Here is a 72,089-nt window from a genome sequence, read left to right on the forward strand (position 1 = left end):
GCATGTAAAAGATTCAGATTATTTCCAGACATTCTATGATAGATATGCATGTATGAATGCCCTTGTTCCAAATATTTTTGACAATATGGAAATCTGCTTGTACGGATATTCACATCTTTGCATCTAGTAAATACCAATCTTTACGTTGTTCCCATACACCACAAAACACCTATGTTCTACGTCATAACTACATGTACACTGCTCAGTCTGTTTTGTAAATCTTTAAGAGGATAAATAAAACCAATACCAGCGTAAAATACTTTTCGAAACCAGAAGAACACTAACATCTTGTGTCACAAACACAATCTTTTAATGCATAAATTTAATCAATTCAGTTTTGTGCCAGTCTCTCATACCACGTCATTTGTGTAAATTTCAACATTGAACCGCAATGCATGACCATCAGACTGAACAGTTTAAGATAGCACAGATGTAAAATAATTATTGTATTTCAGTACCATATGCAACGACAGTTCTTTTAAATTTGGTATTGGGATTTATTGATATTATTTTATAGGTCTGAAAGCCTGAATAGCAGCACGAAATATGGTATGTGAATTTGACTGAATAGAATGGAACATTTGTTCCACAAAGGAACCTACTCATATTTAAAGATTTATCGTGATATTTCTTTATTCGTTTCTGTTGTATTTTGGTTTAGGGATTATATTCTCCATCTATGGTCAAACAACGTATATTACTTGATATCGTTACGGTTCTGATCCTTGTTCGTGTGAAACACCCCCCCCTATATTCGACGTATGCGTAAACATGAATCCTAGATAAAACTACCCATTAAAAGACTTCATGATCTCAGTAGATATATAGTTGATAGCTATGTGGTTCAGTTCTCAAGAGGTGAATTTCATTTCTGCCGTCCCTTTCTCATATTGCTAAAATGGGATTAGTATTACTTTCTTTGAATTTGGAAACGTCATACACATGGTGTTATCCAATATCCTGTTGCCCTTCTCCGCCAAGGTGACCCTGTGCGAGAAGGAATGCTTTACAGGTTGTTCTTTGACAGTCACGAATGATATGCCTGGTTTGGGAGCCTTCGACAACCGTGTGTCTATTCCATTCCCCACATGTAATAAGATATCTGAATTAATTATTAACGTAAACAAAAATGTCTCTAAGTAGATTTTTCAAAAAGGACAGCTCGAGTTAATGCATGTATTTTCGCCATACTTTTGCGTTCTTTAACATGTTTTGGGAGGGAAGGCCACAGTGCATCATTTATTCTTTCATTCATTCACATATGTACTTCTTTCATTTACTGCGTTTCTTTCTTTCATTCATTCACATAATTCTTGCACTTAATTCTTACTATAATTAATTAATTAATTAATCCATCGTAAAATTCTGACTGATACAATAAACTGGCTGAAGTTCTGTTAAACCAGCAATAATCTACAACGTATATACTCTATATAGCCTCCTTGGTTACACACAGCTGAAGTAGCGCTGGGAACGAGCCAAGTCCCCGTGTGCGTCGAGACACACGTTCATATTTACAAATGGTCAAGAAAGCAAGCGAGTGACCTATCCCTGTTGTAGATTATCCCTGCTAATACATAAATGAAATTTCATGTGCGCCGTAGTCCATCCAGAGCATGCTGAAAGTGCCACATATGAAAGAGTCACTAGAGTTTCTGAGGATAACATGACAGTTCATCAGAATGACCATGAGAGTATTTGTCAGTCATACGTTGTAGATTTCTTGAATACGACTAAAGATGAAACATTTTTGATGGCAGTAGAAAGACTGCTCCATAGGGTTGGTGCTGCAAATATGAATCATCGACTGCCAAAGTGTTTGAGATGAACTTGGGGAACTGAGAGGAGATCTTGATTCGTGGAGCCGGAGAGAACGGCCAGGCATTATGTTGACAAAATCTCAGAGAGGTATAGTGGGGTTAGGCCGTGTTTGGGATCTTGAAGTGAATTCTGGCTTCAACAGGCAGCCAATATGAGACCATTTAGATATTTTAGGGACAACTCTGGCAGCGGCATTTTGAATTCTTTTTTAATTCTGAAGAGAAGATCATTAGAGATTGCAGACATTAGGCTACTGCAATAGTCATTCCTGTAGAGAAGAAGTGACTCTTTAGCTGAATCTGTAGTTACAAAATGGCTGACGTTACCAACTGAGAGGAGATGGAAGAGAGATGGTTCACATGTCGCTCCATGGTTGGACAGGGAGTAAAGATAAACACACAGGTCCTTGACACGGGGTGAGTGTGGAATATCATCTCAAGTTACAAGAAGACCAGCAATTCTTACACTGCAAAGGCTCCTTTTGTTGCATTGATGTGAATATTACCACCTCTTGTATTTTGCTCTAACTACTGAATTCGTATTACACTGTCTTTGAATGTATACTGCACCTTTTTACTGATTTCACTGATTCCCGGTTAATGTTTAGTTTCAACTCCTAAATCAGTAGGCAATACCTTAGTAGGTACAAATACTTGGAAACAATATATCTGATGACACATTGAATGCAGTGAAGGGATTATCGTAAGTAGATTATCTGTACTTCAATGAAGAGTAACAAATCAGTATACTGTATTCAGTTATTGGTTAGTGTAGACTAAGTTTATTCTATGCAGGCAAAGTGGAAAATTCAAGAGTTATGAGCGGTTGTATGTCAAATGTTCAATACAGGAAGTAGTGTGTGTAAATACCAGGTAATATATTTCTCTTGCTAAGGGTCTTCAAGTGTTCCTCAAAATATTTTTGACATTCGGACATTCAAATCCACTGTTCACAACCTTCTTGATGGACCTATTATGGTTTTATTTCACGTCGCATTACAAAATTCATGCCTAAGCTCTTTTCTGTTTTCTGCTGTTTTCACTCATCACAGAGGAAACCCTTGTTATAAATACACAGTGCGAGTTAATTCATGTTGAATAAGGTTTTGTAAACCAGTTTGTTTAAAATTATATAAAAACATAATGAATTAGAATCGTGTTTCAGAGGAAAAATAGTTTACTGTGTAAAACTTACGATTTCCATCATTCATTGTCAGTAAAGGTTGGAACCAATGTTAAACCTTTACATATGGTGGATCTGGGTGTGTCTGTATAAAACTGGATATAGACTGTACAATTTATAAATAGTAAAGTATAGGGAATATTTAAGTTTTGCATATATTCAGATACGAAATATATACGACATATGAGTTATTCATGTCTACTTCACGCGGGAGTGATTTGTGCGGGTTTAACAGACTGCGATCAAACCATTCTGAAAAAGTGGGGAAACGCGACCACGCAGCCCGTGACGTGGAACATTCGTCACCACTCGGCCCTTTCCGTAATCTCCAAGAAGACTTCCACCACTCGATGTTTGTTATGTGCAAAACTTCAACAAACCAATTAGAGGGTGTGTAATGGAAACAGTGCTGTGATAAAATTATCCCGACTACTTAAATCCTTTATGACATTACGTTATTGTTTAAAAGGTCATGAAACATATATATCGTCATATTTAAAGTGCAAAGAACATAGCTAACAGGATTGGACTGTCTAATGTAAAGGTTTTGATAAAAATCAAGCGATTTAGTCTAACTGAATGTTTTTGTGACGATCTTGCGGGCTTGTGGTGATAGTACGTGCGCTTTAAACAGTTTTAGAAAATGTGATTATAAATCGCTCCGATTTTCAAAACAATAATACTATATCTGTATGTAACTGATTAATTTTAATCTTTACGACTGGTCACATATTTCACATATATAGGGAATATTGTAGCCTGAGTATTTAATTTTCGTCACCAACATATTTTGCAGCGAATACAGTCAAAATTCCATTTGGGGTATGACAGCAAGGCTACACGAATGAGAAATATTTTAAAAGTCATTTTGGAGTTTCAGATTTGGAATTTAATATAGCTTGTTTTGTTTTTTGAAACATAATTTTTATTTGCTTATTCAGTAAAACAAATCCCATTTGTGACTATTAAACCCTTTCCAGAAATATAATGTGGTAATCATGTCAGAATGTCTTTAACAAATATGTTTTTCCTTCTTATAGGTGTATGAAGGAGGTTTAATTCTTTCAAATAAATAAGCAAAAACCGAAACCGTAATACAATGTATGAGTCCTTCGGTGATAGTAACTATAACCATAGGTATTCACCAGGAATAGAGTTATCGTTCTTGTTTGAAGCAGTTCTGATGTTCCGCTTGTCCCGGAATAACACGAATTGGTCACGGGGGAGTATGGCGGAGAGTCGAGGTGGTGAATTACACAGCATATGGCCACAACAGCAAAGTGGACGCGTTTTGTTTTGTGAAGAGTCATGGGGAACGCTATGCTCCAAACAACACATTGGAAATGGACAGGTTTAACACAAGTGGACACTTGTCAATGATAGGTCAAGATAATCAGAGATATTACCAACTGCAGCTAAGCAGATTACGCCCATAAGAATTGTCAGAGGTGTCAAACTGGCTGAAAATGTGATGGACTGTTCAGATTGTTGTTACCCGTGAGGGTCCCGGGGTAGAACAGGCCTTCAGCAACCCATGCTTGCCATAAAAGGCGTCTAAGCTTGTCGTAAGAGGCTACTAACGGGATCGGGTGGTCAGGCTCACTGACTTGGTTGACACATGTCATCGGTTCCCATTTGCGCAGATCGATGCTGATGTTGTTGATCACTGGATTGTCTGGTCCAGACTTGATTATTTACAGACCGCCGCCATATAGCTGGAATATTGCTGAGTGTGGCGTAACACTAAACTCACTCACTCACTCAGATTGTTGTAACCTCGTGTAGTTTGAAGAGTGGCAGAGATGTGGAGGTAGTTTGATGAAGAACGTTTAACGATGTTTGCCACCATCTCCCATGCCTAGTAGATCTTCAAGTCCAGGCCATTAATAAATCACCATGTTACACAGATCATTTTACAGCCTCACGTCATTCCCATTTTGCAACCAGTACAGGTCATATTCCACACGACACACTTCAGGACCCACCATATCATAGTACTGCCACGGCTCCAGTCACCAGCTCTAACCCAATAAGACATTCATTGGATACTCTTGATCAACATCTTGATCTGGACGTCCAATCGCTGGCACACCCGGGAGAGTCTGTGAATATTCATACTGAAACATGAGTCTTATTAATCTATTCGGACAACGACCGACTTCTCAGCGTTCCGAATTTTCTCGTGTGAAAGTAAAACAGTATTTCTATGTTCTATGGCGAAGTTTTGTCATCATGACATTAACTGAGATGTCACAGACTGTCCCTATTTGATGAGGTCGTAAAATGATTCACAATGCATCTGGGTAACTGGTGGCAACTGTGTTTTACGCTTATTGAGAGTGGTTCTGTAAGGCACAGTGAGATAGATATAGACAGACGCTCCTTTTGAGACTTCCACGATTTGCATGTTTCCGTTTCTCAGAGCTCGCTGTACGGCAGAGCACGCTGTACTGCAGAGAACGCTGTACGACAGAGCACGCTGTTCGACAGAGCACGCTGTTCGACAGAGCCAACTGTACGACTGAGCACGCTGTACTGCAGAGCACGCTGCACGACAGAGCACGCTGTTCGACAGAGCACGCTGTACGACAGAGCTCGCTGCACGGCAGAGCTCGCTGTACGACTGAGCACGCTGTACGGCAGAGCACGCTGTACAACAGAGCTCGCTGTACGGCTGAGCACGCTGTACGACTGAGCACGCTGTACAACAGAGCTCGCTGTACGACAGAGGATGCTGTACAACAGAGCACACTGCACGACTGAGCACACTGTACGGCAGAGCATGCTGTACGACAGAGCACGCTGTATGACAGAGCACGCTGTACTGCAGAGAACGCTGTACAACTGAGCACGCTGTATGACAGAGCACGCTGTACGACTGAGCACGCTGTATGACAGAGCACGCTGTACAACAGAGCTCGCTGTACGACTGAGCACGCTGTACGACTGAGCACGCTGTACAACAGAGCTCGCTGTACGACAGAGCATGCTGTACAACAGAGCACACTGCACGACTGAGCATGCTGTACGACAGAGCACGCTGTACAACAAAGCTCGCTGTACGACAGAGCATGCTGTACGACAGAGCACGCTGTACGACAGAACACGCTGTACAACAGAGCTCGCTGTACGACAGAGCACGCTGTATGACAGAGCTCGCTGTACGGCTGAGCACGCTGTACGACAGAGCACGCTGTACAACAGAGCTCGCTGTATGACAGAGGATGCTGTACAACAGAGCACACTGCACGACTGAGCACACTGTACAGCAGAGCACGCTGTATGACAGAGCACGCTGTACTGCAGAGAACGCTGTATGACTGAGCACGCTGTATGGCAGAGCATGCTGTACGACAGAGCTCGCTGTATGACAGAGGATGCTGTACAACAGAGCACACTGCACGACTGAGCACACTGTACAGCAGAGCACGCTGTATGACAGAGCACGCTGTACTGCAGAGAACGCTGTCTGACTGAGCACGCTGTATGGCAGAGCATGCTGTACGACAGAGCACGCTGTACGACAGAACACGCTGTACAACAGAGCTCGCTGTACGGCTGAGCACGCTGTACGACTGAGCACGCTGTACAACAGAGCTCGCTGTACGACAGAGCATGCTGTACAACAGAGCTCACTGCACGACTGAGCATGCTGAGCACGCTGTACGACAGAGCACGCTGTACGACAGAACACGCTGTACAACAGAGCTCGCTGTACGGCTGAGCACGCTGTACGACTGAGCACGCTGTACAACAGAGCTCGCTGTACGACAGAGCATGCTGTACAACAGAGCTCACTGCACGACTGAGCATGCTGTACGACAGAGCACGCTGTATGACAGAGCACGCTGTATGACAGAGCACGCTGTACTTCAGAGAACGCTGTACGACTGAGCACGCTGTATGACAGAGCACGCTGTACGACAGAGCACGCTGTATGACAGAGCACACCTGTACGACAGAGCTCGCTGTACGACAGAGCAAGCTGTACGACTGAGCACGCTGTACAACAGAGCTCGCTGTACGACAGAGCATGCTGTACAGCAGAGCACACTGCACGACTGAGCACGCTGTACGACAGAGCACGCTATACGACAGAGCACGCTGTACGACAAAGCTCGCTGTACGACAGAGGATGCTGTACTGCAGAGCTCGCTGTACGACAGAACACGCTGTACAACAGAGCTCGCTGTACGACAGAGCACGCTGTACGACAGAGCACGCTGTTCGACAGAGCACGCTATACGACAGAGCACGCTGTACGACAAAGCTCGCTGTACGACAGAGGATGCTGTACTGCAGAGCTCGCTGTACGACAGAACACGCTGTACAACAGAGCTCGCTGTACGACAGAGCACGCTGTACGACAGAGCACGCTGTACGACAGAGCACGTTGTACGAGAGAGCTCGCTGTGCGACGTGTTTGCAAGGGTTAGAAGGAGTGTAGTGTTGCAGTATGCAAGTGCTTAGATGTACCAAAAAATCATACTGATTAATATTTATTTATCCAATTAACGTTTTACTGTTTTCCCCAAATTACAGTTTACAATTGTTTACCCACGCTTAAAGGAGATAACAACCCATATACCACCATTTTAGGCCACGTTAAATGTTTCTTTATATAATAGGAATGGTATTACATGGCCTTAGCGTATTGTACACGTTCACCATGTAAACGTGTGTGGTGTCAGATGCCACGGTCAGACGCATTTGATGCACCCATAACCTGAACAGAAACTGACGAAGTACTGAACTATGTGGGAGAGTTGTCTGTATGTTATAGAGGATACCCGACAAGCTACATTCTATTACTGAATATAATTCAGATCTTCTGGTGCATTTGATGAATTTGCTGTGTATCTCTCCCTAACCCCGGACAGATACTGAAATGTCGGCACAGTCCTCGTCTCACTCATGTCCGGATTTGACGAATTCTTATAATTTCAAGCCAGTTATTTGTGATTGGATAACCGCATTGCGTGGTTCACGGACATGTTGCTATACAAGACACCAAGCACCCAAGATCGCTACTCCATCCCCGAAACACACACGGGAATGTCATCACCAAGACCAGGTAAACCTTTTCTATATATCCCCTGATATGTGAACTTGGTCCGATAGCCTTGGTGACACGGCTGGACCATAGGTGTAGTATCACATAGGACATTATCAAGGGTTCGAATCCCAGCTTCGAGCTGATTATGTATTTGTCAGTATACAGCCTGTGGTCATAAGTTCCAACGAAATCATAAACGTTTTGATTATGTACACTGGGCATATTCATGGTAGAATTATGTGTATTGTGGGCTAACTCACGTATATCTGTCTTGCATTATGGCGTGTCGGGCTTATTTACGGAAGATTATTAATAAATTGAGATAATGGAGGAGTCGAAAAATACCAGCAGCCGCGTTAGAAGTTCGCAACATTTAATCATTTAATCACCAGGGCGTTATGAACAGCCAGTGAGTGACCCGAGGGTAAAGATCTCTCTCATCTGCTTTATTTGAAATGTTGTAAACGGCATTCTTGAGATCTCGGCCTTTGTCAACAAGATAGGGATTATGAAACAAGTGATTTTGGCCAATGTCCCTCACAACGGTGAATGGCACTGAACATTGCATGCAGGTTAAAGACAAAATTATTTCCACATGTTTCCAAATCATATTACAATATGGAACTCCACTTGTCCGGAATTCTACGCGGCTTCACATCGAAAACATTCCAGTCTTTACGTTGCCTTCATAAATCACAATACAGGGACGTTGAGTTTTAACAGCACATTCACTGCTCGGTCTGTGTTGAAGATCTTTATCAGGGAAAATAAAGCTAAGAAACCCCTGAAACCAGAAGACACAAACATCTTGAGACACAAACACAGTCTTTTCGTGCATAAAATTTAATCAAGTCTGTTTTGTGCCTATTCTCTCATACCGCGTCATACGTGTAAAGTTCAACTGTAATGTATGATGACCTTCGGGATGAATATTTTCCAATAGAACAAATGTAAAGTAATTATTGTAGTAGCATCTGCAATGGCAGTTCTTAATATAAATTTGTTTTTGTGGTTTATACGCATCAGTAAATTCTTTTTACAGGTTTATAAGCCCAAAGAGCAGCAGAAATTATGGTATGTGTATATGTGATTTAATTGATAGAACATTTATTCTACAACAGGAACGTTCCCGGGTTCCATTCTCAAGATGTGAATCTCATTTCTGGCACTCCATGTTCATGTTTCTAAATAAGGAATAAACAGCTTTTCATTAACTTGATTTCATCGTCGATACATAGTTCCTATCGTTGATACATAGATACCAGTATCCTATACCTGGTTATACATTTATATTTGTCCAAAATCATGTTGCAGGGAAACTATTCCGCCAAGGTGACTCTATACGAAAAGGAACATTTTGGAGGTGGATGTTTGACAGTCATGCAAGATATGCCTGATTTTGGAGCCTTCGACAACCGCGTGTCATCCGTCGTTGTCCACGAGGGAGAGTAAGCACATTTGCGTTCAGCTGAAATATAACTGTGATGTTTTGTTTTTGGAAACACACAAACATCATTTTTCGCAAACTGTACAGTTGTTTAATGAGGTGGGATAATCACCAGGTACGCCTCTAGGAATTTGACTTTGTAAATTTATCATTTTACAATTTCAACTTCCTAATTTCAGTTGCCTCAACAATTGAGGCATTTACAAGAGGGAAATGATCCAGACAAGCATTGCCTTATTTCGTACTCTTTTAAAGTCACGATTATCGGAGATTTTCGAGTATATATGTTTTTGCCTTTACAGTTGGGCACTGTACAGTGAGGTCAAATATTCCGGGAAGCGGATGATCCTTAATGAAGGACAGAGCTACAGCAGCCTCCCTGCCCTGAATAACACCGCTTCATCCATCAATAGAATTTGAGGTATGTACTTATATTGTATTTGATCTAATACGGCTGAAGGTATTATTTCTGAACTGAACATATTTATGGTATAGACGGTCATACACAGAATCGAAACCGAATGTTTGTTAATAACTGACATAGAAATGTCTGACGCTTGCTGAGGATATATTTCACTTTCATCGACCAGGGATGATATATATCGGGGACATAAAGAAACTATACACTTCAGTATGTCAGTTGATTGTAGCATGCTTGATTTTCAATGGGAAATATTTGCACAAAGGATTAGTGTGCACCCATAGAATATCACCCATGAATATTTGGGGTCGAAAAGGCAACCCATGCTTGCCACAAAAAGCCGACTATGATTGTCGGAAGAGTCGACTAGAGGGATCGGCTGGCTGACTTGGTGGACACAGGTCATCGGTTCCTATTGCGCAGATCGATGCTGAAGTGGGATCAAGTTTGGTTACGCGCAGAGGTTTAACACACATACTTCAACTGGACGCGTGTATAAAGGCCTTGCTTTGCAGATCACTTTGTTAAACAAAATGCTGTTTATCTTTTCTTTCTTTATAGTTATTGTAATAACTCTAGTTTCAGCTGACAACAACATGGTGTAGCAGCTTTGTTGGATGACTGACTTGCCTCGCATGGGGGCCCCGCAACACATACATCAACGTACACGCCGTCTTTAATATCTTCAAAAAGGAAAACAAACAGTTCCCTTTATTGAGAATATAGTATAAAAATATAATCTTCAAGAAGAGAGAAATTAAGATATAATAACTGACCACTAAAATTAATAAATAACGGACCATGCCAACTGGATGGTTGGTTGTAAATTGCGTTTCTTTTCAATAAAAACATCGAACTTACTTTCCTGTTCATCATTTGGAGATCCGTGGAACCGAGCATTTATGAATGAGTGCCGTGATGGCGCCGTTTTGGACCGTGTGTGTTGTTGGACTGGGAGGAGTGATTGAGTGATTGATTGAATGAATGAGTGAGTCAGTGAAAGTATAACATCCCACTGGCAGTATTTCAGTGATACTGAACAATCCGTTAAACCTTCCCATAAAAAACATGTCGTCCTGTTCGTATGGAGTGACAACTTCCATTTTGAAACTCATAATTCTTCACTTTTTCCTAGCTTGTCTAACTATAATATACACTAGTTTTGTCAACATTAACTATTAACTGACATATATTACAGTATGCTGACTGTAAAGTCTTTAATGAATCCAATCACACTACTATCCATTATCAATGTATCGCCTGCCAGCAACAACAGAAAGAACTTGTAAATGCTTCAATACGCCTTTGAGGGGCGGGGAGGTACTATAGTGGTTAAAGAGTTTTCTCGCGGGGTGGGGGCAGGGACTCGACAATTTGTGCAGTAATCTTCTAACTGTATTACAGCAAATAATAGTTGATGGCTGAATACCTTTGACGTTCTGAAGAGTGATGTCATTACACAAACTGCTAAAAGTCTAGTGATTTGGTAGACCATGTCGTCTTCACAATATGAAAATTCCGCGCAATGCATAGCAATGAGAGATCATTATTTATTTTTGCAAGGGAGAAGTTATTGCTACGATCAGTCCCTAAAGTTCAACTTTTGGCTGAAATAAGATTATCATAAACTACAAAATAAGTAATTGAATTAAATTATCAACAGCCCTTTGTACCTATATATCCAGTATATCCGGAAAAGACGAAAAATATAATAAATGAATTTTACGCCGCTTTCAATTTTATCCCACCACTACCACGGCAGACTAAGAAAATAAAGAAGAGTTCAGAATAACATGAATATCCGGAATGCTCAATACCACTGAATTTAATTCTCAGCATAGGGTATTGCAAATATTGCAGACTAATATGATTGTGACACCAGGCGTGTTATTCCATAACTCCTTTGGCTGCTTAAAAAATGAAATGTTTCTCTGGCACTTTTGTATCAAAAGTGACAAGGGCTGTAGGACTGTATTTTTAATTATTGAGAGAAAAAAGGTGATGAAGGAGGGACATTTTTCATTTTTTACTCAGAAATTCAGCTTGGGATGTTTGGGACGTGTTGATGAGTTGTAGATTCAGTCACACTCTTTCTTACAGACACTCATTCTTATAGAGGACAAATGGATGATCGGGACGCGGTCAAGTCAAAATTATTTTATTGGCAAAAAAAAACAAAACAAAAAAACTGCTTCGCGCCGATGCCCATGAAACATTGCACGTTTTCATGCAGCCTAAGGAGTTACGTGCAGCCGGACGGTGTTGTCAATGTAGGGGTGAAACTTAGAGGCTCATCTCGCCATACTTTGACCTTGGACATCACATAACTGTGTTAAGAACTATTAATGGCTTACTGTTGTGCGTGTGTGTTGAGATTGCACACATGCCTTTGATAAGTCTAAGTGTACAATAGTCCAAGAGGCACACCAGTACACCAGTGTCATCGCATCTCACAAATGTGCATGTTTCCGAAGAATTCTCGTAGATTGTTTGCAAGATTAATTCAATATCTGCTTCCACTTGTACTGGAAAAAATATAATAATAATATAATAAAATGCTATTTATATAGCGCCTTTCCACGTCACGAGGATATGCTTCCTGAGCTCCAGTTGAAATATATACAGCTGGCAGGTACAAATGGTGATGTCACTTGTAACGGAGAGGTTTTATGAGGTCTTTGAAGGGCATTTAGAAGTGATGCCTGATGAAGGAGTAAGCATTAACTCCGAAACGTTGTGTTCTCACATAAAGACGTTGTGTTCTCACATAAAGAAGTTGATATCCATAAAAAAAATCTTCATTCTTATTCTTAGGTTTTATGAGGTTTTCATCCTCTCATGACCAAGTTAATTTGACACTTAATCCATCCACCTATTGTCCAGCTATCATAAGCTTCTTTTATCTTTGATTCTGACTTCAGAAACAATGTATGAACTTAGGTGATCCGCTATTGCCGTTTTATATATTGTGAGATCAAGATACAATCGTACGATGTACAATTAAGTACCGTTGAACAAAAATATAATAAACATGTGATACCTATCACAAGAATATTCTAAATATGTTTAGGTTCCTACTGCAGAATATTCTATTCAATCACATGTTCACACACCACATTTCCTGCTGCTCTTTCGGCTTTCATATCTGAAACTTATAAGAACTGTTGTTGAAAATGATATTGAAATACATTTTTATGTATGTTTTATAGGTAAATATTCAGCACCAAAGCCATGCATTGCAGTTCAGTGTCGACATTTACACATACGACGTGACATGAGAGAACGGCACAAAATAGAATTGATTACAATTATGAATAAAAATATTTTATGACACACGATGGTGGTGTAAAGCACATATATCTTACGATTTTTAGATATGCTATTTTCGCTTACAAAACTATTCACCTATGGAAGATATACAATACAGACTGAATAGTTTATTTGAAACAAAGAGCCAACTTAATTTAGGGAGGCGACTTAAAGGCTGGTAGGTATACGATGTGAACACGCATAGAATTCCTTGGAAGTGAATTTAAACACGATATTGGATAATAGCATTATTGGAGGTCGAGGTCCCGTAAATGTCGCCCACAACATTTCAAATACAGAAGCAACGTTCATAACGCCATGGTGACCAATTTGAGAAACATTTTAATGTATTTATTAGGTACGAGGACTACTTGTCTACAGTCTATTAACTGTAGGGTAGCCCAGTGGTTGAAGCGGTCTCTCGGTACGCCGAAAAACCGGATTCGTGTGAAGCCCATTCCTAAGATTCTGATCCAATAGTTTAAAATGTTAACATGCTGATGGGCTCTTAATGAACACCTAGCAGATAACGTATTCCGTCAGTGTCAACTACATCCGCCAGCCTATTACATCCTTACTGATTTCCTGTTTTGGTGATTTGATGACGGATATGCTGACAGAGGATTTGACAGGCTATAGCCTGAAGTGTACTTTGACTATTGTATATTTCAACGGGCTATAGACTGAAGAGTAGTTCAACTGGATACAGAAATGAAATGCCCCGTAACCACTAGGATCGTGTTTTTTTGTTTTTTGTTTTTTATTAAATGCCACACTCAGCAACAGTCCAACTATGTGGAGGCGCGTGGTCCTGTGCATAGGGCTCAGGTCACCGATCAGTTGAATTTAAGTAACGGTAAGCTCGGAGAGTCGTTGGATGGCTGACCGTGTTCGGCACCTGGACCTTTCTAGTATAGCTCCACAACGATGGTGAATTTTTTGTTTAAAATCACCTCTATTCACAAAACTGAAAATCGTTACTCGGTGAGACGATAACCTTGTAGCACAGGCAGTTTCATTTGTCCGGAGCTATGATGTTGTCCTGTTTGTGAGTGCAATCTTCATGCCCCATTGTGGTATAAGTACACTCAGTAGTAGTATTAATATGGCGGCAGTCCGTAAGTAATCGAGTGTGACAATGCAGTGATCAACGTCATCAGCATCTATCTACGATTTTGGGACACGATGTTATGTATAGGGTGAAGTTTCACCCCTACATTAATAATAGATCAGCGCGCTAATTCGCCCAAACTTAAGTGAGAGCATAACACAGGGTTTGTTTTCAAAAATAAGGACACAATCCGTGTACTCGAATATAAACTGATTTGTCCTAGTACCAATACGTGTGATTTACCTTATCTAATGAGCAACCATTAGTCTGCATTATTGTTCTTTTGTTTCCTGTCGATGACCTCTCAACTGAGACTATTTTAACTGTGCAATGTATTTATATGTATGTATGTAATATTTATCGTACATACGTGTATGTTTCACTTTAGTTGGTCATATTCCAACTATGGCAGGTTAGCAGAAAGGGTATGTCACATCAAAGAGAGGACCAATGCAGGTGTTTGTTCCTCTACAATAAGAACAGGACAATGAACGGATGTGTTCACTGGGGGTGTACTGGTCAGAAATGTACATATACAGGAAAGTGCACGACTGTAAAAGACTTAGTCAGAGACTCTAGTGAACATAATCATGAACTGAGGTTCAGTTAGGCTGGATTTGGCTAGAAACCTTTGGCCCTGAGAGATTCCTTCTGTGTGCTAACATGAAGACCCTGAAGTGTAGAAATGGATTCCATCTGCCTTGTCTCTTCTTCTGATGGCCCATTTCAGCATATTTGGTGGATGCAATGGAAATCTGTCCTGATGTCCAAGCAGCCGCTCCATTCAACAACTACGTAGTGACGACGACTCCCTGCGGCTATTGAAGTGAGCCTTGTTCCTTGTGTGTGGTGGTGTTCCTCTGATGTTGAGGTTTGGATTTGCACTAAGGTGGTCAGCTATGGCGGATTAAGAGTCTTTGTTTCTCACTGAGGCCTGGTGTCCTTTGATCCTAATGGTGACTGGTCTTGAGGGTTAGGATCAAACCCAATTTACAAGAACTGTTGATGAAAGTGTGTCGTTGACTTCCCTTCATATTATATATACCGAACCCCAAAAATACATACTGAAACACCTCGTCCATCTGCCTAGGTTGACGCCATGATCCTGTTTCCTGTTCGACTGTCAATATTAGTGGGACATTTATCTTTTAAGATTCGTTAACCCGTGGCCATGGTCTAAGCGGCGAGTTTTAACAACCATCACACCCCCACTATCAGAAATGTGTTCATAATCCTGAACACTCCACTTCAACCTGACCTGCAGCTCCCATTTACCAATCCTTCATGGGCCTCAATGCCATACTAAATCAACGCTCATTTGTCTTTGGCACAGAATTCATTGACCGATTTGTGTGCTTAGTGGCAACGACAGTGTGTGATCGATACATAAACTACTCAGAAAAAGAAACTCATAGCTAAAACTCGTTATCAATTTATACACTTAAGGTTCAGTAATACAGGGCAGTCATGAAGAAAAACCTGAATGAACATTAACGGTCCAAGGTCAGTGTCGCAGAACAGTCAATATCTTGTGTGGCCACCATTAACATCAATGGCTGCTTGGTATCAGCGTTCCATAGACTGGATCAGAGTTCGGATGACGTGCCTGAGAATGAGTTGGTACTCTTCCCTCAAGGCCATAAACACAGCAGGTAACGAATGTGGCTGAGGGTCACGCTGTCGCACACGACGATCCAATTCGTCCCACAAATGTTCAATAGTGGTAAGATCCGGTGATCATGAGGGCCAGTCAAGAACCTGAACGTTGTCCTTGGCAAGGAAATTCCTGGTTATTCTTGCTGTATGCGTCCGAGCGTTATCGTGCTGAAAAATGACGTTCTGGTTGTTCATGACAGGAAGTACATGAGGCCCGATGATTTCATCACGGTAGCGTCGAACCCAAACCGCCACCAAATCTGTCCACTTCCTGTACACAATTTGCATCGCAGCGTTCTTTACGACGTCGATATACACGTGCTCTTCCGTCGGGACGTTGCAGCATATAACGTGACTCATCACTGAAGACAACAGTTCTCCACCTTTGCAATGTCCATGGAAGATGTTGGCGACACCTCTGTCTGCATTGTTGCCGATGTTGACGTGTAACAACAGGTCCTCGCATATGTCTTCTGGAACGATTACCAGCCTCACGTAAGCGGTTCCTCACAGTCTGATGAGAAAATGTTTTGAGTCCTGGCACTATCGATGATGTGGAGGATGCTGTGGTGAACCTGTTCCGCAAATGTCGAAAGCCGAATAAACCTGTCCTGAGCGGACGTGGTCATACAGGGTCGACCTGACCTGGGGCGATCACGTGTTGACCCTTGCTGCTGCCAAAGTCTCCCTATGGTACTCATGTGACACATCCAGTTGCCTTGCAATCGCAGACTGAGACTCCCAAGACCCCAAATGACCAATTGCACTGTTGCGCCGAGCCTCAGTAAGTCTTGGCATGACTTTATCACCAAACTTAAAGGTCACATGCAACGTAAAACACTTTGCGGATTCTGGTACCTTTCGGTATGCATTTACCGAAACAAATCATAAAAAATGCCAATTCAACCTATAAAGTTGAAAAAACGCGATGAAGACAAAGCCCGCGAAATCGGAGTTCAAACGTTTCACTAAATTCCCCCAGCGCTGGGGGGGAAACTGGTTTCAAGAGCTGTGCTGCGCTGCGCCGGTGACGCATGCGCAGTGAATAGGTTCGCGGAGCTCGAAACAGTATGCATGCCCAGCGTCTGAGGTTGTGAGCAATAGTCTAATCTTGGTTGTGTACACAAACAAGTAAATAATCTTCTCGTTACGTAAAAAAAAAAAATTGTTGATTGTGGTAAGCAGTCTCTGTCACAGAGAAAGCTCAGTGTCTGGTTTATTCACACCTATATGTCTGCCTGCCTGTCTGCTAAAGACAATATGCAATACACAGCTTCAATCATTGACCACGTGCAATTTGAACTTAACACCTATCAGACTATACGACGTAAAGAAAATAAGTTGATTTATGACTCGTGCACCCTAGTCCCGTGTCTGCCACATTATGTAATTAGGCACGTGTGATACACATGAGAGGTTTTTATGTCTGTGGGTTGCAAACATACTACATTCATTTTTTTTTCGGATGACTGGATCTGACGGAAACTGGTGCAAACTCTAGTCAGTTTCAAGTCCTGCTTTGTACTTGGACGAATGACAGATTCCAGCCACGCAGTAGTTGACCATCTCTACTGACAAGATTTTTAATTGGATCGAGCGCAAATTCAGAGAACATGTATTTTTCAAACCCAGCATCTCTCTGTACATTCTTCATGGATAACGACTTCTTTTAGTGTATATGATTTTGTTTGACAACAGTATATGAATCCACACTGAAACGACGCATCAAGTACACAAAAAGAAGTTGTTATCCATAAAGAATCTTACTTTCTTGTGACTGACTATACTTCTAAAATGCCCATCAAACAGATCATCTTTCTGTACACACAACGAACCCTCAGCATATCAGCAAATGAAACAGCCAATCGGAAACCGTCGTTACACTTGAGTGCATATCCACCCGCTATGACTGGGTTCGGTCTCCCGCAGGCTTCGTTTCGGTGGAAGTAAGCCCAAGTACAAAATACTGCACTTTTGAATCGCGATTGTACGCTTATAATTTTGCTTATTCGTTTTTTTAAAAGCAGCAATGTATATTATATGTCATGAATAAGTGATAAATGTGTTTTAATAATGTTTGATTTTTTGGTTGCATGTGACCTTTAAGGTTGTCAACTGTCGCACGAGCATTTATTAGCATTTTTAGAAAGAAAATAGCGAGGGTTTTTGTTTATGTGTGATGACATTTGCAAAGATATCGTTATTTCTCACCTGTTTTTCACAACACGTTAAGCCCACTTCTGGTGTTTCCCGCTGTCTTTCTCTATTTCTGTGCTATGCTACAATCCATAGCCACTTTAACTATACTTCAGTCTATAGCCAGTTTTACTGTACGTCTGTCTATAGCCAGTTTAACTACACTTTAGTCTGTAACCAGTTTTTCTGTACTTGTGTCTACAGCCAGTCTAACTTTGCTTTTGTCTCTAGCTAATTAACTATACGTCTGTCTAAGTATATTTAACTATACATAAGGTCTATAACCAGTTTACCTATACTTCACTCTACAGCCAGTTTAACTATACTTCAGTCTATAGTCAGTTAAACTATACTTCAGTGTATAGCCAGTTTAACTATACTTCAGTTCATAGTAGTCAGTTTAACTATACTTCAGTCTATAGTCAGTTTAAAGGGGCACAGATGCGATGGAATTTCAGTGGACTGGTTTAAACTTTTGTTATTGTTTTTCTCCCGTGAGTACCCGGACGATATCCCAGAATTCGTGACTGGTTCGTGACCTTTCCTGCGCAGTCCGTATGCGCAATTGAGACTTATCAACTAAAGTCATTTTTACTTCATTACAAATGTATTATTGTGGCAGGTATGAAGTCATGTAAGATTTCGTTCATTTGAAGTTGTCATTGTCTATAGTTTTAATTCAAGTAGTATCCTTTTTAAGTGTTAGACTATGGTTATTTTTAGATCTTGCCTAGTCCATTGCAGATATAAGGGGTGTCAAGAGATTGTGTCATCGCTTGTGTTGTGCCCTTTGATTTTGTTTGACCCTTGTGTCGATTGGTTCTTTTAAAAACACAAAATACTACTTGCATGTCAGCCATTACACATCACCTCCGTTCGATCGCATTTTAGAGCAACAGACAACTAATATCTCTGATCTAAGGTAGGAACAATGTTTCAAGTATTGTATATATGTGTTGCACCAAATAACAATGTTATTAGTATCAGTCATATGTTCTTGATGATAATCAAATTAGCAAAAGTACATTGGTGCAATTGTAAATATTATGCATAGGCATTTCTTGTAAGTATTATTAACAAATAAGGCCAATGCTAATGGAGTGTTGAAACGTACATTGTATAATTGTTCATATTGCACCGAATCATTTACACATAGGTTATTCTGTGTGCTGTAGTTCAGTGGCTTAACCGACAATGCACTATAGATGTAAATTTCATTGAATAGCCATGCGAATGATGAACCCCCACGTATAACCATGTCATTATTGTCCCACAGTTCAATGTATTTTGTATATATATATATATATATATATATATATATATTTAGAATATTGAGACTTTGGTTTGCTTGTCCTTGTAGCAGCCGTCTATTCATCTTGGGAGACATGGCTTTCCTACACCCCAGTGTATATTTAATATTATTGTGTCACATGTATGAAGTACCTATGTTCATCACATAGCTGACAGATTTGGTCTAATGTGCTTAACCAGTTTACTACATCTGTGTGTACGTTGGTACGACGTATTTGAAACGTTTTTATAGTGCCGAGGAGTTATTGTTCTTGGCGATTCAGTCATCGTGGCAATATAACTTTTACCGCATTACTTAAAGTGCGTCTGTTCGTAGTGTTTTGAGATTAGATTTATCTCTTATATATTAGAAATGATATCCGAGATGGAATGATTGTATAGAATTATTTATATTTATATGTTTATCCTGAATTTGGTAATTATTCTCCAAACATGTGTTTCAGGGTGTCTGTCAATAAAGATATAGATCCCACAACCCGTAATCAGTGTCTGGTCGTCACTATAGCCATTCGCATCCCGGTTACATTATGAAAATAAATGAAACACTTTGAAGGATCTGCCTGTGGTACAAATGGTAAAAAACTATCAGGGCGGAAAAATAACGAAGCCAATGTACGTCTCTATATTTTGTCTCATAACCCTAATAACTTTATTGTCATATTTGTCTGATTTTGAAAATTAATAAAAGAACACGCGGTCTGCTTATGCTTATAGTAAATTTCTAACATGACTAACATTTAAACATTGTATAGACTGTCAATGTGGATCCTATTTCACACACATATGCGATCTAGAGTGTGTTTTCTGTCATATAGATTCTGCTGAATGCTACAACAAATTAAATCAAAACACAATGCAAATAATGAATGCAAAACAGACTAATTTTACAGCAACAATGTCAGGCTACTACCTTGCTCAGGAATGTATCCATCAATATCCACATAAAAGAACGATATTCCATTCATCTGCAGCTGGTAAATAATGCTGCTCTGTGTCGTGTTTCTTACAACAGTCTAAAAAAAAGTAACACATCGTTTCACGTCTTTCAAATTGGTGAAAACCTGATAAACCTCTCATTGGTCACCCAAGATAGCACACCTGGCAACTAATTGTATGACGTCCGCCATTCTAAGTAATTTAGTTAAGCAATAATGAGCTTTCAATCAATAAACGTAATGGTGGTTAATTCCTTGAAGGGAGGATGTTGTTTTTACACTCGCACTTTACGACAGGGTGTAGTCAGTATAGATTAGTGCATCTACACACACTGCCTTTTGACAAATCCACTGTAGAAGATAAAAGTAATTAATCAATCAGTGTGTTATCGGTTAATCCTTTGATCGATGTTTGTTTTGTAACTCAGCTGTTAAACCCTCTTGCATCACTTACATGCACATATTACATAACACACAGTAATAAATTTGCCACTACAGACTTTAATTCATAATGTTGAGTATTTACTCCAGACAGGAGAAATGCCAAATGGGAACTTTTGTTGAGTAACCTAAGTGCTGTTACCACTAATTATACCTGTTATTAATATATAAATTAATTAACTGACCATCAAGAGAATAATGACAAATAACACGTGTAGGTTTACACCATCAAGTGCGAGTTACAGCAAGGAAGATGTAATCTCTGTGTCGCATGCAGCCTGAAAACACTTATGGGCCGAAACTGTTTTGAGGATACCAACGGAATTTCGTTACATAAGAAATACGTGCAGACATTTGCTGTGTACTTGGGTAAATAGGTGTAATCAGTCTTTTTTATGTAAGGAAATTTACAGATTTCTCTACCACTGGCAAAGTCATTGTTTTTAGTTTACGAATTCAAATAAATCAACTGTGTGTTTTTATTACCATAGATAATAAACCAGGGTAGCTACCATAGCTACCAAAATTTACGTATTTTACGATATTTGCTATCACAGCTGGGCCAACACTCAAAACTGTCTAAATATAAAGCTTTGCAATCTTTCAGACCGAAACCACTGGCTTGCTACGTGCCTGTAGAGATAATATTTTCCCATAGCATGATTAAATATCGAGGTAAAAACATAGAAATAGGATCAAATTGGACCTGTCACTATACCATCAAAACATCCGAAAAAAACTACACTGCTGGGATATTTTGTTATGATCAGACAAGGAATACCATGGATATTTGCATAACGGATAATGACATATGATGGGCATCCGGCCTCTTGACTGTTTAGGTGAAGAAATTCTGCTAATGTGAACCGGAGCCCCGTCACTTTGTCCGTCACGGTCGAGGGTTGCGGGCGCTGCCCAATTTGCAGACTGGTTTCGTAATTAGACCGTTGGCGAGAAACATTATTCGCTCCGCATCAGTGCCCCTGTAACTATACTGCAGTCTATAGCCAGTTTAACTATACTTCAGTTCATAGTCAGTTTAACTATACTTCTGTAACCTTATGTGAGATGTTAGTATCTTGAATTTTACTAATTGGCCCGTAATAGTTCACACCATTTTATCAGGTTTCCAGTGAAATTATCAACAAAATATGCACCTTTTCTTTCCTCGGTTTAAAGGTCACATGCAACCAAAAAATCAAACATAATTAAAACACATTTATCACTTATTCATGACAAATAATATACATTGCTGCTTTAAAAAAACAAATAAACACAATTATAAGCGTACAATCGTGATTCAAAAGTGCAATATTTTGTACTTGGGCTTACTTCCCCCGAAACGAAGCCCTCGGGAGACCGAACCCAGTCATAGCGGGTGGATATGCACTCAAGTGTAACGACGGTTTCCGATTGGCTGTTTCATTTGCTGATATGCCGAGGGCTTGCTACGTGCCTGTAGAGATAATATTTTCCCATAGCATGATTAAATATCGAGGTAAAAACATAGAAATAGGATCAAATTGGACCTGTCACTATACCATCAAAACATCCGAAAAAAACTACACTGCTGGGATATTTTGTTATGATCAGACAAGGAATACCATGGATATTTGCATAACGGATAATGACATATGATGGGCATCCGGCCTCTTGACTGTTTAGGTGAAGAAATTCTGCTAATGTGAACCGGAGCCCCGTCACTTTGTCCGTCACGGTCGAGGGTTGCGGGCGCTGCCCAATTTGCAGACTGGTTTCGTAATTAGACCGTTGGCGAGAAACATTATTCGCTCCGCATCAGTGCCCCTGTAACTATACTGCAGTCTATAGCCAGTTTAACTATACTTCAGTTCATAGTCAGTTTAACTATACTTCTGTAACCTTATGTGAGATGTTAGTATCTTGAATTTTACTAATTGGCCCGTAATAGTTCACACCATTTTATCAGGTTTCCAGTGAAATTATCAACAAAATATGCACCTTTTCTTTCCTCGGTTTAAAGGTCACATGCAACCAAAAAATCAAACATAATTAAAACACATTTATCACTTATTCATGACAAATAATATACATTGCTGCTTTAAAAAAACAAATAAACACAATTATAAGCGTACAATCGTGATTCAAAAGTGCAATATTTTGTACTTGGGCTTACTTCCCCCGAAACGAAGCCCTCGGGAGACCGAACCCAGTCATAGCGGGTGGATATGCACTCAAGTGTAACGACGGTTTCCGATTGGCTGTTTCATTTGCTGATATGCCGAGGGTTCATTGTGTGTACAGAAAGATGATCTGTTTGATGGGCATTTTAGAAGTATAGTCAGTCACAAGAAAGTAAGATTCTTTATGGATAACAACTTCTTTTTGTGTACTTGATGCGTCGTTTCAGTGTGGATTCATATACTGTTGTCAAACAAAATCATATACACTAAAAGAAGTCGTTATCCATGAAGAATGTATATAGATATGCTGGGTTTGGAAAATATCTGTTATCTGAATTTGCGCTCGATCCAATAAAAAATCATGTCAGTAAAGATGGTAAACTACTGGGTGACTGGAATCTGTCATTCGTCCAAGTACAAAGCAGGACTTAAACTTCCGTCAGATCCAGTCATCCGAAAAAAAATGAATGTAGTATGTTTGCAACCCACAGACATAAAAACATGTCATGTGTATCACACGTGCCTAATTACATAATGTGGCAGACACGGAACTCGGGTGCACGAATCATAAATCAACATATTTTCTTTATGTCGTATAGTCTGATAGGTGTTAAGTGATTGAAACTGTGTATTGCATGTTGTCTTTAGCAGACAGGCAGGTGTGAATAAACCAGACACTGAGCTTTCTCTATGACAGAGACTGCTTACCACAATCAACAAGTTTTTTTTACGTAACAAGTAGATTATTCACTTGTTTGTGTACACAACCAAGACTAGACTACTGCTCACGACCTCAGACGCTGGGCATGCATACTGTTTCAAGCTCCGCGAACCTATGCGCTGCGCATGCGTTATGGACGCAGTGCAGCACAGCTCTTGAAACCAGTTTTCCCCCCAGCGCTGGGGGGAATTTAGTGAAACGTTTGAACTCCGATTTCGCAGGATTTTTCTTCATCGCGTTTTTTTTTCAACTTTATAGGTTGAATTGGCATTTTTTATGATTTGTTTCGGTACGTGCACACCGAAAGGTACCAGAATCTGCAAAGTTGTGTTTTACGTTGCATGTGACCTTTAACAAATAAAAAGTGCATGTATACTCTTGTAATTTTGACTTGATTGAAACGTAAACCACCACTGAATAGTAGCTGAAACCTGAAGCATTTGAAGTTTCAGTCACAGTCAGTCATGGATGGACAATGTATTTTGTTTAGACTTGATACATAGTACTGTATATAAAGCAGTTAAGTTTTTTTTATATGTTTAAGTATGCAATACACGGGGCAAAGCAGAATACGTTTGTAGTTGGTTTCCCGAAAATACGACATGGGGTGTGAGTGCGTGTGGTTTTACGTCGCTTATTGCAATATCCCAACGATATCTCAGAATGGGACACGAAACATGTGTTTCACACTGTGGGGAATCGAACCTGGGTCTTTTACGTGACGAGCAAATGCTTTAACCACTAGGCTACCCTAGTTTTCTGCATCCCCCTGTGTAACATGCATAATTAACAGGATCCAGGTATCTGCTATGTACACCACAAGGTACAAACTGTGTGGGTTTTGGGTTTCAGTTTTATCACCAAATTACACTCACTCATGTCCTTGTTCAACTCGGCAAATTCTTATAATTGTAACCCAGATATTTGTGATTGGATGACTGTACTGTCTAATCAAAGGCGACGTTTTCAAGGAAAAGGATGCGTGGTTCACGGATATTTGCTGTTATAAAAGACCACGAGCACCCAAGATCGCTACTCCATCCCTGGAACTCACAGACTGTCATCACCAAGACCAGGTAAATCTTTTCTGTATTCCTTCTGATATGCGGACTTGTTCCGATAGTCTTGGAGGCACAGATGGACCAGAATAAGTTCGCCTTATTATATGCCGTAAGGTCGCCTAAAAGAACATGATCACGGGTTCGAATCCCAACTTCGAGCTGATTATGCATTTGTCAGCATGCTAACTGTGGTCATAAGTTCCAACGAAATCATAAACGTGGTGGTTAAGTACATGGAGCTTGGTCATGGTAACACTGTGTGTATTGTGGGCTAACTCACGTATATCTTACAGTAGCGTCTGTCTTACATTATGGCGTATACTGCATGTGGACATTTTTACAGCAAAATATCAATAATCTATGGAAGAAACGGACTATCAGGGGCCGCCTGTGGCACAAGGATCATTTCGTTCTGCTTGAGAATTTATCAGCTTTATAAAAAAAATTATTTAATCACCATAACGTTATGAACATACATACAGCTGATGATTACCAGAGGGTAAATGTCCCTCTCTTCTGGTTTATTTGAAAGGTTGTAAGCGGCATTCACGAAACCTCGGCCTTTGTCAACATGATAACAATGCGAGATTATGAAACATGAGATTTTGGCCACAGTGGTGTAGAGCTTTGACCATCGCTTGCAGGTTAAAGAAACGTTACTTCAACCTGTTCTAAGGTAGATGCACCTGCATAAATGTCCGTATTCCAAATTATATTACAATATGGAACTCCACTTGTCCACTTCTACACTGATTCACGGTTTGTGTTGTAGATCTTTATCAGTGTAAATTAAACTGAAATTTTTGTTCTTAAACCAGAAGAACATGTGCTAAAACCAAACATCGTGTGTCACAAGAACAGTTTGTAATGCATAAACTTACTCAAAAAATCTATTTTGTCCCCATCTCTCATGCCACGTAATGCGTATAAAATTCAACAGGAAACTAGTGCACGCGTTGAATATTTTCCAATACAACAAATGTAAAGTAATTATTGTATTACAGAGTCATTTGCAATGACAATTCCTATGAATGTGTCACTGTGATTTATATAAATCAATTAACTCTTTTTACAGGTTTACAAACCCAAAGAGCAACAGGAAATATGGTATGTTGATGTGTGACTGAATAGAACAGAACATTTATTCTACAATAGGAATAGGAGTTTGGTAAGGTTCCGGTTTGTGTTTTATTTGAAACATCACCTCTTGACATGTACTTAAAAAAAAACGCTCCCAGATTAAACTACAGAATAAGGTGCTTACACTGTATGGCTGACACGACTGGGTGATCTCAACAGCTAGTACGATTCTCGAGATGTGAATCTTATACCTGGCATTCCATATTCCCATTTCTAAATAGGGAATACACTGCCTTTTCTATCATGTTTATTTCCACAGTTTACATAATACATGCAGAATATATTCACATGAGTATACATACACACTTTCATAAATCCCATTCATAAAATCAATAAACATCTTTGAATGTGTTTTGCATACTTTATCTCTGCGTTTCAAATAATTGTAATACATGTGATAATTAACAACACTTACGACATGTTCTCTGATATACTATTTTCTGTAAATAGCTTTTGGAATGATGACCAGAAAGTAGAGAATTGCATGTAGACTAAGCATCATATTTTGCGATTTTATAGTATTTTGATATCGGCATTATTGCATGCTTTATATCAGGAGCTTGTTGTGCTATGTTTTGTGTGCACATTACCTGTTGCACAACAAGATGTATTGCACCTAAAGGGTTGTTGTTTTTCGTTTTAAATCCAAGTAGGATGTTTTCAGGTGTAAACGTAATGTTTCCTTCAGTTACAGTTATTAACCATCTGGTCAAACTCTCCCAAATCTTTCTAACATGACAACAGTATGGACAATTGTTTCTAATCCCTTTGAACAGAATGTACATATAGATGTGTCCTTTAGACTGATTCTGTTTAAGAAAACGTTTGTTGGTATAGTATCACATAACAACTTCATCCGTAATCAAGTTACTACATGTTGTGTATCGATTTGTCATCATATATGTGCATTGTGTTATCATACTGTATTTCAAGGACTCTTTCCCACCTTTTATGTGCATATGATTTGTTGTAACCGGGGTCTAGTAAACAAAGCTAAAATATTTGGAGCCTTTACACACTTGGTGGTACCCCAAATTATGTTTCAGGCAAACTGGTTGTCCCACTCCGCCAAAGTGACCCTGTACGAGAGGGAGTACTTTAATGGTCGTGCTTTGACAGTCACTGGTGACATGCCCGACTTGGGAAGCTTCGACAACTCTGTGTCATCCGCCATTGTACACGAGGGAGAGTAAGTACATATGAACCCAGATGAAACATAATTGTGTTGTTTTGTTTTTTTCAAAGAAAGGCATGAAGAGAGAAATGATCCAGACAAGCATTGCCTTATTTCGTACTCTTTTAAAGTCACGATTATCGAAGATTTTCGAGTGTATTTGTTTTTGCCTTTACAGTTGGGCACTATACAGTGAGGTCAAATATTCCGGGAAGCGGATGCTCCTTAATGAAGGACAGAGCTATTCCACCCTCTCTGCCCTGAATAATACCGCTTCATCCATCAGTAGAATTTGAGGTATGTACTTATTGTATTTGATCTAAAACGGTTGTAAGCATTCCTTGAATATATTGATGGCATCACTCTCCTTTCTGTGGATATGAGAGTCATACACAGAATCTAAACCGAATGTTTGTTAATAACTGATATAGAAATATCTGACGCTTGTCGAGGACGTATTTCACGTTTATCGACCAGGGATGAGATATACCGTGGACCTGAAGAAACTATACATTTCAGTATGTCCGTTGATTCAAGCATGCTTGATTTTCAATGGCATTAGTGTGCACCTACAGAATGTCAGCCTTCGGCGAGGACCCTGAAAATCCGAGGTAGAATAGGCCTTCAGCAACCCATGCATGCCACAAAAGACGAATCTAGTTTGGAGGTTTAACACATATATACTGGAGAAAATAAGTAAGGGATATCGGTATTTAGGGGATTGATATTGAACCAGTGTGTCCATGAATAAATAAGTCGTTATTCATAATTTACATATATTCCCAAGTATTTTTGTCCAGTATAGTTCAACTGGAAGTATATTGGGCGTGTTTAAAGGCGTTGCTTTGCAGATCACCTCATAAAACAAAATCTTGTTTATCTTTTATTTGTTTTTAGTGATTGTAATATCTCTAGTTTCAGGTGATGACAGCAGGTCCTCCTTTGTTGGACGACTGACTTGCCTTATACTGAAATGGATGCCCCACAACACATACAGCAACATACATGTCATGTGTCAATATCTACAGAAGCAAGCAGATCATTTTATTGAAAATATAATACACTTAGAGTAATTTCAACAATGTACATCTTGAAGAAGAGAGAAGTCTTTATAACTGGAGATATAACTGACCAATAAAATTGAAAACCAGACCGTGCCAATTAAATTTTTGTTGTAACTTGCGGTTTTTTTCAATAAATTATTTTCCTTCGTTGCATCGTTTACATGAAGTCCTTTGTGCATTTGTGAATGGGTGCCGTGTCGACTCTGTATTTTTACAGTGTATGTTTTGAGGCTGGGAGGAGTAAATGAGTGAATATTTAACGTCACATCGGCAATATTTCAGCCACGCCGTGTCGAGAACAACTGGCACATTGAACCTGTCCATAAACATTTGTCATCCTATTCGTATGGAGACCACTTCCATTTTGAAGTTCATAATTCTTCAGTTTCCTAACCTGTCTAAATACAATAGGCCGATCCAGTCTATCAATCAAAACTGGCGCGTGCGTCAACTTCGGCCACTTAGCAGTCCAGACGCACTTTGTGAAATTGTGCGACTTCTTCCCGGGGTCAAATGATGACTCTGAAGCGATGTGCTTCTAATTAAGCCATTCACACTAGCTACATCGATTATATATTGCTGCAATTTGATGTGTACCTTCAACAAAACCAATACGGTCAAGACAGAACAGATTGATGTGGATCAGGAAATGCTTTAGGATTCACAATCAGTTAAATGTCGACACCATCCTTCACAAAACCTTCGCAATAAACACTGACAATTCTTGTAACTGCAATTATTGATTTTGCTGTAGGTTTTTAGTCAATACTGGGCACTGAGTTGGTAGACCATAAAACTGAAATGAGACGGACGAACAAGCCGTAACACAATGGAAACAAATGTGAGGGCAATTTGATTTCGGTTTGTGTCTATCAAAATAGCAAAACGTGTTACATTAAGGAACAGTGTGGTGGATATTGTTGCCTTCGCCCGTAGATATTCTTAAATTTGTCACACATTTTAGAATGTTCAAGAAAGTTTAAGAAGCACAGTCTGAAGGCCTATTCTGCAGTGCAATTTCTGTAATTAAGTGCAAAATACTTTTTATTCAAACAGACAGTATCAGCAGACGCCTATCAGACAATATCCAAAATACCAAAATTATTTCAAACGAGTGTCTATAAAACCATGACGTAAATTTTCGGAATTTCTTCAAAGACAGGGGACCTTGTTGTACTGAATAACCGTACTCTGTGTAAATCGGAACAAAAACTTTGCGAGAAGAATAGTGACTTTCTGGAATACTGGACGGAATGAAATAAAGTTGTATTTCTGAACTAAGAGAACATTACTTGTTTTGAACTTTTGTTACAACATTCTTTTTACCCGTATGGGAGATACATTGGTGTATTGTAAGAGTAATACAGTGATTAAAAGAGCCATTATAATTAAATCATTAGAAATAACAGCAAAGTATGTTTTTAAGAATCTTGCGTCCTTTAGTAAACGAAAGAAGGGAATGAAATGAATAATATACTATTCAATTATAATTACTTATACTTACTTGACTGACATAATAGATTCATGTGGTTTTAAAGCAGAGCTAGGCATTAAAAGACCCCGATATACATATCATTGCAGAGCAACCACTTTGTACTGATGTATTTTCTTGCCCCCTGCCTTCCTGCTTTAAGACATCTCACTTTTTTAAACAATATATTTTCTAAAACCAGTTCTGAAAGTGAACATTACCAGTATCATAACACATGATAAAGTTATTTCATCATCCAGACAACTGACAAAACAAATGGTGCCCTGATCACACCCTGGTACGGCATTATTCAGTCTTGACACATAATTTACAAAGTTCTCAGTTGACTATTCATGGCTTTGGAATGAATATTGAAACATATATTTAACCCAAATTTGATGTAATACTTCTTAGAAATCATCACCTTTTGAGGAGATGATCAATGTTTGAGGATGGTGCCAAAGTTGAGTTTATCAAAATGTTGGTTTTTGGACAAACTGTTTAAGGTTTGTTGATTATTAATTGGCAAATGACCTTCATATGGAATTGTACACTGGTTTGCAGGAGCTGGAAGCTTTAGGGCATTTTCGTGCGTGTTTCATAAACTTTTGTCATGACTTTTAGCACATCTTGAAAACATCTTGGAAATTAACGTCTTGTCCTCCAGGGATATGGTCTCAAAAACAAAGACAACCATTGTTTAAGAAGCAACAATGTCCATGAGTAATTTTACTGACAAAATGCCTGGAACTTAGTAAATATTCTTTGCACCTTCATTAGTAATTAGCCGTTAAATATCCCTGAATAAAAAAAGTTTATATTATACTGAGTCAAAAAACAAACTTCACAAAACCCACTCAAACCCATCAAATGACGTTAATGCCAAATCAGGTTTTGCCCGTGCAGTCGATCACGTGATGTACGCAGCGAAGATTTCTTCATTTGCACGTGTTTGCATTGGCCTCAAGAATTGAAAAAAAACCCCGCTTTTAAACCACATTTCGAACGATACTTTAAATGCCACGATTGTCAAATGTGCAACGTGAACGTGCCGTTGGTACATTGCAAGCGGGAAGGTCAGTTATTGACGTCGCAAGAGCAATGGGATGCAGCCGTCATACTGTGTATGACTTGCGAGGTCGTCTACAACAAACTGGCACCACCTCCGATCACCAATGGTCGGGTAGTACACGTGTGACGTCACGAGCAGAATGATGATATTCCCGGAACTGCGTCTTTACCCTCTAGCACTCTATCAGGAACCTTCCTCTATCATTTGAACTGGTTTAAAACATTCACCTTTTTGCGTATTTGCAACCCATGATGTACTCACCAATACCCTTCCGGGGGTGAAAAGATGACTTCCACGGAACTGCGTTTTGACCCTCTAGCATTCCATAATGAACTTTTCTCTATCATTTGAGCTGGTTGTGAAACTTGTAGGTCCGATTCACCTTTTCCCCGTATTTCAACCCATTATCTACCCACCATTACCCGTCCAGGGTTTAAAAAGATGACTTTCACAAAACTGCATTTTGACTCTCAAGCACTCTATCAGGAACCTTCCTCCATCATTTGAGCTGGTTTTAAAACATGTAGCTCCGATTCACCTTTCTGCGTATTTGCAACCCATGATGTATCCACCATTACCCTTCCGGGGATGCAAAAGATGAGTTTCTTGAAGGAAGATTATTGATGGAGTGCTAGATCGTCAAAACTCGGTTCCGTGAAAGTCACCTCTTGCACCCTTGGAAGGGTAATGGTGGATACGTCATGGGTTGCAAAACGTTCAGTCACAGTCAAACATGGATGGACAGTTTATTTTGTTTAGACTTGATACATAGTGCTGTATATAAGGCAGTTGACTTTTTATATGTTTACGTAGGCAACACTTAGTGAACACGGGGCAAAGCAGAATACGTTTGTAGTTGATTCCCCGAAAATACGACATGGGGTGTGAGTGCGTGTGGTTTTACGTCGCTTTTTGCAATATCCCAGGGATATCTCAGAATGGGACACCAAACATGTGTTTCACACTGTGGGGAATCGAACCTGGGTCTTTTACGTGACGAACTAATGCTTTAACCACTAGGCTACCCTAGTTTTCTGCATCCCCCTGTGTAACATGCTTAAGTGACTGGATCCAGGTATCTGCTATGTACACCACAAGGTACAAACTGTGTGGGTTTTGGGTTTCAGTTTTATCACCAAATTACAGTTGACGATTATTTATCTACACGTCAAGGAGACAACACTCCATATGTCATCCTTTGAGGCCCAGTGAAACGTTTCTTCATGTAATAAGGAATGGTTTTCCATAGACGTAGCGTACTGTACACGTACACCATGTAACCGTCTGTGATGTCAGATGCCACGGCCAGACGCATTTGATGCCCCCATAATCTGAACAGAAATCGGCCAAGTACTGATCCATATAGGAGAGTTGTGGGTATGTTATAAATGATACCCACCCGACCATCTATTTTTCTATTACTGAATTCAGTTCTGCTTGCACGTTTGATGAGTTTGCAGCGTGTGTCTCCCAAACCCCGGACAGATATTGTTACTACAGGTCCTCACAGGTCGGCCCAGTGTCACTCGTGTCCTTGTTCAACTCGGCAAATTCTTATAATTTTAACCCAGATATTTGTGATTGGATGACTGTACTGTCTAATCAAAGGCGACGTTTTCAAGGAAAAGGATGCGTGGTTCACGGATATTTGCTGTTATAAAAGACCACGAGCACCCAAGATCGCTACTCCATCCCTGGAACTCACAGACTGTCATCACCAAGACCAGGTAAATCTTTTCTGTATTCCTTCTGATATGCGGACTTGTTCCGATAGTCTTGGAGGCACAGATGGACCAGAATAAGTTCGCCTTATTATATGCCGTAAGGTCGCCTAAAAGAACATGATCACGGGTTCGAATCCCAACTTCGAGCTGATTATGCATTTGTCAGCATGCTAACTGTGGTCATAAGTTCCAACGAAATCATAAACGTGGTGGTTAAGTACATGGAGCTTGGTCATGGTAACACTGTGTGTATTGTGGGCAAACTCACGTATATCTTACAGTAGCTTCTGTCATTGGCGTATACTGCATGTGGATTTATTTACAGCAAAATATCAATAATCTATGGAAGAAACGGACTATCAGGGGCCGCCTGTGGCACAAGGATCATTTCGTTCTGCTTGAGAATTTATCAGCTATATAAAAAAATTATTTAATCACCATAACGTTATGAACATACATACAGCTAATGATTACCAGAGGGTAAATGTCCCTCTCTTCTGGTTTATTTGAAAGGTTGTAAGCGGCATTCTCGAAACCTCGGCCTTTGTCAACATGATAACAATGCGAGATTATGAAACATGAGATTTTGGCCACAGTGGTGTAGAGCTTTGACCATCGCTTGCAGGTTAAAGAAACGTTACTTCAACCTGTTCTAAGGTAGATGCACCTGCATAAATGTCCGTATTCCAAATTATATTACAATATGGAACTCCACTTGTCCACTTCTACACTGATTCACGGTTTGTGTTGTAGATCTTTATCAGTGTAAATTAAACTGAAATTTTTGTTCTTAAACCAGAAGAACATGTGCTAAAACCAAACATCTTGTGCCACAAGAACAGTTTGTAATGCATAAACTTACTCAAAAAATCTATTTTGTGCCCATCTCTCATACCACGTAATGCGTATAAAATTCAACAGGAAACTAGTGCACGCGTTGAATATTTTCCAATAAAACAAATGTAAAGGAAGTATTGTATTACAGAGTCATTTGCAATGACAATTCCTACGAATGTGTCATTGTGATTTATATAAATCAATTAACTCTTTTTACAGGTTTACAAACCCAAAGAGCAACAGGAAATATGGTATGTTGATGTTTGACTGAATAGAACAGAACATTTATTCTACAATAGGAATAGGAGTTTGGTAAGGTTCTGGTTTGTGTTTTGTTTGAAACATCACCTCTTGACATGTACTTAAGAAAACGCTCCCAGATTAAACTACAGAATAAGGTGCTTACACTGTATGGCTTACACGACTGGGTGATCTCAACAGCTAGTACGATTCTCGAGATGTGAATCTTATACCTGGCATTCCATATTCCCATTTCTAAAAAGGGAATACACTGCTTTTTCTATCATGTTTATTTCCACAGTTTACATAATACATGCATAATATATTCACATGAGTATACATACAAACTTTCATAAATCCCATTCATAAAATCAATAAACATCTTTGAATGTGTTTTGCATACTTTATCTCTGCGTTTCAAATAATTGTAATACGTGTAATAATTAAAAACACTTACGACATGTTCTCTGATATACTATTTTCTGTAAATAGCTTTTGGAATGATGACCAGAAAGTAGAGAATTGCATGTAGAATAAGCATTGAATAAGCATATGATTTTGCGATTTTATAGTATTTTGATATCGGCATTATTGCATGCTTTATATCAGGAGCTTGTTGTGCTATGTTTTGTGTGCACATTACCTGTTGCACAACAAGATGTATTGCACCTACAGGGTTGTTGTTTTTCGTTTTAGATCCAAGTAGGATGTTTTCAGGTGTAAACGTAATGTTTCCTTCAGTTACAGTTATTAACCATCTGGTCAAACTCTCCCAAATCTTTCTAACATGACAACAGTATGGACAATTGTTTCTAATCCCTTTGAACAGAATGTACATATAGATGTGTCCTTTAGACTGATTCTGTTTAAGAAAACGTTTGTTGGTATAGTATCACTTAACAGCTTCATCTGTAATCAAGTTACTACATGTTTTGTATCGATTTGTCATCATGTATGTGCATTGTGTTATCATACTGTATTTCAAGGACTCTTTCCCACCTTTTATGTGCATATGATTTATTGTAACCGGGGTCTAGTAAACAAAGCTAAAATATTTGGAGCCTTTACACACTTGGTGGTATCCCAATTTGTGTTGCAGGCAAACTGGTTGTCCCCCTCCGCCAAAGTGACCCTGTACGAGAGGGAATACTTTACTGGTCGTGCTTTGACAGTCACTGGTGACATGCCCGACTTGGGAAGCTTCGACAACTCTGTGTCATCCGCCATTGTACACGAGGGAGAGTAAGTACATATGAACCCAGATGAAACATAATTGTGTTGTTTTGTTTTTTTAAAGAAAGGCATAAAGAGAGAAATGATCCAGACAAGCATTGCCTTATTTCGTACTCTTTTAAAGTCACGATTATCGAAGATTTTCGGGTATATTTGTTTTTGCCTTTACAGTTGGGCACTGTACAGTGAGGTCAAATATTCCGGGAAGCGGATGCTCCTTAATGAAGGACAGAGCTATACCACCCTCTCTGTCATGAATAATACCGCTTCATCCATCATGAGAATTTGAGGTATGTACTTATTGTATTTGATCTAAAACGGTTGTAAGTATTCCTTGAATATATTGATGGCATCACTCTCCTTTCTATGGATACGAGAGTCATACACAGAATCTAAACCGAATGTTTGTTAATAACTGATATAGAAATATCTGACGCTTGTCGAGGACGTATTTCACGTTTATCGACCAGGGATGAGTTATACCGTGGACCTGAAGAAACTGTACATTTCAGTATGTCCGTTGATTCAAGCATGCTTGATTTTCAATGGCATTAGTGTGCACCTACAGAATGTCAGCCTTCGGCGAGAACCCTGAAAATCCGAGGTAGAATAGGCCTTCAGCAACCCATGCATGCCACAAAAGACGAATCTAGTTTGGAGGTTTAAGACATATATACTGGAGAAAATAAATAAGGCATATCGGTATTTTGGGGATTGATATTGAACCATGTGTCCATAAATAAATAAATCGTTATTCATAATTTACATATATTCCAAAGTATTTTTGTCCAGTATAGTTCAACTGGAAGTAAAAACAAAATCTTGTTTATCTTTTATTTGTTTTTAGTGATTGTAATATCTCTAGTTTCAGGTGATGACAGCAGGTCCTCCTTTGTTGGACGACTGACTTGCCTTATACTGAAACGGATGCCCCACAACACATACAACAGCATACATGTCGTGTGTCAATATCTACAGAAGCAAGCAGATCATTTTTTTGAAAATATAACACACTTAGAGTAATTTCAACAATGTACATCTTGAAGAAGAGAGAAGTCTTTATAATTGGAGATATAACTGACCAGTAAAATTGAAAACCAGACCGTGCCAATTAATTTTTTGTTGTAACTTGCGTTTTTTTTCAATAAATTATTTTCTTTCGTTTACATGAGGTCCTCTGTGCATTTGTGAATGGGTGCCGTGTCGACTCTGTATTGGACAGTGTATGTATTTAGGTTGGGAGGAGTCAATGAGCAATATTCAAGCCACACCGTGACGAGAACAACTGGTACATTGACCCTGTCCATAAACACTTGTCATCCTATTGGTATGGAGACCACTTCCATTTTGAAGTTCATAATTCTTCAGTTTCCTAACCTGTCTAAATACAATAGGCCGATCCAGTCTATCAATCAAAACTGGCGCGTGCGTCAACTTCGGCCACTTAGCAGTCCAGACGCACTTTGTGAAATTGTGCGACTTCTTCCCGGGGTCAAATGATGACTCTGAAGCGATGTGCTTCTAATTAAGCCATTCACACTAGCTACATCGATTATATATTGCTGCAATTTGATGTGTACCTTCAACAAAACCAATACGGTCAAGACAGAACAGATTGATGTGGATCACGAAATGCTTTAGGATTCACGATCAGTTATATGTCGACACCATCCTTCACAAAACCTTCGCAATAAACACTGACAATTCTTGTAACTGCAATTATTGATTTTGCTGTAGGTTTTTAGTCAATACTGGGCACTGAGTTGGTAGACCATAAAACTGAAATGAGACGGACGAACAAGCCGTAACACAATGGAAACAAATGTGAGGGCAATTTGATTTCGGTTTGGGTCTATCAAAATAGCAAAACGTGTTACATTAAGGAACAGTGTGGTGGATATTGTTGCCTTCGCCCGTAGATATTCTTAAATTTGTCACACATTTTAGAATGTTCAAGAAAGTTTAAGAAGCACAGTCTGAAGGCCTATTCTGCAGTGCAATTTCTGTAATTAAGTGCAAAATACTTTTTATTCAAACAGACAGTATCAGCAGATGCCTATCAGACAATATCCAAAATACCAAAATTATTTCAAACGAGTGTCTATAAAACCATGACGTAAATTTTCGGAATTTCTTCAAAGACAGGGGACCTTGTTGAACTGAATAGCCGTACTCTGTGTAAATCGGAACAAAAACTTTGCGAGAAGAATAGTGACTTTCTGGAATACTGGACGGAATGAGATAAGATTGTATTTCTGAACTAAGAGAACATTACTTGTTTTGAACTTTTGTTACAACATTCTTTTTACCCGTATGGGAGATACATCGGTGTATTGTAAGAGTAATACAGTAATTAAAAGAGCCATTATAATTAAATCATTAGAAATAACAGCAAAGTATGTTTTTAAGAATCTTGCGTCCTTTAGTAAACGAAGGAAGGGAATAAAATGAATAATATACTATTCAATTATAATTACTTATACTTACTTGACTGACATAATAGATTCATGTGGTTTTAAAGCAGAGCTAGGCATTAAAGAAACCCCGATATACACATCACTGCAGAGCAACCACTTTGTACTGATTTATTTTCTTGTCCCCTGCTTTCCTGCTTTAAGATATCTCATTTTTTAAACAATGTATTTACTAAAACCAGGTCTGAAAGTGAACATTACCAGTATCATAACACATAAGGTTTGTTTATTATTAATTGGCAAATGACCTTCATATGGAATTGTACACTGGTTTGCAGGAGCTGGAAGCTTTAGGACATTTTTGTGCGTGTTTCATAAACTTTTGTCATGACTTTCAGCACATTTTGAAACCACGTTAGTAGTGTGTATCTCAGAAAAGGAAATAGGTAAGAATTAACGTCTTGTCCTCCAGGGATATGGTCTCAAAAACAAAGACAACCATTGATTAAGATGCAACAATGTCCATGTGTAATTTTACTGACAAAATGCTTGAACGTAGTAAATATCCTTTGCACTTTCATTAGTAATTAGCCGTTAAATATCCCTGAATAAAAAAAGTTTATATTATACTGAGTAAAAAAAAAAACTTCACAAAATTCAATTCTTAAAAATAATGAATAATATTTCTCTGAGGATACATCTATGTATCCGCAATGGGATCCCTATCATTCGAGTCTAAAAACAAACACGTTAGCAAAACCCACTCAAACCCATCAAATGACGTTAATGCCAAATCAGGTTTTGCCCGTGCAGTCGATCACGTGATGTACGCAGCGAAGATTTCTTCATTTGCACGTGTTTGCATTGGCCTCAAGAATTGAAAAGAAAACGCTTTTAAACCACAATTCGAACGATACTTTAAATGCCACGATTGTCAAATGTGCAACGTGAACGTGCCGTTGGTACATTGCAAGCGGGAAGATCAGTTATTGACGTCGCAAGAGCAATGGGATGCAGCCGTCATACTGTTTATGACTTGCGAGGTCGTCTACAACAAACTGGCACCACTTCCAATCACCCATGGTCGGGTCGTACACGTGTGACGTCACGAGCAGAATGATGATATTCCCGGAACTGCGTCTTGACCCTCTAGCACCCTATCAGGAACCTTCCTCTATCATTTGAACTGGTTTAAAACATTCACCTTTTTGCGTACCAATACCCTTCCGGGGGTGAAAAGATGACTTCCACGGAACTGCGTTTTGACCCTCTAGCATTCCATAATGAACTTTTTTCTATCATTTGAGCTGGTTTTGAAACTTGTAGGTCCGATTCACCTCTTGCACCCTTGGAAGGGTAATGGTGGGTACGTGATGGGTTGCAAAACGTTCAGTCACAGTCAAACATGGATGGACAGTTTATTTTGTTTAGACTTGATACACAGTGCTGTATATAAGGCAGTTTACATTTTATATGTTTACGTAGGCAACACTTAGTGAACACGGGGCAAAGCAGAATACGTTTGTAGTTGATTCCTCGAAAATACGACATGGGGTGTGAGTGCGTGTGGCTTTACGTCGCTTTTTGCAATATCCCAACGATATCTCAGAATGGGACACCAAACATGTGTTTCACACTGTGGGGAATCGAACCTGGGTCTTTTACGTGACGAACTAATGCTTTAACCACTAGGCTACCCTAGTTTTCTGCATCCCCCTGTGGAACATGCATAAGTAACTGAATCCAGGTATCTGCTATGTACACCACAAGGTACAAACTGTGTGGGTTTTGGGTTTCAGTTTTATCACCAAATTACAGTTGACGATTATTTATCTACACGTCAAGGAAACAACACTCCATATGCCATCATTTGAGGCCCAGTGAAACGTTTCTTCATGTAATAAGGAATGGTTTTCCATAGACGTAGCGTACTGTACACGTACACCATGTAACCGTCTGTGATGTCAGATGCCACGGCCAGACGCATTTGATGCCCCATAATCTGAACAGAAATCGGCCAAGTACTGATCCATATAGGAGAGTTGTGGGTATGTTATAAATGATACCCACCCGACCATCTATTTTTCTATTACTGAATTCAGTTCTGCTTGCACGTTTGATGAGTTTGCAGCGTGTGTCTCCCAAACCCCGGACAGATACTGTTATTACAGGTCCTCACAGGTCGGCCCAGTGTCACTCGTGTCCTTGTTCAACTCGGCAAATTCTTATAATTTTAACCCAGATATTTGTGATTGGATGACTGTACTGTCTAATCAAAGGCGACGTTTTCAAGGAAAAGGATGCGTGGTTCACGGATATTTGCTGTTATAAAAGACCACGAGCACCCAAGATCGCTACTCCATCCCTGGAACTCACAGACTGTCATCACCAAGACCAGGTAAATCTTTTCTGTATTCCTTCTGATATGCGAACTTGTTCCGATAGTCTTGGAGGCACAGATGGACCAGAATAAGTTCGCCTTATTATATGCCGTAAGGTCGCCTAAAAGAACATGATCACGGGTTCGAATCCCAACTTCGAGCTGATTATGCATTTGTCAGCATGCTAACTGTGGTCATAAGTTCCAACGAAATCATAAACGTGGTGGTTAAGTACATGGAGCTTGGTCATGGTAACATTGTGTGTCTTGTGGGCTAACTCACGTATATCTTACAGTAGCGTCTGTCTTACATTATGGCGTATACTGCATGTGGACTTTTTTACAGCAAAATATCAATAATCTATGGAAGAAACGGACTATCAGGGGCCGCCTGTGGCACAAGGATCATTTCGTTCTGCTTGAGAATTTATCAGCTATATAAAAAAATTATTTAATCACCATAACGTTATGAACATACATACAGCTGATGATTACCAGAGGGTAAATGTCCCTCTCTTCTGGTTTATTTGAAAGGTTGTAAGCGGCATTCACGAAACCTCGGCCTTTGTCAACATGATAACAATGCGAGATTATGAAACATGAGATTTTGGCCACAGTGGTGTAGAGCTTTGACCATCGCTTGCAGGTTAAAGAAACGTTACTTCAACCTGTTCTAAGGTAGATGCACCTGCATAAATGTCCGTATTCCAAATCATATTACAATATGGAACTCCACTTGTCCACTTCTACACTGATTCACGGTTTGTGTTGTAGATCTTTATCAGTGTAAATTAAACTGAAATTTGTGTTCTTAAACCAGAAGAACATGTGCTAAAACCAAACATCTTGTGCCACAAGAACAGTTTGTAATGCATAAACTTACTCAAAAAATCTATTTTGTGCCCATCTCTCATACCACGTAATGCGTATAAAATTCAACAGGAAACTAGTGCACGCGTTGAATATTTTCCAATACAACAAATGTAAAGTAATTATTGTATTACAGAGTCATTTGCAATGACAATTCCTATGAATGTGTCATTGTGATTTATATAATTCAATTAACTCTTTTTACAGGTTTACAAACCCAAAGAGCAACAGGAAATATGGTATGTTGATGTGTGACTGAATAGAACATTTAATCTACAATAGGAATAGGAGTTTGGTAAGGTTCTGGTTTGTGTTTTGTTTGAAACATCACCTCTTGACATGTACTTAAAAAAACGCTCCCAGATAAAACTACAGAATATGGCTGACACGACTGGGTGATCTCAACAGCTAGTACGATTCTCGAGATGTGAATCTTATATCTGGCATTCCATATTCCCATTTCTAAATAGGGAATACACTGCTTTTTCTATCATGTTTATTTCCATAGTTTACATAATACATGCAGAATATATTCACATGAGTATACATACACACTTTCATAAATCCCATTCATAAAATCAATAAACATCTTTGAATGTGTTTTGCATACTTTATCTCTGCGTTTCAAAGAATTGTAATAATAATTAACAACACTTACGACATGCCCTCTGATATACTATTTTCTGTAAATAGCTTTTGGAATGATGACCAGAAAGTAGAGAATTGCATGTAGAATAAGCATCATATTTTGCGATTTTATAGTATTTTGATATCGGCATTATTGCATGCTTTGCAGGAGGTTGTTGTGCTATGTTTTGTGTGCACATTACCTGTTGCACAACAAGATATATTGCACCTAAAGGGTTGTTGTTTTTCGTTTTAAATCCAAGTAGAATGTTTTCAGGTGTAAACGTAATGTTGCCTTCAGTTACAGTTATTAACGATCTGGTCAAACTCTCCCACATCTTTCTAACATGACAACAATATGGACAATTGTTTCTAATCCCTTTGAACAGAATGTACATATAGATGTGTCCTTTAGACTGATTCTGTTTAAGAAAACGTTTGTTGGTATAGTATCACATAACAACTTCATCTGTAATCAAGTTACTACATGTTGTGTATCGATTTGTCATCATGTATGTGCATTGTGTTATCATACTGTATTTCAAGGACTCTTTCCCACCTTTTATGTGCATATGATTTATTGTAACCGGGGTCTAGTAAACAAAGATAAAATATTTGGAGCCTTTACACACTTGGTGGTATCCCAAATTATGTTTCAGGCAAACTGGTTGTCCCACTCCGCCAAAGTGACCCTGTACGAGAGGGAATACTTTACTGGTCGTGCTTTGACAGTCACTGGTGACATGCCCGACTTGGGAAGCTTCGACAACTCTGTGTCATCCGCCATTGTACACGAGGGAGAGTAAGTACATATGAACCCAGATGAAACATAATTGTGTTGTTTTGTTTTTTTCAAAGAAAGGCATGAAGAGAGAAATGATCCAGACAAGCATTGCCTTATTTCGTACTCTTTTAAAGTCACGATTATCGAAGATTTTCGAGTATATTTGTTTTTGCCTTTACAGTTGGGCACTGTACAGTGAGGTCAAATATTCCGGGAAGCGGATGCTCCTTAATGAAGGACAGAGCTATACCACCCTCTCTTCCCTGAATAATACCGCTTCATCCATCAGTAGAATTTGAGGTATGTACTTATTGTATTTGATCTAAAACGGTTGTAAGCATTCCTTGAATATATTGATGGCAACACTCTCCTTTCTGTGGATATGAGAGTCATACACAGAATCTAAACCGAATGTTTGTTAATAACTGATATAGAAATGTCTGACGCTTGTCGAGGACGTATTTCACGTTTATCGACCAGGGATGAGATATACCGTGGACCTGAAGAAACTATACATTTCAGTATGTCCGTTGATTCAAGCATGCTTGATTTTCAATGGCATTAGTGTGCACCTACAGAATGTCAGCCTTCAGCGAGAACCCTGAAAATCCGAGGTAGAATAGGCCTTCAGCAACCCATGCATGCCACAAAAGACGAATCTAGTTTGGAGGTTTAACACATATATACTGGAGAAAATAAGTAAGGGATATCGGTATTTAGGGGATTGATATTGAACCAGTGTGTCCCTGAATAAATAAATCGTTATTCATAATTTACATGTATTCCAAAGTATTTTTGTCCAGTATAGTTCAACTGGAAGTATATTGGGCGTGTTTAAAGGCGTTGCTTTGCAGATCACCTCATAAAACAAAATCTTGTTTATCTTTTATTTGTTTTTAGTGATTGTAATATCTCTAGTTTCAGGTGATGACAGCAGGTCCTCCTTTGTTGGACGACTGACTTGCCTTATACTGAAATGGATGCCCCACAACACATACAACAACATACATGTCGTGTGTCAATATCTACAGAAGTAAGCAGATCATTTTATTGAAAATATAATACACTTAGAGTAATTTCAACAATGTACATCTTGAAGAAGAGAGAAGTCTTTATAATTGGAGATATAACTGACCAATAAAACTGAAAACCAGAAAGTGCCAATTAAATTTTTGTTGTAACTTGCGTTTTATTTCAATAAATTATTTTCCTTCGTTGCATCGTTTACATGAGGTCCTTTGTGCATTTGTGAATGGGTGCCGTGTCGACTCTGTATTGGACAGTGTAGGTATTGAGGTTGGGAGGAGTGAATGAGTGAATATTTAACGTCCTATCGGCAATATTCAAGCCACACAGTGTCGAGAACAACTGGTACATTGAACCTGTCCATAAACATTTGTCATCCTATTCGTATGGAGACCACTTCCATTTTGAAGTTCATAATTCTTCAGTTTCCTAACCTGTCTAAATACAATAGGCCGATCCAGTCTGTCAATCAAAACTGGCGCGTGCGTCAACTTCGGCTACTTAGCAGTCCAGACGCACTTTGTGGAATTGTGCGACTGGGGTCAAATGATGACTCTGAAGCGATGTGCTTCTAATTAAGCCATTCACACTAGCTACATCGATTATATATTGCTGCAATTTGATGTGTACCTTCAACAAAACCAATACGGTCAAGACAGAACAGATTGATGTGGATCACGAAATGCTTTAGGATTCACGATCAGTTAAATGTCGACACCATCCTTCACAAAACCTTCGCAATAAACACTGACAATTCTTGTAACTGCAATTATTGATTTTGCTGTAGGTTTTTAGTCAATACTGGGCACTGAGTTGGTAGACCATAAAACTGAAATGAGACAACACAATGGAAACAAATGTGAGGGCAATTTGATTTCGGTTTGTGTCTATCAAAATAGCAAAACGTGTTACATTAAGGAACAGTGTGGTGGATATTGTTGCCTTCGCCCGTAGATATTCTTAAATTTGTCACACATTTTAGAATGTTCAAGAAAGTTTAAGAAGCACAGTCTGAAGGCCTACTCTGCAGTGCAATTTCTGTAATTGAGTGCAAAATACTTTTTATTCAAACTGACAGTATCAGCAGATGCCTATCAAACAATATCCAAAATACCAAAATTATTTCAAACGAGTGTCTATAAAACCATGTTCGGAATTTCTTCAAAGACAGGGGACCTTGTTGAACTGAATAACCGCACTCTGTGTAAATCGGAACAAAAACTTTGCGAGAAGAATAGTGACTTTCTGGAATACTGGACGGAATGAAATAAAGTTGTATTTCTGAACTAAGAGAACATTACTTGTTTTGAACTTTTGTTACAACATTCTTTTTACCCGTATGGGAGATACATTGGTGTATTGTAAGAGTAATACAGTAATTAAAACAGCCACAGCCATTATAATTAAATCATTGGAAATAACAGCAAGGCATGTTTTTTTAAAGAATCTAGTAAACGTAGAAAGGGAATAAAATGAATAATATACTATTCAAGTATAATTACTTATACTTACATGACTGACATAATAGATTCATGTGGTTTTAAAGCAGAGCTAGGCATTAAAGAAACCCCGATATACATATCATTGCAGAGCAACCACTTTGTACTGATTTATTTTCTTGCCCCCTGCTTTCCTGTTTTAAGACATCTCACTTTTTAAAACAATATATTTTCTAAAACCAGTTCTGAAAGTGAACATTACCAGTATCATAACACATGATAAAGTTATTTCATCATCCAGACAACTGACAAAACAAATGGTGCACTGATCACACCCTGGTACGGCATTATTCAGTCTTGACACATAATTTACAAAGTTCTCAGTTGACTATTCATGGCTTTGGAATGAATATTGAAACATATATTTAACCCAAATTTGATGTAATACTTCTTAGAAATCATCACCTTTTGAGGAGGTGATCAGTGTTTGAAGATGGTGCCAAAGTTGAGTTTATCAAAATGTTGGTTTTTGGACAAACTGTTTAAGGTTTGTTGATTATTAATTGGCAAATGACCTTCATATGGAATTGTACACTGGTTTGCAGGAGCTGGAAGCTTTAGGACATTTTCGTGCGTGTTTCATAAACTTTTGTCATGACTTTTAGCACATTTTGAAACAACGTTAGTAGTATGTATCTCAGAAAAGGAAAAAGATAGGAATTAACGTCTTGTCCTCCAGGGATATGGTCTCAAAAACAAAGACAACCATTGTTTAAGATGCAAGAATGTCCATGATTTATTTTACTGACAAAATACTTTGAACTTAGTAAATATTCTTTGCACCTTCATTAGTAATTAGCCGTTAAATATCCCTGAAGAAAAGAAGTTTACATTATACTGAGTCAAAAACCCCACTCAACTTCACAAGCCCCACTCAAACCCATCCATTAGTCGCTCAAATGACGTTAGTGCCAAATCAGGATTTGCACGTGCAGTCGATCACGTACGCAGCGAAATTTTCTTCCTTTGCATTGGCCTCAAAAACTGAAAAAAAACCCCACTTTTAAACCACAGTTCTAACGATACTTTAAAGGTCACATGCAACCAAAAAATCAAACATAATTAAAAGACATTTATCACTTACTCATGACATATAATATACATTGCTGCTTTTAAAAAAACAAATAAACACAATTATAAGCGTACAATCGCGATTCAAAAGTGCAATATTTTGTGCTTGGGCTTACTTCCCCCGACACGAAGCCCTCGGGAGACCGAACCCAGTCATAGCGGGTGGATATGTACTCAAGTGTAACGACGGCTTCCGATTGGCTGGTTCATTTGCTGATATGCTGAGGGTTCATTGTGTGTACAGAAAGATGATCTGTTTGATGGGCATTTTAGAAGTATAGCCAGTCACAAGAAAGTAAGATTCTTTATTGATAACAACTTCTTTTTGTGTACTTGATGCTTTGTTTCAGTGTGGATTCATATACTGTTGTCAAACAAAATCATATACACTAAAAGAAGTCGTTATCCATGAAGAATGTATATAGAGATGTTGGGTTTGGAAAATACATGTTCTCTGAATTTGCTCTCGATCCAATCAAAACTCATGTCAGTAGAGATGGTAAACTACTGGCTGACTGGAATCTGTCATTTGTCCAAGTACAGTTTCCGTCAGATCCAGTCATCCGAAAAAAATGAATGTTGTTTGTTTGTAACCCACAGACATAGAAACATGTCATGTGTATCACACGTGCCTAATTACATAATGTGGTAGACACAGGACTTGGGTGAACGAGTCATAAATCAACTTATTTTGTTTATGTCGCACGTGGTCAATGACTGAAGCTGTGTATTGCATGTTTAGCAGACAGGCATGTGTGAATAAACCAGACACTGAGCTTTCTCTGTGACAGAGACTGCTTACCAAGTTTTTTTACGTAACGAGTAGATCATTTACTTGTTTGTGTACACAACCAAAATCAGACTACTGCTCACGACCTCAGACGCTGGGCATGCATACTGTTTCAAGCTCCGTGAACCTATTCACTGTGCATGCGTTATGGACGCAGCGCAGCACAGCTGTTTAAACCAGTTTTCCCCCCAGTGCTGGGGGAATTTAGTGAAACGTTTGAACACCGATTTCGCGGGCTTTTCTTCATCGCGTTTTTTTCAGAATTTTTATAGGTTGAATTGGCATTTTTTATGATTTGTTTCGGTATGTGCATACCGAAAGGTACCAGAATCTGCAAAGTTGTGTTTTACGTTGCATGTGACCTTTAAATGCCACGAATGTCAAATGTGCAACGTGAACGTGACGTTGGCACATTGCAAGCTGGAAGATCAGTAATTGACGTTGCAAGAGCAAAGAGATGCAGCTGTCGTACTGTGTATGACTTGCGAGGTCGTCTACAACAAACTGGCACCACTTCCGATCACCCATGGGCGGATCGTACACGTGTGACGTCACGAGCAGAATGATGATATTCACAAGACAAGAGGAATCTTCCTCTATCATTTGCAAAAAGATGACTTTCTTGACGGAAGGTTCTTGATCGAGTGCTAGATCATCAAAACGCAGTTCCATGAAAGTCATCTCTTGCACCGTTGGAAGGGTAATGGTGGATACATCATGGGTTGCAAATACGCAAAAAGGTGAATTGGAGCTACAGGTTTTAAAACCAGCTCAAATGATAGAGGAAGGTTCCTGATTCACGCTGTTCCGTGAAAGTCATCTTTTGTATCCCCGGAAGGGTGATGGTTTGGTACATCCACTGTGAAAGAAGCCTAAATTTAGAAGCTTGTAAATGTCTTGGAAAGATTGTGTTTACAATATTATTTACATTTACCATTTTGGATAGATGGTGTTTGTAAAACATTACCAATTTTGGAAATATGATATTTCCAAAATTTTCCAATTTTGTAAATATGTGATTTCCAAGTTTGGAAATGTCCACAATTGGAGATAACTGATGGGTTATGGTAAATGTTCTCTGTACGCCACATGACCTAATCCCTTGTTAATTGATGACTGAGTCAAGGCAGTTAAGATTCACCAATTAAGAAGGCCTTCTGTTTAATTAATTAATGAGTGATTCAAGTCAGGTAAGAGAGTCTCTGGAATGAAAACGTTCAATTCCCTAGTTTATGTGCCTCTTTCAGAAACCTCTGTAAGTAGGTTAAATCTTTGGAGGGTATTTAAAAGTTGCATGCATATGAAAAGCAAGGTTTATGGAGGTCACCTTCTTCATTGTGGCTTGATTTTCACGTGATGTAGGAGCAAACGTACCCCTCGAAGCTCTCAGTTTTATGTATATGTGAATTAGCATCATTAGACACACACAACTGTAACTCTCTAACCTATTACTAATGAGGTTCTTGAGAGGCATTTAGATTCTTATTCTAACATACGACAAAATATTATGTGTGTCAACTTCTTTATTGTTTTGTCAACGTTTCTGAGCTGTGCTCCACCTGACGAAGGGGCAAGGAATAGCCCAGAAACGTTCAGAAAACAATAAAAAAGACGTTGACATCCATAACATTTTGTCGCATGACTGCATAGAGAATGATTGTATTTGATGTTATCTGTATATATTTATACGTAGTTAAAGTATTTTATTTATGCCATAGTCAATATCTATGACGTCGAGTCCCCCACTTCATGTTGTACATGATGTTGCGTGTTAACATAAGCAGTAATGTTTGTTCACTTCTAAAATCACTTTCATAATTAAATATATGTCTAAACCAATGAGGAACATAGCATTGTAAACAGATTTTATGTTTGCATTCTGTGTATGTATTCTATGTTTCGTGTTTTTGATAATCTTTTCTTTTGTGCAGAATTATCTCACGTAAACTGCAGTAAACAGTATGGAGATACATGACGAAACCTACCACTTACGTTCTAACAACTCCCTGTTTAGTGCATAGAGCGGCGGTTCGATGTACATCGTTTAGGATAAACAAGTTCATTGAATGTAGATTGATTCCATCATTTGGTCACATTTAGTCACCTACTATTGTAAAGAATTAAATGAATCAGTGACGTTATGAAGGTTTAGGAAAGAATTCATTTGGTCTGTTTCGCCTCAGTCCACCCTAGTGTGAACAACATAACCAATTATCTAACTTCCGGATGCGCATGAATCCGAGCAGGACGTGTGCTTGACGTGCTCTTCTAACTCACGGATGATGCAGCTAAATTTTAACCTTAAATCTGTCCTCAAAGCGTCCACACGTTGCTCATTAGTTATTTCGAAAGTCCTCACAACCACTGTGGCGGCAAGCGAAAGAAAGATTCAAACAACCCCCCTAACGAAGAAAAATGTCCAAAAAATAAATATTGATAGAGAAGAAAATATCTTACAGACACAGGAACCAATGGCGTCTCAACAAGGTTACTCTGTGTCGGGTATGTACAACACTGGATTACCTATAGACCAGTTTACCACCGCCCCATACACACCCCTAGCCCCCGCGGCGGTTACCAGTGGCATCCCCACACAGCCTCCCTGGGTAGAGTAACTCTTCCTCGCAATCAGACAGATGGACGATAAATTCCTCTGTAAACTGGACAAGATAGAGGGCAACATAAGTGTAATAGGAGGGTGGACGCAATAGAAAAGGAGGTGCAAGCAATGAAAGAAGCTACTGGTAATGCAGAACTAGCAACAAGTTACCAGTAGTAACCAGAAGAGAAGTTCAACGAAATGGAGAGAGGACTGGATGGACAGAGTCAGAAGACTGAGGAACTGAACAAAAAGATAAGCGAGATCGGTAAAGTGGGTAGTGAGACGGACATCAACACTCTGAAGTAGAGCATCCTCGATATCCAGCAAGATCGATGCGAGACAACCTCGTTTTCATAGGGCTGAATGAAGAAACAAACGAAGATTGTAAGAGGGTAGTGTCTGATTTTATCTGCGATAAATTAAAGATAGATAAGAATGTTGATCTAGTCAGAGTAAACAGGATGGGACCCACTCGTAATGACGTTGAACGTAAGAATAGACCAAGATCAATTGTGGCCAAATTCGTAGATTACAGAGACCGTGCATCGGTGAGAGAGGCGTCATTTGAGCACCTAAAAGGTACTAGATACTATGTTAATGAAGGACATAGAGGAGCGCAGAAAGGCACTCTATCCAGTTCGAAGGGCCTCTTCTCAGGGAGGTGACAGAACCGTGCAAACAGTCGACAGATTGTACATTAACGGAAAACTCTATACCCCAGAAAACCTATCAGACCCAGGAAACCGACGTCGATGGAGAGCCCCGCCTAGGACAACGCCGAACACACAGCACACCAATGTAAACTGAAAATCATATCCCTTAATGTCTGTGGCATACGTACTAGACTTTAAATCCGGTGAACTTGAACGGGACATCATAACTATCTGTAGCCAAATCAGTTATGTGTGTGTGTGTTGCTGGGGACCTGAATGCACGAACCAGTGATTTACCCGATCATGTAGAAATGGATGAATTTGCCGCACGTGATGTAGACGATTGGTGAGAGAATCACGCGACCGTTAAAACCTTACATGGTTATAAACTGTTAGACGTATGTAAAAACACCAGCTTGTTCATCGCTAACGGAAGGATCGGTGAAGACAAAACACTGGATTGTTAACTTGTAAAGATGCGAGTGTAGTAGATTACTGTATAGCAACAGCAGATCTATTCCATTCTATAACGGAATTCAAAGTGTGTGAATTTGACCCCTGCTACTCCGATGTACATCCATGCACAACAGATATTTCTGATACAGTTGTCAACGAGTTCATATGTAGTTGGTGGGTCGACTTCGGCTCGGCTCATGGATATATAGGATGACTGGAGAATTAGCTCATGATTTCGATGAACATCACGTTGACGAAGACAAATGAATAAGTTGATGAAGACGAAGGCATAGTTTAGTTGTTCAAACTTCTTTAGTTGGTTTCACAAGACATGACAAACAAACATACATGAATGAGGTGAGGGGACTTCCAGCTCAACCCCAGGGCCTTTCCTGCGACCGGCATAATCCTGCTCGCGGTCGTCCCTGAAAGGCAGTCGGAATGCCGGCCTCCACACGTACATCTCACCTACAGTATAGATGTGTGCATACATATATATAGTTTTTAACAACAATACACAGGCAAAGATTCAACAAAGGACAGATAGAGAAACTATCTCCGGGGGTGCAAAAGTTGAATTTCACGGAACTGCGTTTTGACCCTCTAGCACTTCGTTCTACAGTTGATGTGATGACAGACACAGCCATGGGGGATGACCAATAAAGGCCATAAATATCATATACAGTAATTAATGGAAGTGACAAAGAGGAACAAGGTAGCTGACAAAACAATGTACTCTGCGGTAGTGATAAAGATCAAGATTGCAGATTGAATAATAATAACTAAATATCATATAGCCTGGCTACATAGGTTTTGGTCTGTAGAAATATTTGGACATGGCTGTCCTCTAGTAGACACTATAACACAGTTGCTAAAGAAGACGAGCTCGAAAGGACCGTTAAAAGTGGAACTTTCTAAACAAGATGCATTTGCACAACATTTTCATCAGACATTTATGGAAGATATTTGTAAGAGAATTGATGAACTGGATATGAGCAATGCTGAGGAATGTATTAATATTGCTATCTATCTTGTCAATGACAGCCTAATATCTGCAGCAGTGGCTACTTTGGGCAGTAAAAGGAAATGTGATATATTCAAATCATATTAAAAACCATGGTTTATACGGGGATGCAAACTGGCACGTAAACAGTATGGTAAACATAATTGTGTCCAGAAAAGATCAAAATTTTAAAAAGAAATTGTTTTGCGTTTTCGTGGATTTCAGTAAAGCTTTGATACTGTCTGGACAGAGCGGTCTTTGGTGTAAATTCGAAGTAATATCGATGGAAAATGTTTCCGTTTTGCAACCCATGATGTATCCACCATTACCTTTCTGGGGGTGCAAAAGTTGACTTTCATGGAACTGCATTTTGAAGCCCTAGAACTCCATCAGGAACCTTCCTCTATCATTTTAGCTTGCTTTAGAACCTGTTGCTTCAAGTCACCTTTCTGCGTATTTGCAACCCATGATGTATCCACCATTACCCTTCCGGAAGTGTAAAAGTTGACTTGCACGGAACAGCGATTTGACCCTCTAGCGCTCCATCAGGAACCTTCCTCTATCATTTGAACTGGTTTGAAAACCTGTACATCCGATTCACCTTTTTGGGTATTTGCAAGCCATGATGTATCCACCATTACCCTTCCGGGAGTGCAAAAGTTGACTTTTACAAAACTTCATTTTGACCCTCTAGCTCTCTATCAGGAACCCTCCTCTATCACTTAAAACTGGTTTGAAAACCTGTAGCTTCAATTCACCTTTCAGCGTATTTGCAACCCATGATGTATCCACCATTACCCTTTTTCGGGGTGCAAAAGTTGACTTTCACGGAACTGCGTTTTGACCCTCTAGCACTCCATCAGGAACCTTCCTCTATCATTTCAACTGGTTTGAAAACCTGTAGGTTCAATTCACCTTTATGCGTATTTGCAACCCATGATGTATCCACCATTACCCTTCAGGAAGTGAAAAAGCTGACTTTCACGGAACTGCATTTTGACCCTCTAGCACTCCATCAGGAACCTTCCTCTATCATTTGAGCTGGTTTGAAAACCTGTAAATCCAATTCACCTTTTTGCGTATTTGCAACCCATGATGTATCCACCATTACCTTTCTGGGGGTGCAAAAGATAACTTTCACCGAAGTGCATTTTGACAATCTAGAACTCCATCAGGAACGTTCCTCTATCATTTGAGCAGGTTTTGAAAACCTGTACATCCGATTCACCTTTTTGCGTATTTGCAAGCCTTGATGTATCCACCATTACCCTTCTGGGAGTGCAAAAGTTGACTTTTACGAAACTGCATTTTGGCCCTCTAGCACTCCATCAGAAACCTTCCTCTATCATTTGAGGTGGTTTTGAAACCTGTACATCCAATTCACCTTTTTGCGTATTTGCAACCCATGATGTATCCACCATTACCCTTCCGGGAGTGCAAAAGTTGACTTGCACGGAACTGCGTTTTGACCATCTAGCAGTTCATCAGGAAACTTCCTCTATCATTTCAACTGGTTTTAAAACCTGTAGGTTCAATTCACCTTTGGGCGTACTTGCAACCCATGATGTATCCACCACTACCCTTCCGGGAGTGCCAAAGTTGACTTTTCCGAAACTGCATTTTGACAATCTAGAACTCCATCAGGAACGTTCCTCTATCATTTGAGCTGGTTTTGAAAACCTGTACATCCGATTCACCTTTTTGCGTATTTGCAAGCCATGATATATCCACCATTACCCTTCTGGGAGTGCAAAAAGTTGACTTTGACGAAACTGCATTTTGGCCCTCTAGCACTCCATCAGAAACCTTCCTCTATCATTTGAGGTGGTTTTGAAACCTGTACATCGAATTCACCTTTTTGCGTATTTGCAACCCATGATGTATCCACCATTACCCTTCAGGGAGTGCAAAAGTTGACTTGCACGGAACTGCGTTTTGACCATCTAGCAGTTCATCAGGAACCTTCCTCTATCATTTCAACTGGTTTTAAAACCTGTAGGTTCAATTCACCTTTATGCGTATTTGCAACCCATGATGTATCCACCATTACCCTTCAGGAAGTGAAAAAGCTGACTTTCATGGAACTGCATTTTGACCATCTAGCACTCCATCAGGAAACTTCCTCTATCATTTGAGCTGGTTTGAAAACCAGTAAATCCAATTCACCTTTTTGCGTATTTGCAACCCATGATGTATCCACCATTACCTTTCTGGGGGTGCAAAAGATAACTTTCACCGAAGTGCATTTTGACAATCTAGAACTCCATCAGGAACGTTCCTCTATCATTTGAGCAGGTTTTGAAAACCTGTACATCCGATTCACCTTTTTGCGTATTTGCAAGCCATGATGTATCCACCATTACCCTTCTGGGAGTGCAAAAAGTTGACTTTTACGAAACTGCATTTTGGCCCTCTAGCACTCCATCAGAAACCTTCCTCTATCATTTGAGGTGGTTTTGAAACCTGTACATCCGATTCACCTTTTTGCGTATTTGCAACCCATGATGTATCCACCATTAAACTTCATTAAGTGCAAAAGTTGACTTTTACGAAACTGCATTTTGGCCCTCTAGCACTCCATCAGGAACCTTCCTCTATCATTTGAGATGGTTTTGAAAACCTTTAGCTTCAATTCATCTTTTTGCGTATTTGCAACCCATGATGTATCCACCATTAAGCTTCCGGAAGTGCCAAAGTTGACTTTTACGAAACTGCATTTTGACCCTAAAGCACTCCATCAGGAACCTTCCTCTATCATTTCAACTGGTTTGAAAACCTGTAGCTTCAATTCACCTTCTTGCGTATTTGCAACCCATGATGTATCCACCATTACCCTTCCGCTAGTGCAAAAGTTGACTTTGACGAAACGGCATATTGGCCCTCTAGCACTCCATCACGAACCTTCCTCTATCATTTGAGGTGGTTTTGAAAACCTGTAGCTTCAATTCACCTTTTTGCGTATTTGCAACCCATGATGTATCCACCATTACCCTTCCGGGAGTGCAAAAGTGACTTTTACGAAACTGCATTTTGGCCCTCTAGCACTCCATCAGGAACCTTCCTCTATCATTTGAACTGGTTTGAAAACCTGTACATCCGATTCACCTTTTTGCGTATTTGCAACCCATGATGTATCCACCATTACCCTTTTGGGAGTGCAAAAGTTGACTTTGACGAAACTGCATTTTGGCCCTCCAACACTCCATTAGGAACCTTCCTCTATCATTTGAGCTGGTTTTGAAAACCTCTAGCTTCAATTCATCTTTTTGCGTATTTGCAACCCATGATGTATCCACCATTACCCTTCAGGGAGTGCAAATGTTGACTTTGACGAAATGGCATATTCCCCCTCTAGCACTCCATCAGGAAACTTCATCTATCATTTGAGCTGGTTTTGAAAACCTGTAGCTTCAATTCACCTTTTTGCGTATTTGCAACCCATGATGTATCCACCATTACCCTTCCGGGAGTGCCAAAGTTGACATTTCCGAAACTGCATTTTCACCATCTAGCACTCTATCAGGAACCTTCCTCTATCATTTCAACTGGTTTGAAAACCTGTACATCCGATTCACCTTTTTGCGTATTTGCAACCCATGATGTATCCACCATTACCCTTCCGTGAGTGCAAAAGTTGACTTTTCCGAAACGGGATATTGGCCCTCTAGCACTCCATCAGGAACCTTCCTCTATCATTTGAGGTGGTTTTGAAAACCTTTAGCTTCAATTCACCTTTTTGCGTATTTGCAACCCATGATATACCCACCATTACCCTTCAGGGAGTGCAAAAGTTGACTTTTACGAAATTGCGTTTTGACCATCTAGCACTCCATCAGGAACCTTCCTCTATCTTATCAACTGGTTTGAAAACCTGTACATTCGACTCACCTTTTTGCGTATTTGCAACCCATGATGTATCCACCATTACCCTTCCAGGAGTGCCAAAGTTGACTTTCACGGAACTGCCTTTTGACCATCTAGGACTCCATCAGGAACCTTCCTCTATCATTTGAGCTGGTTTGAAAACCTGTAGCTTCAATTCACCTTTTTGCGTATTTGCAACCCATGATGTATCCACCATTACCCTTCTGGGAGTGCAAAAGTTGACTTTTACGAAATTGCGTTTTGACCATCTAGCACTCCATCAGGAACCTTCCTCTATCTTATCAACTGGTTTGAAAACCTGTACATTCGACTCACCTTTTTGCGTATTTGCAACCCATGATGTATCCACCATTACCCTTCCGGGAGTGCCAAAGTTGACTTTTCCGAAACTGCATTTTGAAAAATCTAGCACTCTATCAGGAACGTTCCTTTATCATTTGAACTGGTTTGAAAACCTGTACATCCGATTCACCTTTTTGCGTATTTGCAAGCCATGATGTATCCACCATTACCCTTCCGTGAGTGCAAAAGTTGACTTTTCCGAAACGCCATATTGGCCCTCTAGCACTCCATCAGGAACCTTCCTCTATCATTTGAGGTGGTTTTGAAAACCTTTAGCTTCAATTCACCTTTTTGCGTATTTGCAACCCATGATATACCCACCATAACCCTTCCGGGAGTGCCAAAGTTGACTTTTACGAAATTGCGTTTTGACCATCTAGCACTCCATCAGGAACCTTCCTCTATCTTATCAACTGGTTTGAAAACCTGTACATTCGACTCACCTTTTTGCGTATTTGCAACCCATGATGTATCCACCATTACCCTTCCAGGAGTGCCAAAGTTGACTTTCACGGAACTGCCTTTTGACCATCTAGCACTCCATCAGGAACCTTCCGCTATCATTTGAGCTGGTTTGAAAACCTGTAGCTTCAATTCACCTTTTTGCGTATTTGCAACCCATGATGTATCCAACATTACCCTTCTGGGAGTGCAAAAGTTGACTTTTACGAAATTGCGTTTTGACCATCTAGCACTCCATCAGGAACCTTCCTCTATCTTATCAACTGGTTTGAAAACCTGTACATTCGACTCACCTTTTTGCGTATTTGCAACCCATGATGTATCCACCATTACCCTTCCGGGAGTGCCAAAGTTGACTTTTCCGAAACTGCATTTTGAAAAATCTAGCACTCTATCAGGAACGTTCCTTTATCATTTGAACTGGTTTGAAAACCTGTACATCCGATTCACCTTTTTGCGTATTTGCAACCCATGATGTATCCACCATTACCCTTCCGGGAGTGCAAAAGTTGACTTTAACGAAACTGCACTTTGGCCCTCTAGCACTCCATCAGGAACCTTCCTCTATCATTTGAGCTGGTTTTGAAAACCTGTAGCTTGAATTCACCTTTTTGCGTATTTGCAACCCATGATGTATCCACCATTACCCTTCCGGGAGTGCCAAAGTTGACTTTTCCGAAACTGCATTTTGACCCTGAAGCACTCCATCAGGAAACTTCCTCTATCATTTCAACTGGTTTGAAATCCTGTAGCTTCAATTCACCTTTTTGCATACTTGCAACCTATGATGTATCCACCATTACCCTTCCGGGAGTGCCAAAGTTGACTTTCACGGAACTGCATTTTGACCATCTAGCACTCTATCAGGAACGTTGCTTTATCATTTCAACTGGTTTGAAAACCTGTACATCCGATTCACCTTTTTGCGTATTTGCAACCCATGATGTATCCACCATTACCCTTCCGGGAGTGCCAAAGTTGACTTTTCCGAAACTGCATTTTGACCATCTAGCACTCTATCAGGAACGTTGCTTTATCATTTCAACTGGTTTGAAAACCTGTACATCCGATTGACCTTTTTGCGTATTTGCAACCCATGATGTATCCACCATTACCCTTCCGGGAGTGCAAAAGTTGACTTTTCCAAAACTGAATTTTGACCATGAAGCACTCCATCAGGAACCTTCCTATATCATTTCAACTGGTTTTAAAACCTGTAGCTTGAATTCACCTTTTTGCGTATTTGCAACCCATGATGTATCCACCATTACCCTTCCGGGAGTGCCAAAGTTGACTTTTCCAAAACTGCATTTTGACCATCTAGCACTCTATCAGGAACGTTCCTCTTTCATTTCAACTGGTTTGAAAACCTGTACATCCGATTGACCTTTTTGCGTATTTGCAACCCATGATGTATCCACCATTACCCTTCCGCGAGTGCCAAAGTTGACTTTTCCGAAACTGCATTTTGACCCTGAAGCACTCCATCAGGAAACTTCCTCCATCAATTCAACTGGTTTTAAAAAATGTAGCTTCAATTCACCTTTTTGCATACTTGCAACCTATGATGTATCCACCATTACCCTTCCGGGAGTGCAAATGTTGACTTTGACGAAATGGCATATTCCCCCTCTAGAACTCCATCAGGAAACTTCATCTATCATTTGAGCTGGTTTTTAAAACCTGTAGCTTCAATTCACCTTTTTGCGTATTTGCAACCCATGATGTATCCACCATTACCCTTCCGGGAGTGCCAAAGTTGACATTTCCGAAACTGCATTTTGACCATCTAGCACTCCATCAGGAACCTTCCTCTATCATTTCAACTGGTTTGAAAACCTGTACATCCGATTCACCTTTTTGCGTATTTGCAACCCATGATGTATCCACCATTACCCTTCCGGGAGTGCAAAAGTTGACTTTAACGAAACTGCATTTTGGCCCTCTAGAACTCCATCAGGAACCTTCCTCTATCATTTGAGCTGGTTTGAAAACCTGTAGCTTCAATTCACCTTTTTGCGTATTTGCAACCCATGATGTATCCACCATTACCCTTCTGGGAGTGCAAAAGTGACTTTTACGAAACTGCATTTTGGCCCTCTAGAACTCCATCAGGAACCTTCCTCTATCATTTGAGCTGGTTTGAAAACCTGTACATTCGACTCACCTTTTTGCGTATTTGCAACCCATGATGTATCCACCATTGCCCTTCCGGGAGTGCCAAAGTTGACTTTTCCGAAACTGCATTTTGAAAAATCTAGCACTCTATCAGGAACGTTCCTTTATCATTTGAACTGGTTTGAAAACCTGTACATCCGATTGACCTTTTTGCGTATTTGCAACCCATGATGTATCCACCATTACCCTTCCGTGAGTGCAAAAGTTGACTTTTCCGAAACGGCATATTGGCCCTCTAGCACTCCATCAGGAACCTTCCTCTATCATTTGAGGTGGTTTTGAAAACCTTTAGCTTCAATTCACCTTTTTGCGTATTTGCAACCCATGATATACCCACCATTACCCTTCCGGGAGTGCCAAAGTTGACTTTTACGAAATTGCGTTTTGACCATCTAGCACTCCATCAGGAACCTTCCTCTATCTTATCAACTGGTTTGAAAACCTGTACATTCGACTCACCTCTTTGCGTATTTGCAACCCATGATGTATCCACCATTACCCTTCCGTGAGTGCCAAAGTTGACTTTCACGGAACTGCCTTTTGACCATCTAGCACTCCATCAGGAACCTTCCGCTATCATTTGAGCTGGTTTGAAAACCTGTAGCTTCAATTCACCTTTTTGCGTATTTGCAACCCATGATGTATCCAACATTACCCTTCTGGGAGTGCAAAAGTTGACTTTTACGAAATTGCGTTTTGACCATCTAGCACTCCATCAGGAACATTCCTCCATCTTATCAACTGGTTTGAAAACCTGTACATTCGACTCACCTTTTTGCGTATTTGCAACCCATGATGTATCCACCATTACCCTTCCGGGAGTGCCAAAGTTGACTTTTCCGAAACTGCATTTTGAAAAATCTAGCACTCTATCAGGAACGTTCCTTTATCATTTGAACTGGTTTGAAAACCTGTACATCCGATTCACCTTTTTGCGTATTTGCAACCCATGATGTATCCACCATTACCCTTCCGGGAGTGCAAAAGTTGACTTTAACGAAACTGCACTTTGGCCCTCTAGCACTCCATCAGGAACCTTCCTCTATCATTTGAGCTGGTTTTGAAAACCTGTAGCTTGAATTCACCTTTTTGCGTATTTGCAACCCATGATGTATCCACCATTACCCTTCCGGGAGTGCAAAAGTGACTTTTACAAAACTGCATTTTGGCCCTCTAGAACTCCATCAGGAACCTTCCTCTATCATTTGAGCTGGTTTGAAAACCTGTACATTCGACTCACCTTTTTGCGTATTTGCAACCCATGATGTATCCACCATTACCCTTCTGGGAGTGCCAAAGTTGACTTTTCCGAAACTGCATTTTGAAAAATCTAGCACTCTATCAGGAACGTTCCTTTATCATTTGAACTGGTTTGAAAACCTGTACATCCGATTCACCTTTTTGCGTATTTGCAACCCATGATGTATCCACCATTACCCTTCCGTGAGTGCAAAAGTTGACTTTTCCGAAACGGCATATTGGCCCTCTAGCACTCCATCAGGAACCTTCCTCTATCATTTGAGGTGGTTTTGAAAACCTTTAGCTTCAATTCACCTTTTTGCGTATTTGCAACCCATGATATACCCACCATTACCCTTCCGGGAGTGCCAAAGTTGACTTTTACGAAATTGCGTTCTGACCATCTAGCACTCCATCAGGAACCTTCCTCTATCTTATCAACTGGTTTGAAAACCTGTACATTCGATTCACCTTTTTGCGTATTTGCAACCCATGATGTATCCACCATTACCCTTCCGGGAGTGCCAAAGTTGACTTTTCCGAAACTGCATTTTGAAAAATCTAGCACTCTATCAGGAACGTTCCTTTATCATTTGAACTGGTTTGAAAACCTGTACATCCGATTGACCTTTTTGCGTATTTGCAACCTATGATGTATCCACCATTACCCTTCCGTGAGTGCAAAAGTTGACTTTTCCGAAACGGCATATTGGCCCTCTAGCACTCCATCAGGAACCTTCCTCTATCATTTGAGGTGGTTTTGAAAACCTTTAGCTTCAATTCACCTTTTTGCGTATTTGCAACCCATGATATACCCACCATTACCCTTCCGGGAGTGCCAAAGTTGACTTTTACGAAATTGCGTTTTGACCATCTAGCACTCCATCAGGAACCTTCCTCTATCTTATCAACTGGTTTGAAAACCTGTACATTCGACTCACCTTTTTGCGTATTTGCAACCCATGATGTATCCACCATTACCCTTCCAGGAGTGCCAAAGTTGACTTTCACGGAACTGCCTTTTGACCATCTAGCACTCCATCAGGAACCTTCCGCTATCATTTGAGCTGGTTTGAAAACCTGTAGCTTCAATTCACCTTTTTGCGTATTTGCAACCCATGATGTATCCAACATTACCCTTCTGGGAGTGCAAAAGTTGACTTTTACGAAATAGCGTTTTGACCATCTAGCACTCCATCAGGAACCTTCCTCTATCTTATCAACTGGTTTGAAAACGTGTACATTCGACTCACCTTTTTGCGTATTTGCAACCCATGATGTATCCACCATTACCCTTCCGGGAGTGCCAAAGTTGACTTTTCCGAAACTGCATTTTGAAAAATCTAGCACTCTATCAGGAACGTTCCTTTATCATTTGAACTGGTTTGAAAACCTGTACATCCGATTCACCTTTTTGCGTATTTGCAACCCATGATGTATCCACCATTACCCTTCCGGGAGTGCAAAAGTTGACTTTAACGAAACTGCACTTTGGCCCTCTAGCACTCCATCAGGAAACTTCCTTTATCCTTTCAACTGGTTTGAAATCCTGTAGCTTCAATTCACCTTTTTGTATACTTGCAACCTATGATGTATCCACCATTACCCTTCCGGGAGTGCCAAAGTTGACTTTCACGGAACTGCATTTTGACCCTGAAGCACTCCATCAGGAAACTTCCTCTATCAATTCAACTGGTTTTAAAACCTGTAGCTTCAATTCACCTTTTTGCATACTTGCAACCTATGATGTATCCACCATTACCCTTCCGGGAGTGCAAATGTTGACTTTGACGAAATGGCATATTCCCCCTCTAGCACTCCATCAGGAAACTTCATCTATCATTTGAGCTGGTTTTTAAAACCTGTAGCTTCAATTCACCTTTTTGCGTATTTGCAACCCATGATGTATCCACCATTACCCTTCCGGGAGTGCCAAAGTTGACATTTCCGAAACTGCATTTTGACCATCTAGCACTCTATCAGGAACCTTCCTCTATCATTTCAACTGGTTTGAAAACCTGTACATCCGATTCACCTTTTTGCGTATTTGCAACCCATGATGTATCCACCATTACCCTTCCGGGAGTGCAAAAGTTGACTTTTACGAAACTGCATTTTGGCCCTCTAGAACTCCATCAGGAACCTTCCTCTATCATTTGAGCTGGTTTGAAAACCTGTAGCTTCAATTCACCTTTTTGCGTATTTGCAACCCATGATGTATCCACCATTACCCTTCTGGGAGTGCAAAAGTGACTTTTACGAAACTGCATTTTGGCCCTCTAGAACTCCATCAGGAACCTTCCTCTATCATTTGAGCTGGTTTGAAAACCTGTACATTCGACTCACCATTTTGCGTATTTGCAACCCATGATGTATCCACCATTACCCTTCCGGGAGTGCCAAAGTTGACTTTTCCGAAACTGCATTTTTAAAAATCTAGTACTCTATCAGGAACGTTCCTTTATCATTTGAACTGGTTTGCAAACCTGTACATCCGATTGACCTTTTTGCGTATTTGCAACCCATGATGTATCCACCATTACCCTTCCGTGAGTGCAAAAGTTGACTTTTCCGAAACGGCATATTGGCCCTCTAGCACTCCATCAGGAACCTTCCTCTATCATTTGAGGTGGTTTTGAAAACCTTTAGCTTCAATTCACCTTTTTGCGTATTTGCAACCCATGATATACCCACCATTACCCTTCCGGGAGTGCCAAAGTTGACTTTTACGAAATTGCGTTTTGACCATCTAGCACTCCATCAGGAACCTTCCTCTATCTTATCAACTGGTTTGAAAACCTGTACATTCGACTCACCTTTTTGCGTATTTGCAACCCATGATGTATCCACCATTACCCTTCCAGGAGTGCCAAAGTTGACTTTCACGGAACTGCCTTTTGACCATCTAGCACTCCATCAGGAACCTTCCGCTATCATTTGAGCTGGTTTGAAAACCTGTAGCTTCAATTCACCTTTTTGCGTATTTGCAACCCATGATGTATCCAACATTACCCTTCTGGGAGTGCAAAAGTTGACTTTTACGAAATTGCGTTTTGACCATCTAGCACTCCATCAGGAACCTTCCTCTATCTTATCAACTGGTTTGAAAACCTGTACATTCGACTCACCTTTTTGCGTATTTGCAACCCATGATGTATCCACCATTACCCTTCCGGGAGTGCCAAAGTTGACTTTTCCGAAACTGCATTTTGAAAAATCTAGCACTCTATCAGGAACGTTCCTTTATCATTTGAACTGGTTTGAAAACCTGTACATCCGATTCACCTTTTTGCGTATTTGCAACCCATGATGTATCCACCATTACCCTTCCGGGAGTGCAAAAGTTGACTTTAACGAAACTGCACTTTGGCCCTCTAGCACTCCATCAGGAAACTTCCTCTATCCTTTCAACTGGTTTGAAATCCTGTAGCTTCAATTCACCTTTTTGTATACTTGCAACCTATGATGTATCCACCATTACCCTTCCGGGAGTGCCAAAGTTGACTTTCACGGAACTGCATTTTGACCATCTAGCACTCTATCAGGAACGTTGCTTTGTCATTTCAACTGGTTTGAAAACCTGTACATCCGATTCACCTTTTTGCGTATTTGCAACCCATGATGTATCCACCATTACCCTTCCGGGAGTGCCAAAGTTGACTTTTCCGAAACTGCATTTTGACCATCTAGCACTCTATCAGGAACGTTGCTTTATCATTTCAACTGGTTTGAAAACCTGTACATCCGATTCACCTTTTTGCGTATTTGCAACCCATGATGTATCCACCATTACCCTTCCGGGAGTGCAAAAGTTGACTTTTCCAAAACTGAATTTTGACCCTGAAGCACTCCATCAGGAAACTTCCTCTATCAATTCAACTGGTTTTAAAACCTGTAGCTTCAATTCACCTTTTTGCATACTTGCAACCTATGATGTATCCACCATTACCCTTCCGGGAGTGCAAATGTTGACTTTGACGAAATGGCATATTCCCCCTCTAGCACTCCATCAGGAAACTTCATCTATCATTTGAGCTGGTTTTTAAAACCTGTAGCTTCAATTCACCTTTTTGCGTATTTGCAACCCATGATGTATCCACCATTACCCTTCCGGGAGTGCCAAAGTTGACATTTCCGAAACTGCATTTTGACCATCTAGCACTCTATCAGGAACCTTCCTCTATCATTTCAACTGGTTTGAAAACCTGTACATCCGATTCACCTTTTTGCGTATTTGCAACCCATGATGTATCCACCATTACCCTTCCGGGAGTGCAAAAGTTGACTTTTACGAAACTGCATTTTGGCCCTCTAGAACTCCATCAGGAACCTTCCTCTATCATTTGAGCTGGTTTGAAAACCTGTAGCTTCAATTCACCTTTTTGCGTATTTGCAACCCATGATGTATCCACCATTACCCTTCTGGGAGTGCAAAAGTGACTTTTACGAAACTGCATTTTGGCCCTCTAGAACTCCATCAGGAACCTTCCTCTATCATTTGAGCTGGTTTGAAAACCTGTACATTCGACTCACCATTTTGCGTATTTGCAACCCATGATGTATCCACCATTACCCTTCCGGGAGTGCCAAAGTTGACTTTTCCGAAACTGCATTTTTAAAAATCTAGCACTCTATCAGGAACGTTCCTTTATCATTTGAACTGGTTTGCAAACCTGTACATCCGATTGACCTTTTTGCGTATTTGCAACCCATGATGTATCCACCATTACCCTTCCGGGAGTGCAAAAGTTGACTTTTCCGAAACGGCATATTGGCCCTCTAGCACTCCATCAGGAACCTTCCTCTATCATTTGAGGTGGTTTTGAAAACCTTTAGCTTCAATTCACCTTTTTGCGTATTTGCAACCCATGATATACCCACCATTACCCTTCCGGGAGTGCCAAAGTTGACTTTTACGAAATTGCGTTTTGACCATCTAGCACTCCATCAGGAACCTTCCTCTATCTTATCAACTGGTTTGAAAACCTGTACATTCGACTCACCTTTTTGCGTATTTGCAACCCATGATGTATCCACCATTACCCTTCCAGGAGTGCCAAAGTTGACTTTCACGGAACTGCCTTTTGACCATCTAGCACTCCATCAGGAACCTTCCGCTATCATTTGAGCTGGTTTGAAAACCTGTAGCTTCAATTCACCTTTTTGCGTATTTGCAACCCATGATGTATCCAACATTACCCTTCTGGGAGTGCAAAAGTTGACTTTTACGAAATTGCGTTTTGACCATCTAGCACTCCATCAGGAACCTTCCTCTATCTTATCAACTGGTTTGAAAACCTGTACATTCGACTCACCTTTTTGCGTATTTGCAACCCATGATGTATCCACCATTACCCTTCCGGGAGTGCCAAAGTTGACTTTTCCGAAACTGCATTTTGAAAAATCTAGCACTCTATCAGGAACGTTCCTTTATCATTTGAACTGGTTTGAAAACCTGTACATCCGATTCACCTTTTTGCGTATTTGCAACCCATGATGTATCCACCATTACCCTTCCGGGAGTGCAAAAGTTGACTTTAACGAAACTGCACTTTGGCCCTCTAGCACTCCATCAGGAACCTTCCTCTATCATTTGAGATGGTTTTGAAAACCTGTAGCTTGAATTCACCTTTTTGCGTATTTGCAACCCATGATGTATCCACCATTACCCTTCCGCGAGTGCCAAAGTTGACTTTTCCGAAACTGCATTTTGACCCTGAAGCACTCCATCAGGAAACTTCCTCTATCATTTCAACTGGTTTGAAATCCTGTAGCTTCAATTCACCTTTTTGCATACTTGCAACCTATGATGTATCCACCATTACCCTTCCGGGAGTGCCAAAGTTGACTTTCACGGAACTGCATTTTGACCATCTAGCACTCTATCAGGAACGTTGCTTTATCATTTCAACTGGTTTGAAAACCTGTACATCCGATTCACCTTTTTGCGTATTTGCAACCCATGATGTATCCACCATTACCCTTCCGGGAGTGCCAAAGTTGACTTTTCCGAAACTGCATTTTGACCATCTAGCACTCTATCAGGAACGTTGCTTTATCATTTCAACTGGTTTGAAAACCTGTACATCCGATTCACCTTTTTGCGTATTTGCAACCCATGATGTATCCACCATTACCCTTCCGGGAGTGCAAAAGTTGACTTTTCCAAAACTGAATTTTGACCATGAAGCACTCCATCAGGAACCTTCCTATATCATTTCAACTGGTTTTAAAACCTGTAGCTTCAATTCACCTTTTTGCGTATTTGCAACCCATGATGTATCCACCATTACCCTTCCGGGAGTGCCAAAGTTGACTTTTCCAAAACTGCATTTTGACCATCTAGCACTCTATCAGGAACGTTCCTCTGTCATTTCAACTGGTTTGAAAACCTGTACATCCGATTGACCTTTTTGCGTATTTGCAACCCATGATGTATCCACCATTACCCTTCCGCGAGTGCCAAAGTTGACTTTTCCGAAACTGCATTTTGACCCTGAAGCACTCCATCAGGAAACTTCCTCTATCAATTCAACTGGTTTTAAAACCTGTAGCTTCAATTCACCTTTTTGCATACTTGCAACCTATGATGTATCCACCATTACCCTTCCGGGAGTGCAAATGTTGACTTTGACGAAATGGCATATTCCCCCTCTAGCACTCCATCAGGAAACTTCATCTATCATTTGAGCTGGTTTTTAAAACCTGTAGCTTCAATTCACCTTTTTGCGTATTTGCAACCCATGATGTATCCACCATTACCCTTCCGGGAGTGCCAAAGTTGACATTTCCGAAACTGCATTTTGACCATCTAGCACTCCATCAGGAACCTTCCTCTATCATTTCAACTGGTTTGAAAACCTGTACATCCGATTCACCTTTTTGCGTATTTGCAACCCATGATGTATCCACCATTACCCTTCCGGGAGTGCAAAAGTTGACTTTTCCAAAACTGAATTTTGACCATGAAGCACTCCATCAGGAACCTTCCTATATCATTTCAACTGGTTTTAAAACCTGTAGCTTCAATTCACCTTTTTGCGTATTTGCAACCCATGATGTATCCACCATTACCCTTCCGGGAGTGCCAAAGTTGACTTTTCCAAAACTGAATTTTGACCATGAAGCACTCCATCAGGAACCTTCCTACATCATTTCAACTGGTTTTAAAACCTGTAGCTTCAATTCACCTTTTTGCGTATTTGCAACCCATGATGTATCCACCATTACCCTTCCGGGAGTGCCAAAGTTGACTTTTCCAAAACTGCATTTTGACCATCTAGCACTCTATCAGGAATGTTCCTCTGTCATTTCAACTGGTTTGAAAACCTGTACATCCGATTGACCTTTTTGCGTATTTGCAACCCATGATGTATCCACCATTACCCTTCCGCGAGTGCCAAAGTTGACTTTTCCGAAACTGCATTTTGACCCTGAAGCACTCCATCAGGAAACTTCCTCTATCAATTCAACTGGTTTTAAAACCTGTAGCTTCAATTCACCTTTTTGCATACTTGCAACCTATGATGTATCCACCATTACCCTTCCGGGAGTGCAAATGTTGACTTTGACGAAATGGCATATTCCCCCTCTAGCACTCCATCAGGAAACTTCATCTATCATTTGAGCTGGTTTTTAAAACCTGTAGCTTCAATTCACCTTTTTGCGTATTTGCAACCCATGATGTATCCACCATTACCCTTCCGGGAGTGCCAAAGTTGACATTTCCGAAACTGCATTTTGACCATCTAGCACTCCATCAGGAACCTTCCTCTATCATTTCAACTGGTTTGAAAACCTGTACATCCGATTCACCTTTTTGCGTATTTGCAACCCATGATGTATCCACCATTACCCTTCCGGGAGTGCCAAAGTTGACTTTTACGAAACTGCATTTTGGCCCTCTAGAACTCCATCAGGAACCTTCCTCTATCATTTGAGCTGGTTTGAAAACCTGTAGCTTCAATTCACCTTTTTGCGTATTTGCAACCCATGATGTATCCACCATTACCCTTCCGGGAGTGCAAAAGTGACTTTTACGAAACTGCATTTTGGCCCTCTAGAACTCCATCAGGAACCTTCCTCTATCATTTGAGCTGGTTTGAAAACCTGTACATTCGACTCACCTTTTTGCGTATTTGCAACCCATGATGTATCCACCATTACCCTTCCGGGAGTGCCAAAGTTGACTTTTCCGAAACTGCATTTTGAAAAATCTAGCATTCTATCAGGAACGTTCCTTTATCATTTGAACTGGTTTGAAAACCTGTACATCCGATTCACCTTTTTGCGTATTTGCAACCCATGATGTATCCACCATTACCCTTCCGTGAGTGCAAAAGTTGACTTTTCCGAAACGGCATATTGGCCCTCTAGCACTCCATCAGGAACCTTCCTCTATCATTTGAGGTGGTTTTGAAAACCTTTAGCTTCAATTCACCTTTTTGCGTATTTGCAACCCATGATATACCCACCATTACCCTTCCGGGAGTTCCAAAGTTGACTTTTACGAAATTGCGTTTTGACCATCTAGCACTCCATCAGGAACCTTCCTCTATCTTATCAACTGGTTTGAAAACCTGTACATTCGACTCACCTTTTTGCGTATTTGCAACCCATGATGTATCCACCATTACCCTTCCAGGAGTGCCAAAGTTGACTTTCACGGAACTGCCTTTTGACCATCTAGCACTCCATCAGGAACCTTCCGCTATCATTTGAGCTGGTTTGAAAACCTGTAGCTTCAATTCACCTTTTTGCGTATTTGCAACCCATGATGTATCCAACATTACCCTTCTGGGAGTGCAAAAGTTGACTTTTACGAAATTGCGTTTTGACCATCTAGCACTCCATCAGGAACCTTCCTCTATCTTATCAACTGGTTTGAAAACCTGTACATTCGACTCACCTTTTTGCGTATTTGCAACCCATGATGTATCCACCATTACCCTTCCGGGAGTGCCAAAGTTGACTTTTCCGAAACTGCATTTTGAAAAATCTAGCACTCTATCAGGAACGTTCCTTTATCATTTGAACTGGTTTGAAAACCTGTACATCCGATTCACCTTTTTGCGTATTTGCAACCCATGATGTATCCACCATTACCCTTCCGGGAGTGCAAAAGTTGACTTTAACGAAACTGCACTTTGGCCCTATAGCACTCCATCAGGAACCTTCCTCTATCATTTGAGCTGGTTTTGAAAACCTGTAGCTTGAATTCACCTTTTTGCGTATTTGCAACCCATGATGTATCCACCATTACCCTTCCGCGAGTGCCAAAGTTGACTTTTCCGAAACTGCATTTTGACCCTGAAGCACTCCATCAGGAAACTTCCTCTATCATTTCAACTGGTTTGAAATCCTGTAGCTTCAATTCACCTTTTTGCATACTTGCAACCTATGATGTATCCACCATTACCCTTCCGGGAGTGCCAAAGTTGACTTTCACGGAACTGCATTTTGACCATCTAGCACTCTATCAGGAACGTTGCTTTATCATTTCAACTGGTTTGAAAACCTGTACATCCGATTCACCTTTTTGCGTATTTGCAACCCATGATGTATCCACCATTACCCTTCCGGGAGTGCCAAAGTTGACTTTTCCGAAACTGCATTTTGACCATCTAGCACTCTATCAGGAACGTTGCTTTATCATTTCAACTGGTTTGAAAACCTGTAGCTTCAATTCACCTTTTTGCGTATTTGCAACCCATGATGTATCCACCATTACCCTTCCGGGTGTGCAAAAGTTGACTTTTCGAAAACTGAATTTTGACCATGAAGCACTCCATCAGGAACCTTCCTACATCATTTCAACTGGTTTGAAAACCTGTAGCTTCAATTCACCTTTTTGCGTATTTGCAACCCATGATGTATCCACCATTACCCTTCCGGGAGTGCCAAAGTTGACTTTTCCAAAACTGCATTTTGACCATCTAGCACTCCATCAGGAACGTTCCTCCGTCATTTCAACTGGTTTGAAAACCTGTACATCCGATTGACCTTTTTGCGTATTTGCAACCCATGATGTATCCACCATTACCCTTCCGCGAGTGCCAAAGTTGACTTTTCCGAAACTGCATTTTGACCCTGAAGCACTCCATCAGGAAACTTCCTCTATCAATTGAACTGGTTTTAAAACCTGTAGCTTCAATTCACCTTTTTGCATACTTGCATCCTATGATGTATCCACCATTACCCTTCCGGGAGTGCAAATGTTGACTTTGACGAAATGGCATATTCCCCCTCTAGCACTCCATCAGGAACCTTCATCTATCATTTGAGCTGGTTTTTAAAACCTGTAGCTTCAATTCACCTTTTTGCGTATTTGCAACCCATGATGTATCCACCATTCCCCTTCCGGGAGTGCCAAAGTTGACATTTCCGAAACTGCATTTTGACCATCTAGCACTCCATCAGGAACCTTCCTCTATCATTTCAACTGGTTTGAAAACCTGTACATCCGATTCACCTTTTTGCGTATTTGCAACCCATGATGTATCCACCATTACCCTTCCGGGAGTGCCAAAGTTGACTTTTACGAAACTGCATTTTGGCCCTCTAGAACTCCATCAGGAACCTTCCTCTATCATTTGAGCTGGTTTGAAAACCTGTAGCTTCAATTCACCTTTTTGCGTATTTGCAACCCATGATGTATCCAACATTACCCTTCTGGGAGTGCAAAAGTTGACTTTTACGAAATTGCGTTTTGACCATCTAGCACTCCATCAGGAACCTTCCTCTATCTTATCAACTGGTTTGAAAACCTGTACATTCGACTCACCTTTTTGCGTATTTGCAACCCATGATGTATCCACCATTACCCTTCCGGGAGTGCCAAAGTTGACTTTTCCGAAACTGCATTTTGAAAAATCTAGCACTCTATCAGGAACGTTCCTTTATCATTTGAACTGGTTTGAAAACCTGTACATCCGATTCACCTTTTTGCGTATTTGCAACCCATGATGTATCCACCATTACCCTTCCGGGAGTGCAAAAGTTGACTTTAACGAAACTGCACTTTGGCCCTCTAGCACTCCATCAGGAACCTTCCTCTATCATTTGAGCTGGTTTTGAAAACCTGTAGCTTGAATTCACCTTTTTGTGTATTTGCAACCTATGATGTATCCACCATTACCCTTCCGCGAGTGCCAAAGTTGACTTTTCCGAAACTGCATTTTGACCCTGAAGCACTCCATCAGGAAACTTCCTCTATCATTTCAACTGGTTTGAAAACCTGTACATCCGATTCACCTTTTTGCATACTTGCAACCTACGATGTATCCACCATTACCCTTCCGGGAGTGCCAAAGTTGACTTTCACGGAACTGCATTTTGACCATCTAGCACTCCATCAGGAACGTTGCTTTATCATTTCAACTGGTTTGAAAACCTGTACATCCGATTCACCTTTTTGCGTATTTGCAACCCATGATGTATCCACCATTACCCTTCCGGGAGTGCCAAAGTTGACTTTTCCGAAACTGCATTTTGACCATCTAGCACTCTATCAGGAACGTTGCTTTATCATTTCAACTGGTTTGAAAACCTGTACATCCGATTCACCTTTTTGCGTATTTGCAACCCATGATGTATCCACCATTACCCTTCCGGGAGTGCAAAAGTTGACTTTTCCAAAACTGAATTTTGACCATGAAGCACTCCATCAGGAACCTTCCTATATCATTTCAACTGGTTTTAAAACCTGTAGCTTCAATTCACCTTTTTGCGTATTTGCAACCCATGATGTATCCACCATTACCCTTCCGGGAGTGCCAAAGTTGACTTTTCCAAAACTGCATTTTGACCATCTAGCACTCTATCAGGAACGTTCCTCTGTCATTTCAACTGGTTTGAAAACCTGTACATCCGATTGACCTTTTTGCGTATTTGCAACCCATGATGTATCCACCATTACCCTTCCGGGAGTGCAAAAGTTGACTTTTCCGAAACTGCATTTTGACCCTGAAGCACTCCATCAGGAAACTTCCTCTATCAATTCAACTGGTTTTAAAACCTGTAGCTTCAATTCACCTTTTTGCATACTTGCAACCTATGATGTATCCACCATTACCCTTCCGGGAGTGCAAATGTTGACTTTGACGAAATGGCATATTCCCCCTCTAGCACTCCATCAGGAAACTTCATCTATCATTTGAGCTGGTTTCTAAAACCTGTAGCTTCAATTCACCTTTTTGCGTATTTGCAACCCATGATGTATCCACCATTACCCTTCCGGGAGTGCAAAAGTTGACTTTTACGAAACTGCATTTTGGCCCTCTAGCACTCTATCAGGAACGTTGCTTTATCATTTCAACTGGTTTGAAAACCTGTACATCCGATTCACCTTTTTGCGTATTTGCAACCCATGATGTATCCACCATTACCCTTCCGGGAGTGCAAAAGTTGAGTTTTAGGAAACTGCATTTTGACCCTGAAGCACTCCATCAGGAACCTTCCTCTATGATTTCAACTGGTTTTGAAAACCTGTAGCTTCAATTCACCTTTTTGCGTATTTGCAACCCATGATGTATCCACCATTACCCTTCCGGGAGTGCCAAAGTTGACATTTCCGAAACTGCATTTTGACCATCTAGCACTCCATCAGGAACCTTCCTCTATCATTTCAACTGGTTTGAAAACCTGTACATCCGATTCATCTTTTTGCGTATTTGCAACCCATGATGTATCCACCATTACCCTTCCGGGAGTGCCAAAGTTGACTTTTACGAAACTGTATTTTGGCCCTCTAGAACTCCATCAGGAACCTTCCGCTATCATTTGAGCTGGTTTGAAAACCTGTAGCTTCAATTCACCTTTTTGCGTATTTGCAACCCATGATGTATCCACCATTACCCTTCCGGGAGTGCAAAAGTTGACTTTTCCAAAACTGAATTTTGACCATGAAGCACTCCATCAGGAACCTTCCTATATCATTTCAACTGGTTTTAAAACCTGTAGCTTCAATTCACCTTTTTGCGTATTTGCAACCCATGATGTATCCACCATTACCCTTCCGGGAGT

The 72,089-nt window shown here is 40.1% G+C and overlaps 1 protein-coding gene and 4 long non-coding RNA genes across 5 annotated transcripts; all 5 read left to right on the top strand.

Annotated features, from left to right (window-relative positions):
• The first annotated feature begins 4,231 nt into the window (after positions 1 to 4,231).
• Positions 4,232 to 5,766, top strand: LOC137296494 (uncharacterized). The gene is made up of 2 exons (XM_067828282.1): positions 4,232 to 4,250; positions 5,426 to 5,766. The coding sequence occupies exons 1-2, from the start codon at positions 4,232 to 4,234 to the stop codon at positions 5,764 to 5,766; spliced, it is 360 nt and encodes a 119-aa protein (XP_067684383.1).
• A 2,248-nt stretch (positions 5,767 to 8,014) lies between these two features.
• LOC137296818 (uncharacterized) lies at positions 8,015 to 10,787 on the top strand. Its single transcript, XR_010957665.1, has 5 exons — positions 8,015 to 8,077; positions 9,102 to 9,133; positions 9,374 to 9,507; positions 9,809 to 9,927; positions 10,507 to 10,787. It is a non-coding gene; the product is annotated as an uncharacterized lncRNA (long non-coding RNA).
• A 13,986-nt stretch (positions 10,788 to 24,773) lies between these two features.
• LOC137296820 (uncharacterized) lies at positions 24,774 to 28,355 on the top strand. The gene is made up of 5 exons (XR_010957667.1): positions 24,774 to 24,845; positions 25,906 to 25,937; positions 27,017 to 27,159; positions 27,323 to 27,441; positions 28,060 to 28,355. It is a non-coding gene; the product is annotated as an uncharacterized lncRNA (long non-coding RNA).
• Positions 28,356 to 32,408: 4,053 nt separating this feature from the next.
• LOC137296223 (uncharacterized) lies at positions 32,409 to 35,951 on the top strand. Its single transcript, XR_010957633.1, has 5 exons — positions 32,409 to 32,478; positions 33,532 to 33,563; positions 34,652 to 34,794; positions 34,957 to 35,075; positions 35,651 to 35,951. It is a non-coding gene; the product is annotated as an uncharacterized lncRNA (long non-coding RNA).
• Positions 35,952 to 39,527: 3,576 nt separating this feature from the next.
• LOC137296246 (uncharacterized) lies at positions 39,528 to 43,078 on the top strand. The gene is made up of 5 exons (XR_010957634.1): positions 39,528 to 39,597; positions 40,657 to 40,688; positions 41,736 to 41,878; positions 42,042 to 42,160; positions 42,779 to 43,078. It is a non-coding gene; the product is annotated as an uncharacterized lncRNA (long non-coding RNA).
• Positions 43,079 to 72,089: the final 29,011 nt, after the last annotated feature.

This window comes from Haliotis asinina, chromosome 9, assembly GCF_037392515.1.
Source record: "Haliotis asinina isolate JCU_RB_2024 chromosome 9, JCU_Hal_asi_v2, whole genome shotgun sequence".
Classification (NCBI taxonomy): Eukaryota; Metazoa; Mollusca; class Gastropoda; order Lepetellida; family Haliotidae; genus Haliotis; species Haliotis asinina.